This window comes from Pinus tabuliformis, chromosome 3_2 (genome assembly GCF_031772625.1).
Source record: "Pinus tabuliformis cultivar Carrire ecotype Pingquan chromosome 3_2, CPIR1, whole genome shotgun sequence".
NCBI lineage: Eukaryota > Viridiplantae > Streptophyta > Pinopsida > Pinales > Pinaceae > Pinus > Pinus tabuliformis.
The window spans coordinates 733,425,759-733,497,847 of record NC_142302.1 but is presented as its reverse complement, the minus strand read 5'-3'; the positions used below and the strand labels follow the sequence as shown (position 1 = coordinate 733,497,847).

Here is a 72,089-nt window from a genome sequence, read left to right as displayed (position 1 = left end):
AGGTCATATTAAATCACTTAGTTGGAGAATCATACTAAGTCTGAGTGTAATAAAGCATCATAGGAGAAAAATACAATTTAGGGACGTTTCTGTTAGGAAGAAAAATTATAAACAAACCACCCAGGAATTAATGAGGTTGTTAATTCTCAAAGTCAAGACATATTAGCTCGGGGGGAGCTGGTATCAACAATTTATGGTCGGGAAGAACGTGCTTGGTTCTAAAATTTTACAAACTACTAAAATTTTACGAACTGCTGAGGAACATGCTCGGTCATATGGATTATTAGTTCGTAAAATTTTAGAACGAAAGGTTATTATAAATAATATTACCCTTAATATTTTGAAAAGGGTGCCATTTATAGCTTTAGCACCTTAGTGTTCCCTAAGAAAATAAACTGGGGATTCTAGCTATAATAAAATTATATAGACACCTCGGAACCAATACATCAAATCTGCATGCGTGAAACCACGAAGCATCATAGTGGAAGTGAATATTCCAACCTGGATGTTGGAGATGAAACTAATATGTGGTTCAATGAGAAGAAGTAAAAAAAAAAAAAAAACCAAATTTGTTGTCGAAATCCCTAAAAGAAATATATGCTCCGAGAAGAAAAAGTATCGTGAGGAATTCATAACACTGAGTTTAGATACGAAAAATAAAAATAATGAAGGATAAACTTCAAAAATGATACTATAAAATTTATAAAGAAATGAAGTATTCAAATGTAAGAGGTTATTGGCATGTACAATAGTTTTCCTCTGTAATTTCTTCCATCAATAAAATTAAGAAGAAGGAAATAATCCATAAACCAACAAAATTATGAAGTAGAAATAAAGTAGAGTCTTACCCTAATTCCAATGTCTGGGAGGTAATAGAGAGTGAATTTACTGACATGAAAATTGACCGAGACAACTGGAATCAAAGCGTTGAAGAAAAAAATAAAATAAAAGAAGAACTCTTCATTATAGATTCATCTAAATAGATTACAGAGACAACGATATCTACAATAATCAATAGTAAAAGGACAATACAATTAGGTTACACTATTCTTTTGATTAACACATTTAATGGATTTATAAGGAATACCCTCAAACCAAAATTATAAATGAAACACCTAAACATAGGGTGCAAGTGAGTGATTAAAGCCTGGAGGGTTTCACCTATAATAAATATTAGAACCCAATTCTTAAAAATTCTTGAATCATATTTAAATGGTTAAGGAAGAGAAATAATATACGACTAGTCATAAAAGTTCTACGATTAAAGTGGGAACACCACTACATTCACAAAACAGGGGTAGAACCCCACCAAAAAATGTCAGGGTTTCACCCTGTCAAAAGCACAAAGAGGAGAAAAGAAAAAAAAAATATGAGACTATGAATACTGTTGGGCACATAAAATGAAAGGATTCCAATTTGAAATGTTGTAAATATAGAGTGAAATGTTACCAAATTAACAAAGCTAAAACCTCCACTATGAATCAGTTTTGTGCTTAAGAACACTAGCTAAATTATGTTAGACACAGTCAGTGGATGAAAGAAGAACTCAAGTAAGACAACACCAAACCAATGCCATTGTTTTGTAGAAATACCAATTGAACTCCAATTACCAAAATTACAATGAAAATGGGACAGGGTTAGTTCAAAAAATCACCACCGTTCAACCATATCGAGGAGGTTGCCACCATCCATTGCTAATGTTCTATCACATGTGGAATTCACATGGGCATGATCATGTGGCTATCCTTTGTTAGTCAAAGCAGACAAATGAATAGAAGCGTGGAGAAACCAAAAAGGAATCCATATCAAAATCGACACGAATGTATGTATACAATACCACAAGCTTGGAATGAACCCCAGGATAACCAAAAAATATTGTATTTATATATAAAGACCATGAAGTTAAGTTAAATGTGTCATGTAATATATGCAAGAGATAGGTAAAATAAATTTGAATAACGATTGATCATTGAACTATATTAATACCATCTTGGAATTCCCAAAACATAGGTAGTTCTCATATTATAACATTAGGTATGAGGAATAAAAAAAACGGATACTTGTAAGAAGAACATAATCTAACTATAATGTGTGCTCATTCATAACTTTTCTAGCCATTAGATTGGCCTTACAGTATTGATCATTAGAATTTTAATGTGATGCATAAATACAAATAATTCCTAAGAATACCAAATAGGGCTAGATGCCACATGGAGTATAGATAATGGACATAATGAAAAAATCAATTGAACAATGAAAATTTTTAATTGATAACTAAATTTAGTAACATAGAAATACTTATACATGTGTAGAAATCCACCAACGGTAAAAATAGGAAAGAAAAATTGTACGAAAAAGGGGTACGTGACAAATGTATCGAACAAAGCTTATGGAGAGGGTTTCCTTTCTAAAAATTTTCTTATCGCTTGTTGACGTGAGTGTTACAAGGGTATTCACCTTGTAGCCCAAGTCTAGAAGCCTAGTCAGGAGCTGGTGCTTCTAGTATACCTCACAAGGGATTGGTCACCCCCTGAGGAATTTTACTCTATCTTTTTTCCATTAGGGTTACATTGTGATGATATTTACTCTTGCATTTGTGGTGATTCGTTCACTTTTCTTAAATAGGTGTTGTTATGCAACCTGATCATTTCTATTGATTTTTTCATTCCCATAGATGATACTAGGTTGTCCCCTTGGAAACCCCTTACAAGCATTTTAACTCTCTTTTTACCCTATTGTTTTGGAAAAGGTATTACTATTTTTAACAATTATTGCAAAGTTTCTTTTTCTTTACTAACAAGACTTTTATTTCCCAATCACATGGAAGTCATAACTATGGGATGGCTTCTCTATGACCCTATTTGAATTCTCGTGTAGCTAATAAGAAACCTTTAACTCATACTTGGATCTTCCTACCCATAAGTTGGGTACACTATGTATTTTTGTTGAAACTGCATGTTTCCTTCTTATAATATTCACACTCCCTAGACAGAAGTTTATGTCTTTCTTTTATGGTACTCAGAGGCATGCCTATATAATTCTTCAATGATTTAATTTAGGCTCTCTTATGACCCTCTTTAATTATTTTTTTACGGCTTGTGTGTTGGTTGATGGTACTTTTTCAAGCACATTGGAATCAAACATTTTACTAAAACCAATATAATGGATCGATAATATTTGGCATGCATATCATCTGCAGGTTCCTTAATTATTTGTGAGCTTCATTCATTGGTTAAATTATCTTATACACAATACCGAAACTCTTATAATTTTGTCTCAAATTATAGTTTTTTATTTTTATTTTATGTATACAAATTCACTTTTATTATCAATGTATTTCTTTATGTGTGTGTGTGTGTCCTTCAAGTTGATACAACCCTCTAATTATGGGCTACCCTATTCCATGATTTAGTAATTCATATATTATGGTGCACTTACCTGAACTATTATACTATAGTGAATTAATATCCACTCAATGTTAGAGGTATAACTTTTCATGCTACAAACCTAGTTACTATCCTATTTATGTAACTCTACTTGATCAAAACCTAGTTTATTTAGTTTTTCCTAAACAAAACATAGATTTTTCTCTCATAGGAATTTCCTTAATTTTAGTCAAAAATAGGTATCTATATATTTTGTAGAATTATCCTTAATCAAATTTTACATGTTATGCTTCTATCCTTTAATTAGTTCCTAATGCTCAAAAGGCTAGTTCTCCTTATGACTTTATATATATATATATATATATATATATATATATCTATATATATATATATATATATATATATATATATATATATATATATATATATATATATATATATATATATATATATATATAGATATATATATTATGAATGATACAAAATCCATATTATAAAAGCTCCTTCTCTTTTTGTAACCCTTTGACTTCAAACTAAACTTATTCTTGATTTGTCTCGATTGGTTACATGTTATAAAAATTCATAACCTTTGAAACCATAATTTTCCAAGGTAACATAGCTAGACAACATTTTCTTATAAGGAATTCTAACATTACAGTCCTTAATAATAGTTTCCATTCCTAGATAAGTCTGCACTAATAGGTATATGACACTAACCTCCCTTGTTGGCTTTGTATTCCATGTTTCCTTTACTAAACTAACCAATACATAATTACATTACCTATTTTTCATATTAGTTTAGTAGAAATCCTAATTGTCCATATAACATGTTGAATTACACATAAGCATCCTTATCATTGTAGGTTTTCTCTTTTTAACTAATTATCATTATTTATTTAGGTGAAACCCTATGAATTTCCCATGGATCCTTGTTCTCATGTTCATTTTCTTGTTTTTATCTTTTACGCTCTAGTTCTCGTGACCCTAGTTTTTCGGAAAGTGTTATTTTTCACCCTATACCTTTTAAATATTCTTTTATGGATAGGGTATGTGACACTCTGTTTTTTTTATTCTACTATAAAAGTTATATAGGCTTTCTAGTTGGTATTATTTTCTTCCTAAAATCAGTCTGCGAAATTTACAGAGGCACGTTGCTGCATATGCAGGAAACAAATTTTTCCATGTAAACTCCTTCAGTCTCTATTACAATTTAAGAGAAATAGTCTACATTTTGTTCCTCCCTTAAATATTAAATTTTGAACCTAACTCAGATGAAAATTCTTGGCAAGTATTTTACCTCTTCCTAAACTGTATCACAATTTTTTCAACAATACTATGGTCACCATATTAATTTTGTCTAAACTTCCTAGTTGGACTTGTAACTAAATTTATCTTTAGCAGATGCACACCTCCAAAATGACTACTTTTATTTCACTTTTCTTTAAAATTTTATGTTGTAATCCATTGAGTATAATCTCAAGGTGAGAACAAAAATTATAAATTTCTAGGTTATATATATCACAAATATTGGTTATTCACCAAAACCCTGGTTCGACTTCCTTAAAGGACTTTATATGTACCGAGGCTTCAATTTTCTTATAGAGTTTAAAATTCTCCTATATTCAATGATATGTTTGATCTTAGTAATGAATCTACGATGTATATGTGATAGCTTTCTTGACAGTTCCACAATAGCTGGACTATTTTTTATATGAGCAGTTTATTTATTTTATGCATGTTACTATCCTATTAATTGTTATTCGTTGTCAAAATTATTTCTCCTTTGGTATCTACATAATATATCTAATTTTAAATTGGGTAAATGTTGGTAGTTGTGGGCATAATTATTGTGAATTTAAGATATATATATTTGAGGTAATATGCCACCAATTGACTATCTATGGTGTTAGTTTTACTGCTTCCACACATAGGCTTACCGTCCGCCCTTTACGATAGTATCGGCCATCATGTCTTCACTTCTTTTATTGTTTTTTCCTCAAGTACTAGGAAACAATATAATTGAATCTACTTTTATTTTAAACCCCACTCGCCTAGCATGGAGTTCTAGTAAACTAGCATACCTCCTGCTACTCAATGTCAATTGACACTCTTATTATATGCCTTTTTACCCATAGTTTCTTTATTCCCCATTTTACTCATGGTATTTATCAATTATTTTTTCATTCCTTTTCCCATTATATAAATTCTTTTTCTATCACCATTTTTTCTAATTTCAAGAACACATTCGATTGTCCATAAGATGTACCCATTAACAAAAGAATTAAAAAAATTACCTTGTTGTATCTTGAGTGAGAAGTTCTTTATTTCTAATCTAAAAAATAGTTATGTAACTTCGTCTAGACTATTGAGGAAAATTTTCCCTACTCGCATAGGGCCGACTTATCCCTATCTATGTGTCTATTATATGGTATTAGGCATAAATCTAGACTATAATTGTTTCCAAACTTGTTGATTCCTTTCAATATATATGTATACATACATACATACATACATACATACATACATACATACATACATACATACATACATACATACATACATATATATATATATATATATATGTATATAATTTAAGATTTCTTCATAATTGTATATGCTACTATCTGTAATACATTTCACAACTAATATATAATTTCCAACTCAAGTTTTTCTTTTTGATACTCACATGGTGAGACCTGTGTACGAATCCTAAAAACATATTAAAGATCAGGAATATTGAGAATATGACATTAAATTATTCTTTGTCCATATACCCATTGATATCTTTAGAAAACAACTAGTTCTTAGAAGAAAGAATTAATAAAAACATACATATAGGTAGGTAAAATGAATTAATTTTCCTATTAATTATAAGAAGTTATAACTAGTGTTCTAACCATAGTGGCTGCTAGAAATTTCTCAAGAATGTAACATGTTCCTCCTGACCCTAAACTGCTTCCACTAGTTCCCCCCGAGCTAAGACATGTTCGACAATGGAATCAACAACCCTTTGATTCTTAAGTGGTGTGTGTTTCTATAAGTTTTTCCTTCCCTAGCATATTTTAGTAATGTCCTACTTTCTGGGTTTGCCAATCCACTTACTTAATTTTTTTTTTCAAAAAAGGTTCTTTTTCTTTTTCCTTAAATCCTATATTTATCTCCCGCAATGATTTGTTTCACCCAACTTAATATCTTTCTCCAACTAAGTGATTTAATAGATATTTCTCTCCCATCATATTAAATCATATGTATTTCCTCATAGTTATTTTTAGAAGCTATTAAAGGGAAGATTTATCTTGAATTTAACCAGTAATAATTGTTTCCAACTTGGAAATAATCTTCTAACTCTAGTGCTTCATTCCTGAGTAATTTCCAAAAAAAAAATTATTATTATTAATCTATTAATTACGTCACAAAGAGTTTTATATATCACATTATTCACAAGTTTGATATGGCTTTCTTAGCCATCCAGTCAAAAATATAGTCCATGTCTATGAATAGTAAATTACTAACATAGAAAATGGAGGCATATTACATCAAACATATACATATAATAATAAAAAAATGTGACATCGATGGCCTCAATTAGAAGTATCCTTTATCCATCTAATTATGAATAAATCATGCACTATGAGGTATCAAATAAAATGAGGTACAAACATTTCCTCAAGTTATACTGAAGGTTTGCACCTCTAGGGATTATATGTTATCTATGTTGAGAAAACACATGCTTACACATCAACCTCATACTAGGTTGTACAATACCTCTCCCCAATAAATCAATAAAATTTTCATTTAATTCCATACTTACAATAAATTTTATGGAACAAATCACAACTAATTTGTACCACCCCCTCCTCCTAGGTCCACATAAGTAGCCAACTAGTCAGGAAAACATGTCATGAGAGAGGCTACTATAAGGGATTCAATCTCCTTGGTGACATTATGGTAATTGTTTTGAAATGTTGGGAAAACTTTTTAATGCCATGCAAGTTGCCTCATCAATAATTTAAAATTTGTTTAGGATCATTTCAGATTAACCAAAATTTGAAGGATTATGTGCAAGTATTGAGTGTTTTTTATAGGTAATTTATGAGATTAATTAGTTGTTTTAAACACATATACAACAAGTAAAATGAATAGGAATAAAAGAAATACTCATAGCACAACCAGTTCACCCCTCGTGGGCTACATTTCCTTGGACCTACTTCACTAGCTAGGCCATTTTTGGATTAATGGACAATTCTCTAACTACATGCACCTGCAGTGCTCCAATGGAATTTGAACCTGATCTATTGGATTTCAAGACCCAAAAACCCAAAAAATGACCTTCCAATCTCTGCAATTGGGCTTCAGCTAATATAGGCTTGAACTCCTCTCGTGGTGGCCCTAGGCTTCCTTAAACTTCAACGTAGAAAAATAATGCATGAGTGTGCCTCTCTGCCTCTACAACCTATTTGATTGTGTTCAAAGCATCCAAATAATCTAGGAATGACTCTTTCTAAGCCAAAATTGGTCGAAAATAGAAGAATTTATGGTATCTTCTGTTTTTCTTAGGAAAACACAACTAAAATTGGAGAAACTCGATTTAACCCCGCCAAATTTGGAGTTAGCGCTGGATTTGTCAGACCCACCAAAATCATCAATAAGTTAAACAAGCATTTAATTAAGTGATAATCATGGTTTTATTATCATTAACCTCCACTTAGCACATTAATCCACGTGGTTAGCATTAGCGTTGGCCTCCGATCTTTGAGGTTGGTCACATGGGAGGGGGCTAGCCCTCTCCTTCCTCAAACCACCGACACTTAAACTTTAAATTGAATTTGCGCCCACCATATGTTCAGTAACATGGTGGTGGTATAACGGTGGATCATTGGTCTTATGCAGGTGAGGCCACGGGTTCGATTCCCTATTCTTCCAATAAACTTTTACACTGCGTGCCAATTCCAATAGGCCATTGGGGAGGGACACGTGGTGGCCTCCAGGCTTGCAACATGTTTCCTTCTCATTGGTCCTCCCCTGTCCAATGAAATAAATCCAAATCATCAAACTATAGACCAACCAGAACATCCACTTGGCATGACCTCACTAGCCATTGACCAAGCCTTTGACCTACATAGTCACCTACCACATCAGCAGTACGGACTACTGACTATGCAGTGACTATATTTTTTTCCTTCAAAATTCCTTTGTCTAGCAAAGCAGACAGAACGTGATATATTTCTCATACGAGCTCCGTTTTGAGTGAAAGAAGTTGTGTTACAATCGTATCTCTAAGACGGACGTGGTCATTTAGGTTCTGAGCGATTCTGATCACTTTGATTTTTGAGCAAATTTTTGCCCCTAATCCAGATTTCAATCCCTCCTTCCCACTGATAGGATCTTGGACCCACAAAAGTTGGTTATCTAATGAGATCTTAATACACTTATCCTTCCCAAGTTCTATCAATTTATTCTACTTGGAAAAATATCTATGACAACCACTTGGGTTCACTGACATGCCTTGCCTTGCAAATGGCTTGACACTTCAACCAATTTTCTCGTTTTGATGCTGACCCAATCGAACACTTATTGGTTGCTTGCTCATTAAACACCCTAGTGTACCGAAGTGATCCCTCAGTGCTTGGAAAGTTGACTAATGGCCTTCCCACTAAAAATCATATTCCTCCTTTTCAACACATGCATTTGATGCAAGCTTCTCCTTGGAAACCACTTTTCCAAGTTAAGCCCATTTGAGTGAACTATAGAAATGAGTTCCAATATCATTAATAATAAGAAAATAAATTACCATTCTTTTACCTCCATGGTTCCAAATTCCACATCCAAAAGAATGGATTCGCCATATGTTTTGCTTCTTGGCGTCAGCACATCAAATGGTATACAATGGCTGCAAAATATTTTTTCCATTTTTCTCCACTTTTGCTGCTTGATTCCATCAACATGTAGTATTAAAATGCTTCTCATGACATGATTTGAGAATAAAGGCTAATCATGAGCTTCTTAAGCATGGACCTTCCAAAATCCTGCGATATCTTCTCACAAGAAACACCATTAACCTTGAAAAAACACTCATGCAAGAATATAACTTGACAACCTCTTCCTTTTGCGTCTTCAAAGCAACAAATGTCACATCATTTGAACATTGCCATGCACTCTTACATCTTGGTTTATAAACCATTGACTAAACACAAGTCAACAAAGCATGCTTCTTCAAATAATTGACTTTCAAATCAAGCAAAACAATGTACAACAAATTGACGATTTACAACAAGAATTTCACATTCTCATGAAACAATTCATCACATATCACTTTCATCTTTGGAGACAAAATCAGCTCTTCCAATTTGATATAACATACATGTAACAATCAATCAACCACACAAGATGACACTCATGCATGTGCAAATGATCAACATTTTCAAGTTGACAACATACATGTTTAACGAAGCAATAAACCAAGAGAAGTCCATCACTCATGCATTTTCAAGCATAATGAAACTATTAAAATTCCACTATTCACACACACAAACTCTCATGCATGTATAACAATTCTCAACTCTCTCACAAGTATAATCAGAATTGAAATAATACCATTGGTATGTACAAGTACTTAAAGAGCTGAAATGAAAATTTTTTTTACAATAAAGTGAGTCAGCATACTCCACTTTTGAGCACCTTCCTGGCATAAACATGCAAGCTCACAAATGCAACATGCATGCAAATTTGTAATTGCAAATTGTCATCTTTGCTGCATCTAAGTGAGTCAGCATAACTCTAGTTTTCCAACATCTTGCTTCATGCAATATGCAACATACTTTCAGGAGAAAATAAATGCATCCAAATAACAAGGAAATGCATCAATAATGCAATATTTACATCAATTATCAAAAGAAATGAAAGTACTTAATTGCTTAGGAAATATAACCATCTCTTTTCAAAGCATTTCAATGGAGCTTCTTTCAGCTACACTTCATCATGTGTATCATCTTGACCCACATCAATTATGGAATCGTCTTTTCCATTCTTGTGAAAATCTCTCTCCAACTCCTTCAAATGTCTTGGATGACTTTTTAGATGCAAAGTCCAACACTTGTCCACAAGATGACCCTACTTATGGCAATAAGTGCAAAATAATTTCATCCTCTTTTCAACATGGTTTCAAGTATCCAATGGACCTTTGGCTTTCTATCTCTTTTGTTTGAAAGTTTCCTATTTATGTCTATCCTCTTCCAACACCTCGAAACAATATGGTTATTCAAACCACCAAAATATCATGTAAATTTTCTCCAAATTTTATCTGAGGATTTACCATGTTTATCATAATCAAAACAAACTTGACTAAAGGCATATTTATACCTTGAAGATTCACCTTTTTGGCCTTCTTGAGGATGTGAATTTGATGAGGTAGTGGCTCTCTTCGGAATACCAACACTCATTTCAATGACCTAAGTTGTTTCAACATCCTCTTGTTTTCCATTTCCACTATTTGGATGCTTATGAGCATCTTCTTGCAAAATGGGCTTAAAACTTTTGCATGCCTCATGAACACAAACTTCACAAACTTAAGGTAATGAACATGTAATTAGATTCCTTTTTGGAACATCTTCATGTGTTTCCTCATCTTTGGAGCATTTTGCATTATGTTATCCATAACAAACACCCAAATACCTAGGCCTTTCCTCAATAAAAATTGGCTCAACTATGCCTTGTGCATGTTTTCCTAACCCTTTACCTTCATAGCTTATCTTCATAAATAATTTCGACCCTATTCCTCTAGTGTGTCTTTCAAAAGCACCAAAACATTCATTTTGAGAGGAAATTGAGGATAAACTTGAATTACATACCTCATTTTCATGCACATACTTGTCTAGGGTTTCCTTGGCATCATGGAGTTTAATCTCCATCTCATGCATCTTTTAAAGAAGATCTTGCTTCTCCTCCTTCATGGCCATCAACTCCTCTTGAAGCATATTTTTATCCTTCCTATCTTCATTCATCTCTTGCACCATATCTACCATGATGATAAGCTCTTGCAACATCTCTAAATCAAAGAGTCTTGCTAAGGAAGATGAATTAGAAACATCACTTGTTGAAGTTTCCATCACACTTGTAATGCATCAAAAATCTTCACAAAACTTCAAAATGTTTCTCAAAAAAGAAACATCTTAGACCATCTCCTTTCTTCAGCTTACACACATAAAATTTCACATAGTTAAATTCTCCTTTCACAAATAAAAAACCAATAGCTAATTTTCTAGCTAACCTTGGCAAACCATCTTAGGGTTAAAATGAGATAACAGTGCTCTGAAACCAACTTGATCTAAAATTTTGGTGAAACTTTTTCATGATATGCAAGCTCCCTCATCAAGAATTTAAAATGTGTTTAAGATCATCTCAAATTAACCAAAATTGGAAGGTTTATGTGTCAAGTATTGAGTGTCTTTTATGAATAATTTATGAGATTAATTAGTTGTTTTAAACGTATATACAAAAAATAAAATTGAAAGAAATAAAACACAGTAAATTGATAACACAAAACTGGTAAAGGAGTTCACACTGCCTTGGTTGCATCTCCTTGGACCTGCTTCAATGACTAGACCCTCTTTGGATTAATGGTCAATTTTTTGATTACATGCACTTGCAGTGCTCCAATGGCTTTGCAACCTACTCCATTGGATTCAAAAGACCCAAAAATCGCAAAAGTTACTTTCCAATCTCTGCAATTGGACTTTAGTTGATCTAGGCTTGACCTCCTCTCCCGGTGGCCCTAGGCTTCCTTAAACTTCAATGTACAAAATTCACGTACAAAAGTGCCTTTCTGCCTCTATAGTTTATTCCATTATGTTTAGAGCATCCAAATAATCTAAGAATGAATCTTTCTAAGCCAAAATTGGTCAAAAATAGAAGAAGTTATGGTCTGTTCAGTTTTTCCATGGAGAGCTCCACTAAAACTAGAGAAACTCTGATTAGCCCTGCCAAATTTTGAGTTAGCACAAGATTTGTCGACCATGCCAAAACCGCTGACAAGTTAAACATGCACTTAATTAAGTGATAATCATGGTTTAATTAGCATTAACCTCCACTTAGATCATTAATCCACGTGGTTAGAATTAGCGCTGGACTCTGGTTTTTGAAGTTGGTCACATGGGAGGGTCCTGGCCCACAAGGCTGCCCCTCTCTTCTCCCAAACTATCAGTGCTTAAACATTAAATTGAATTTTCACCCACCATATGTTAACAAACATGCTTGCGACATAACGGTGGAGCATTGGTCTTGTGCGAGCGACGTCGCGGGTTCAATTCCCCGACCTGCCAATAAACTTCTACACTACATGCCTATTCTAATAGGTCGTTGGTGAGGGACGTGTGGTGGCCTTTGGGCTTACCACATGTCTCCTTCTCATTGTTTTTCCCTTGTCCAATGAAATAAAGCCAAATCATCAAACTTTAAACCAACCAAAATGTGCCATGTCGCATGACCTCACTGCCCATTGACCAAACATTTCAGCTACACACTCAACTACCACATCAGCATTATGGATTGCTAACTGTGTAGTGACTGTACTTTTTTTTCTCAAAAATCCTTTGTTTGGCAAAGTGTATAGAACATTATATCTTTCTAATATGAACTCCATTTTGAGTGAAACAAGTTGCATTAGAATTTAATTGTCAGGTGGATGTGGTTTTTCAGGTTTTGAGTGATTCTGAGCACTTTGATTTTTGAGCAAATTTTTGCCCCTAATCTAGACTCTGATCAGTTATGGAATCATCGGAACTCATCAAAAAAATTCATCCACATAAGAAAATAAACCCCCAGGAGACATGTCAGCCACTTAGACATCTTGTCCGTAGGTCCTGCTAATTTTTTAAGCCTCTTAACCCAAAGTCGCTCTCATGCTATAGGCAAGATAGTGATCAAAATCTCAAAGTCACTATCATAAACCTCTGTGAGAATGATTGTGGATGTCTCTTAGCAGACCTATGTTAGTGACCCTAAGATTTGAGTCACTTTTCTAGCTCAGAATCCTGGCTTCTACCCAAAACTTGCTACAACCTTCATAATCCATCAAATACATGATAAAAATGCGAATAAATGAAAAATAAAACTCAAGACTAGGCCTGAGCATCCTCATCCCAGACTGACATTCTATCAAACACTTGGCATCATTGCAACCTATAGGACTAGGATATAAGACAAAGCATAAATAACTGAAATAACTTACGAAACATGACCAAAAGGATCACCTTCTTCTCATTGAACTATTATATCATCAATTAGGTCTTGCATCCATCCATTTAATAATTACAAGTAAATACGTGAAAGAACCATGACATGAATGAGTCATATAACCATGCTTATAACCAGCATGAAACCACATAAATATTAGAGATATAACAACCATTTTTTGGGTTGTGTTATATTCTTTCCACATAGTTAACATGGGGTTTCAAGGGCACCCATAACCCCACCTTATGGGGTCCAGGGCAGCACCCCAGAAAATTTTGGTTTTGGACCCTATGTTAGGTTGGGCGGACCCACATATGCTTTTGTGCATGATTTTCTCACATGTTTTTTTTGGACACGATGGTTTTTCGATCCATGGTATTGGACGCGATGGTTTTCGGTCCATGGTATTGGATGCTTTGGAATGTATAAATATGTATTGTAACATTGAAAGGAACATAATGAAAAATCAAGCTGGTAGTCCCGGTTTTGGGATCCAGGGGAAAATCTCTGTGTATATGTGTTTTATGTGTTATTCTCTCATATTGTTTATTTTTTGTGTTTTAGAATTTGTATGGTAGTAATTTCTGTACGGGGTTAAAACGTATATTTGGTATCAGAGCTTTTTTGGCTTCAAGAGGATGCCTTTGTTGCTGAGGGGTTTAGCTCGGGCCTCTGGTAGACCCTGTTCAATCGGAGATCTACGAGATCGATTCTAGTGGTGAAAGAGGATGGCGAGCAGTGGAAAGATAGAGATCGAGAAATTTAATGGTTAGAGATTTGAGTTGTGGAAACTCAATATGGAGGATTTATTGGTGGATAAAGATTAGTGGATCATGATAGATCGAAGTACTAAACCAACGGGAGTGTCCTATGAAGAATGGAAGAAGTTGGATCAGAAGGCAAAGAGAACAATACGAATGTGTGTCTCAGATTCAGTATTGTTGAATGTATTAGGGGAAGCTACGGTGAAAGCTTTGTGGGACAAATTAGGTTCTTTGTACCAATCTACGTCTCTGGTGAATAAACTGTTCCTATGGGAAAAGCTATATAACTTGAGGATGAAGGATGGAGACTAGGTGACAGAGCATCTGAACGCATTTAATACTGTGGTAAGTCAGTTAGAATCTGTTGATATTGAAATTTTAGATGAAGATAAGTGCATCAATTTGTTTTCTTCTCTACCAGATTCGTGGGATAGTCTGGTTATTACAATAGCTAGCAATGCAACTGCCTTGCAGTTTGATGAAATAGTCTCATCTTTGTTGACGGAGGAAATGAGATGGAAAAATATGGAGAGCGAGAATGGTGATGCATTATCTGTATGAGGACTGTCCCAGAACAGAAACAAAAATAAGTCATCGAGTGGGAGATCTAAATCTAGAGGAAGATCTAAATCTCCAGGAAAACCTGTCAAGGTGGTGTGCTGGAAATGCAGAAAGGAAGGCCACTTTAAAAGGGACTGTAAATCTAAAGTTCCTGACAAAGGAAAGGGATCTAATGAGGCTCCTTCTGCAGAGGTGAAAACCACCTCAGATGAAAGTGGGGATGTGTACTGGGCTTCTTCAAGTACACATGTAGATCATGAGGCATGGTTGATTGACTTAGGTGCATCCTTTCACTTCACTCCCCATAGAGAGTGGTTCTGTGAGTATGAAAAATATGATGGTGGTGATGTCTTCTTGGGGATAACAGGAAGGCTAGAATCGTTGGTCGTGGAAAAGTAAAGTTGAAGTTGCAAAGTGGAAGGGTTAGAACACTTCCGGGTGTTCTACATATTCCTGCATTGGCTAGAAATCTTATTTCTATAAGCAAGCTGGATGATGCAGGTGTAAAAACAGTATTCGAGAAGGATACCTTCAAGATGGTTTGGGGAGCACTGGTATTGATGCGGGGAGTTCGGATTGGAACTCTATACAACCTGCAAGGTAGCACTGTTATTCATGGGTGCAATAGTTCTATGGTTCCTGAAAGTGGAGCAGAAAATCTAGTGGTCTCTAGAGAGAATACCATGTTGTGGCATCAAAGGCTTGGACATATTGGAGAGAAGGGCCTTTGAATACTTCATGGTAAAGGTATGGTAGAAGGTATGAGTAATAACTCTCTGGATTTTGATTTATGTGAAAATTGTGTATATGGAAAGCAGAATCAGGTGAGTTTCCCCTCTAGTGGTAAGATTGAGAAATAGATATTAGAACTTATGCATAGTGATGTGTTTGGACCTATGAAGGTTCCATCACTGGGTAAGTCTATATACTATGTATCATTTATAGATGACTTCTCAAGGAATACATGGATATATTTCCTTAAGAAGAAATCTGAAGTCTTTGACAAGTTTAAAGAATTTAAGGCTCTGGTGGAAAACGAGACAGAGAAGAAGATAAAGGTGTTGAGGACAGATAATAGTGGAGAGTTTTGCAGCAAGGAATTTGAAGAATTCTGTAAGAAGTGTGGTATATTAGGGTAGAAGTCTACTCCATATACACCTCAAAAAAATGGAGTTGTAGAAAGAATGAACAAGACGTTGATGGAAAGGGCAAGAAGCTTCCTCAGTGGTGTTGCGTTAGGACAGGAATTCTGGGCAGAGGCAGTGGATACTGCATGTTACCTGGTCAACAGGTCACCTTCATCAGCGTTGGAGGATAAGACTCCACAAGAGGTATGGATTGGTAAGAAACCCTCTCTTTCACATCTAAGGGTATTTGGATGTGATGCATATGTACATGTTCCAAAGGAGAAAAGAACCAAGTTGGATAGTAAATTTGAAAAGTGCATCTTTATTGGGTATAAGGATGGTTTAAAGGGTTATAAGATTTGGAACACAGTAACAAAGAAGGTTGTGTACAACCGAGATGTTGTGTTCAAAGAGGTGAAAGATGTTATTAAACATGAAGTCCAACCAAAGGAACCTGAGAAGATAGAGTTTGAGCTAAAGGAGGAAGAATCAGACTCTACAGTAGAGCAGGAATCAAAATATGAAGAGCCACAAACTACGGCTATGAGAAGATTAGTTCAAGAAAGAAGGAAACCAAAAAGGTATAGTCCATCTGCTTTTTGTTCAAATTTTTCTTTGTCTGTTACTGATGATGATCGCAGAACTGTGAAGTAGGTAGTGGATTCAGAGAATGGAAAACTCTGGAAAGTGGCCATGGTTGATGAAATGGCATCTTTGCAAAAAAATGAGGCTTGGGATCTGGTGGAGTTGTCGGTTGGAAGGAAACCCAGTAGCAACAAATGGGTCTTCAAAAAGAAGACAAATGCAGAAGGAAAAGTGGAGAAATACAAAGCTTGGTTGCTGGAAAAAGGTTATTCCCAGGTGCTAGGAATTGATCTTGGTGATATTTTTTCTCCTGTTGCCAAGGTAACTTCTATTGGATTACTTTTATCTATTGTTGTTGCTTTTGATTTTGAGGTAGAACAAATGGATGTAAAGATAGCATTTCTTCATGGGAATCTGGAAGAGGAAATCTACATGAAGTAACCTGAAGGCTTTGCGGTGAAGGGTAAGAAAGAAATGGTATGCAAGTTAAAGAATTTCTGTATGGGCTAAAACAATCACGAAGGATGTGGTATCAGAAATTTCATACATTTATACAGGGACTTGGCTTCACCAGAAGCAAAGTAGATCACTGTATTTTAAATTAATTGGTGACCATTTTATTTATCTGGTCTTGCATGTGGATGATATGTTGCTGGTTGGAAATGACAAAGAAATTATCCAAGATTTGAAGACCCAATTGTCCTCTGAATTCGACATGAAAGATCTTGGTGCTGTAAACTATATCTTGGGCATGGAAATTAAAAGAGATTAGGCAAAGAGGAAGCTCTGGTTAAACCAAAGGAAGTATGTCGAGACAATACTGAAGATGATTAATATGCAGGATAGTAAACTAATGAAGATTCCTATTCTTATAGGTGTGAGGTTATCTGTTGAACAATGTCCCAAGACACAAGAAGAGGAAGAGGACATGTCCCATGTTCCATATGCAAGTGCAATTGGTAGCCTGATGTATGCAATGGTCTATACTAGACCAGACATTGCACATGCAGTGGGATTATGGAACAGGTTCATGTCAAAACCAGGAAAGGAGCATTAGATAGCAGTGAAGCGGGTTTTCAGGTATTTGCGTGGCACTAGTGATTATGGTTAGTGCTACAAAGGAAGACCAATATTGGATAGAGTGTTGGATATTCATGGCTTTGTTGATGCAGACTGGGCTAGAGATCTGGATCAGAGAAGATCTACAAGTGGGTATGTGTTTAACCTATTTGGAGGTGCAGTCAGTTGGATGAGTAAGAAAAAATCTATAGTGGCACTATCAAGTATAGAGGCAGAATACATGGCAGCCACTCATGCAGGCAAGGAAGCAGTTTGCTTGTAGAGATTGTGTTCAAGTATGGGGTTAGTATAGGAATCTATAAGGATAGACTGTGACAACCAAAGTGCAATTCTCTTGGCAAAGAAACCTGCATATCATTCAAAGACAAAGCACATTGATGTTCAGTATCACTTTGTGAGGGATATGATAGAAGACAAAAAGGTGTTTCTGGTAAAGATGGACACTTTGAAGAATACTGCAGATGCATTGACAAAATCTGTGAGCTTTGAGAAGTTCTCTTGGTGTAGAGAGACAATGGGCTTTGTAGGGCTAGGAAAATGACTAAGCTCTCTTGTGGCCCCTTGTGGAAAGAAAACAACAAGTGGGAGAATGTTGGGTTGTGTTATATTCTTTCCACGTAGTTGATAGGGGGTTTGAAGGGCACCCGTAAAGGCAGACCCACCTATGGTTTTGTGCATGATTTTAACACATGTTTTTTTGGATGCGATGGTATTCGATCCATGGTATTGGACGCAATGGTTTTTGGTCCATGGTATTGGACACGATGGTTTTCATTCCATGGTATTGGATGCTTTGGCATGTATAAATATGTATTGTAACATTGAAGGGAACATAATGAAAAATCATGCTGGTAGTCTCGGTTTTGGGATCCATGGGAAAATCTCTGTGTATATGTGTTTTATGTGTTATGCTCTCGCATTGTTTATTTTCTGTGTCTTAGAATTCGTATGCAGGGAACTTATGTACGGATTTAAAACCTACACCATTGAATTCACATATAAATCAGTGCAAAAGTGAGACAACTTAGCTTTTATTAATCATAGGAAAATCTAACCAGGTTCAAGACTTCCATGTACCACCCAGCTGTAGACATAGCTGAACCAAAATCTCTCTTTCAGCCAATCACCCATATTCCATATTCGAAGCATCAATGTGGGATCTCATAGAACAACCAATCCAAGAGAAACCAAGGGAGACCAGAGGTTAAACCACCTCTACCCTCACCCAACCGTGATCACACCAAAACAATTGATCTGATCACAATTAAACCAAACTTTCAATGCCATCTGGAATCCATCACTTTCCTTGAGGAATTTTTTGTCTCCTTGTCTCTCTGGTTTTTCTACAATCCAATCCCAGATCACTAGGCCCTAAACTGAGACTTCGCCCTTAGGCTTTAACGTGTATCCCACCAAAACTGGTCAAGGGATTCCTAGGCCTTTGGGAATGAACCTTGAGACCACCTCTGCCCTGGATTCTAAAATACATCCACTAAACCAAAGCTCAAAATTGAGATAAACATCACAACATACCATGGAATCCAGAAAAAGGCAAGGCTTGGCTGAAAACCACAGTCATAACACGACAAAACCATGCCACTGACATCAAGAGAACCATACACCAAAATGCAAGGCCATGCATACCCAAGCCAGCTACGAAATCACACATGCAGAAGGCTATTTGTAGGTATTCTCGATGAGGCTGCTTGATCCTTCTCTTATTCCTTGATCCTTACTTTCCTTTCCTTTCCTTTCCTTGATTTTCCTTCCTTAATCCAAAGCTAGAGTGCTCCAAAGAAACTCTAAGTAACCAAGACTGAGAGAGAGATATACTAATAAGAGAGCTTCAAACTTGACTTGGCCAAGAGCTTAACACTAACTAAGCTTGCGAACTAATCCTGATAAGTATTTGTATGAATAATGCCTCTATTTTATTAATTTTCCATTATTATCCTTCAATTTCCTCGTCACATGAAACCTATGACCTTTTACCTTCTTTCTCTCCTATTTTCCTTTATTTTCATAAATAAATGTGCCAAAAATGCCTTTTTGTCTTCAAATGCCTTTGCCAATTTTTCTTAGCCAAAACACACATCCAGTGATGCCCACTAGGATTTCTTTGTCCAACATTCAACTTGGAATATATGTTCCTTACCCGTGGGCTTATCTTTCCTTTATTAACTTTTATTACATGAACTGTTCACTAGTGTTGTTACAAAACCCTCCCCCTTGGCAATCACCATCCTCAATGTTAAACCACACCAAGATCCCAACAAAACCTCCGAAAAACAAACATATTGTTCAGGAGCTTGATGACTTAGCTCATTGGAGTATTTACAATGAATGGAGCTTTATGACTTAGCTCGTTGCAGTATTTACATACCTTGGAGCTTTATGACTTAGCTCGTTGTAGTATTTACATACCTCACATTGGAGCTTTATAATCCATCGCATTACGATATTTGCAATAACCACATATACACATATGCACTTTTTCTAAACATGTAAATAAAAAGATACAATGACTGTATCAATCAACAAGGGAACCCAAAGGATCACACTTCCACCCTCAAAAGTAGTACCAGGATTCACCTCCTTCCCAAGAAGTCCAGAATCCACTACCACAGTCAAAGTTGTATCCAATTTCCGGTTGTATAATCCTACACAACCTGTCCCCTAATCGAATAGTTATTGGCTCATTATTCTAGAGCACACTCCCAATATGCATCTGCTTCTATCTAGAAATGCTAATGACCAAAACCAATATATCTATGACCTTCCCTTCTCTGTTACACAGTCCCTCAGGAAATGGAGTCACCTCCTTTTTTGAAGTGACTCACCTTCTATGTTCCACAGAAACCCCTAACGCTAGTGATCCATCCCTAGGAATGTCTTCCTCACATCGAAAGATCAACAACCAAGGCATATACATGCCTCAAACCATCATACCAGTCATAGCATGCTCATGGAAATCAATGGACACTATTGGGTACTAGTGTCCCATAATGGCCTTGCTCCTGAAGTTCTTTACCAACATACTACTGCATGTTCCAATTTCTTTCATTGTTGTTTCAATTCTTGCAGTTGATTTCAACCACTCAATCAGGCATGTTCATGCATTTCGATTCCAAGCACATAATTTCCATTAGATTCAAATAAATTGAAATAACCACAAATCATTGCTCATTGGAAGATCATCAATAAGGTACACTTGCAATCCTATTCACTTCCTGTCACAACAATTCAAAATAGCTATTTGCTCAAAACATCATGTATAAACATATCACTTTTGATTAACTCAAAACACAACCATCATAGATCAACATCCCAAATTGCATGTAACCATCATAAACCCAAATCATACATCATATATAATCATCGTATACCATAGTCATAAATCACATGCATAATAAAACTGAAATAAAATACTGATACTTATCCTTTAATCAATCATTATCTTCCACCTTTGTCTTTATTTCGTATGCACTATGGATTGGTTTCCACACCCAAAAAATAGCCAATGCGTTCTCCTCAACCATGTGCACATACACATAGTGAGCATCACACACATACAACTACACATGTCATAGAACACCATGCAGTACATGCATCTACATTAGTACCATATGTACCACATGCACAAAGTACCACCTGTACATGACAACTAGCTGCACAATGTGTGCACAACATCACATGACATGGCACCACCTGCACAATGTGTACATTGCACCATTGTACAATGTGTACACAATAACACATATACACAGTACCAAATTCACAACATGTACACAAAACCACATTTACATTGCATCACATGCACGACTTGTACAAAGCACCACCTACACACAACACCACTTATACAATTATACACACAACACCATACGTACATAGCACCACATGTACAACATGCACGCAACACCACATGTACATAGAATCATCTATATACAACACCACATATCCAATATACACAAAGCACCATATGCATTAAATGCCACATATACATCATGCACATAGTACAATATGTACATACCACCGCACATCCAACATCTACATGGACCCATCTATATCGAGCACTACATATGCAATACCTGAAAAACACTACATGCACATAACATCATATATGAAACATGTGCACAAGAATAGAACCACACATCTAAAACCACACTGTCATTACCAAGCAACCTTTCTTCCAATGTCTCATCCTTGCTTGTCCCAGCATGTTGCAGACTACACTACTTTCCTTTCGTTGTTGTATCCATCGTTATAACCTGTCCATAACATAGACATAATATAGTCACATAATATCAACTCATAGCCATATTATACTGACCTTGTATATTTTTCATGAATACTCTTCTCAATTGATTCCTCATATCCAGGAACCTCTTCATGTCATTCGTCTGCGTAAGAAATCGTTCCTCCATAAGGACAACTCCTGATAACCCTATTACATAGTGACATGGATACATACATACATACATACATATACATATATATATATATATATATATATATATATATATATATATATATATATATATATATATATATATATATATATATATATATATCTCTCTCTCTCTCTCTCTCTCTATATATATATATATAGATATATAATAATTATCATAAAACAATCATCATTATTTTAGACAAGGATATACATACATACATGTATACATATATAAACATCAGCATAATTAGGACCATAACACAATTACCAGATAACATTATTTCTAGGTTAAGAGAACTTTATTTATTCATGCACAACATGGAAAACATTGAGAACAATCATTCCCAACATAGCCAAGGCATTTTACAGCTAAAACCCATTTAATTTACCGTTTTTGGTTACGTTTTAGGTGTCTACACTGCCACCGTCCATTTACCACTATGGACTAACCAGTCCAATCAAATGTCATTGTTGTTGGCATTATGATGCATGAGTTGTACTTGATGGAAACCCACATGTAGAAGAAAAACTCACCTGTATATGGTAACTAGATGAATCTACGTAACTACATAAATCTAAATGAGAGATATCAGGTGTGACAGAATGTATGGCAGTTGTGTTTATAGATGTGAAAAAATGCATGGCAATTCAAAGGAATCATTTAAGAAGTAATATGGAAGATCGCATTATAACATGTCTATTCATAGGGAGAAAAGTAATGATACAAAATAATAGAATGAAGGAACAAAGGACTATATATCAAAATCAAGAAATTGAAGAAAGAGAATGGTTTAAGAAATATACACTGGTTCACCTTGTCTAAGTAGCATATACACGCAGGTTCACAGAATAAAAAAAGAGTATACATATGCAAACACTTTCCCAAGAGGAAAAGTGTGTATAGGTTGGAAAATCAAGGAATTTCAAGAATAGAGAATACCAGGGGTCAATACCATGGTATTACCCAACAATATTGAACGGAGTAATGACTATTTGATCCTGTCCAAGAATACCACAGGTCTTAAGTGTGGTTTTGGTCTGAGGAATTGGTCCGAGGTTTTTGGTTTGAGGTATTGGTCCAAGGTTTTGGTCCGAGGTTTTTGGTCTAAAGTATTAGTCCAAGTTTTTTTGTCTGAGGTATTGGTCTAAGGCTTTGGTTGGAGGTTTTGGTATGAGGTATTGGTCCGAGGTTTTTGTCTGAGGTATTGACAAAGGATCTAAGTATATAAGGAGGAGAAGATCAAAGGGTTAAGTGAACAAGTAATGAATATCTTATGAAGTGTTAGATCAAAAGAAAATATGCATGTTATGGGTTTCTGATGCTTTTCCTGATCTAGACTAAGTACGCACCTAAGTGTTTCATGAAAGCTAATGATGGATCTGGATCATAATGACTTATCACTATGTGATCTGATAATAGATAGGCTAGATATGATTTCTAACACACGTTTTATCCTATTTATGTGATGATCTGTGTATGTCTAAAGTTTGGAATCACAATGAATTTATAAGTAAGTATTTGTAGATCTATACATTGGTTCGCTTTGGTAAAGACGCGTATACACGATGGTTCAGCTCTTCAAAGTAGCATATGAAAAAGAAAATCTTGAGGTTCAGGGATGACTGATCTATCAGATCATTGCTACTGTTTTAATGTTGTTTGTTAATGATGTCTTTAGTAGATCTAAAAATAAACTTGATTGTATAAGGAGATTGAGTCTGGCTGATTGGTTGATTGAGAAAGAAGGGTGATCCTTGTTGCTATCTATTTCGAAATCTGTAATATGATAGTAGATCTTCAAAATGTCACTGATTGGTATAGTTTTTGGTTTAGAGGTTTTATGATTTAGTATCTTAGAGGTATACGTAGGTTGCGAAAAAGGAAGTAGCTTATAAACATAGGTTTGCTTCATTGAATGAGCATATACATTCTGACACATGCCTTTTGAGGTTATAGTTAGTTTTGGTTGTTGATGCATTGTTTTTGGTTTAGATCTATGTACTGGTTACAATGATCTGTTAGTTCTAGTTGACTAGTTGAATTTGATTAAGTTTGAATGAATGGCTGATTTAGTTGTGTCAGAGGTTGAGTGATTATTTGATTTAGTTGTGTTAAAGGTTCATAGGTTTCAATGATTGATTGTTTTAGTTATATCAGAGATTGATGATTTGGTTTCACTGATTGGTTGATGCAGCTATATTTGATGGTTTTATTGTAGTGGTGATTGATTTTGAGCTTCAATGTCACTAATGGGTCTAGTGTGAAAATTTGATCAAACATGGCCTTCATATTGCAGTGTTATGTACCAAGAGTATCCAGACTGAAAATTCATGAAACTTGGTTCTTAGAGGATGCTGAGGGTTGGAGCCTTCAGTGAGCAATTCAAAACTTCCTGCCAATAGTGGTTGGTTATTTGATCAGGGGGTTGTAGCTCCCTTCTAGTAGTAGCTAGAAAATGAGTGAAGGTTGTAGCCTTCTGTAGGCCAATGACTATGTACTAGTAAATGTATCGAATAGTACAAGAGCTAGGGGGTTGTAGCTCCTTTCCAATAGAATACGGAGAACCAAAGATAGTTGTAAAATTCTATAGCTGGGTGCCTACATATTGCTATGAGTCTGTACTAGTACAAGATTATAAATACATTATTCTTTATATTAAAAGAAGAGAGAGACAAAAACAACAGGTGGTTTTCTCCCGCATTAGGTTTCCACCTTAAGTCTTGGTGTTCAGGTTTGTTGCTTATGTGTGATGGTTTATTCTATTAATATTGCACATGGTTATTGTTTAATAAGTTACTGATGCATTGATTAAATATCAACACATGATAAATTGACTAAATCATAAGTTCTTTGGGTATACATTGGTTTCTCTATTCACAATAGCTTGTACACACAAGTTCACTTCACTGAAGTAACATATATAAATATGTTTGGGAAATGAAATGTTATTGAACTATAAATACTTATTCACCCCCCCTCTTAGTATTATTTCAAAAAATTTGTATCAGAGTAGGTCCTTTGGCAGAACCTTGATCACTTGAAGGAGATCCGTAGTAACAATGGGAAAGAAGCAAAAGAAGAAAGCACCTCAAAAGGAGAAGACATATCAAAGGAACTATGACAATGGGATAGTCGATCGGCCATTATGTGGAAGCAACTCTGTAGATTTAGAATCACCTAAGAATGAAGATGAACAAGCAAAATCATTATTAGGTATGAATTTTTTGTCCTCTGGTTAGAAATTTCTTTGTTCATTGGAAAATAATGAATGTGACAACAAAACATCTGAATTTTATCTTATGGGTGAAAGAGAAAGAAATCAAATAGAGGCAGAGTTTAAAAATAACACAGACACAATTAGAGATCAAAAAGATCTAATTGATAAAAGGGAATGTGCCTGCAAAGAAGAAGTTACTAGATTAAAATTTCGGTCGGAGGAAGGAAACAAGGTAAGGAAGCAGTGCAAAGAAAATGAATCTCAATGTCAAAGGTTGTAGGATGAAGTGACATCATTGAGAAATGAAGTGAATGAAAAGGACACAACAACCAAGGAACTTATAGAAAGAACCAGCTACTATGAAGTTCTTGAAGCTATGGTCGTTTCTCTAAAAGAAGATCTCAAAAATTCAAATAATCAAAATGAAGAACTACTCCAAGCATTTGAAGAACAAGAAAATGAAGTTCTTGAATCAAGGCAACAAGTGGAATAAGGAAGAAAAGCTGAAGAAATCATGAAGAAGAAATATCTTGAAAAGGAAGAGAAATATCAAGTTGAGGTAAATATCCTAAAAGGTAAATTAGAAGAAAAGGATAAACTTTTATGATTTCAAGATAGTACTAAGATTTTGGATGACATTCCTAGTAGTCAAAGGTCTCCTGCCATGAAATCTAGTCTTGGTTTTCATGTAACTATTACAGGTGAATCTAGCTCACAAACTGAAGGAAGGAACTCTAGTGCAAAATATGAAATGCTCAACAAGGAGATAAGAGGTCAACCCCATCAACAACCAAGGAAACAAAGTCTTCAAAGAAAATAATTTACTCCTAACTATGGAAGTGCTAATCGATTCTTTCGTCTGTTCAATAATGTTGAATGTTTTATATGTCATAACTTTGGACATGTTGCAGCCAGCTGGAGAAATAGAATGGTTCAAGCTAATAACCATCATACAGAAACATCGTCAACTTCAAAGCACTTTAAGGGATATTGTTTTTCTTGCAATATGTTTGGCCATAAAGCCATTAACTTCTATAGAGGGAATATGAAACATATAAGATGTTATGTGTGTAACATGTTTGGAAATATAGCAAAAAATACAGGAGAAAATTTTGGCCAACATACCAAAAGGAGCAAACATCATCACACTCCAAGGTATGGAAGAAGAAGGAAGTACAACTAGAAATATGTGGCATAACTCAGTATGCAGATCGAAAATTATCAAGAGGAACTGAAAGTATGAAATTTCAGTGTTCTAATTCTCATAAGCAGTTATCATGAAGATAAGTCACCTATATATGCGAGTTAGAAACAACATAGTCACATATATGTTGGTTTGATGAAGAAACAGTGGGACAGACTCAGAAAAATGACTTGATATGGTTCATACCATTATCAATTATCTTTTATGTCTTGATGATTGATGACTACAGTCAGTGGATGTTATTTAGAAGTGCTTTTGATCCTCATAAGTTGTCGATGACTTGATGTATATCTAATTGATGATGATGCCTTGATATTTATTACTGATATATGTAATGATTAGATCTGCGGCACAGGTTCGGGGGAAGAATATACTATACTTCTAATAATCCATAATTGGAATTACGTTTAGAAGTCTTTGGTACTTAATGATTCTTATCGATGGTGATAATGCTTATGTGGCTGAAGTGTTTAAATGATACATCATGCTATGTTGTGGTTATGAGTTGCCCATGATGAAGTCTCAGATGATACTTATATTGCTTGGGCTTACATAGTTGTTATTTAGATCAGATTTAATGATGATTGTGGATGGCTTTTTGATGATGCATACACTACATAAATGTTTCTTACATGGTGATCTTCCTAAGGACAAGGATAAGTACAAATCTTGAGTACACAACTTCATTATTTGATGATGAGCCACTCGTTTGTTTTATGTTGTAGTCATCATGCCTTAAAAGATGCATAAAGTTCATATGGTGCAGTTATGATGCAAGATTCCTATAGCTCTTGGCTCTCACATGGTTGAGGATTTTTGTTGTTGATGGTATCAAGAAAGCTTGACAAATGACTATGAGCTCATGGTTTTCTAGATACATATTGATATCTCTTTGTTGGATATACATTATGATGGAGACATGGATGATTACTTAAGTTGTATATTGATAAATATTGTTGGCTGGCCAAGAGAATGGTGTTATTTCAGGTCTCATGAAGACATAGCTATTTGAAGACGTGGATATTCAGAGACATGGATTACTTAGTCACATAATGATGACATGATGATAGGTTTGATACTCACATATGTTGATTAATGCTTATCAAATGTGGGATGTTCCCTAGTGATGATACATTGTTGATATATTGAGGGATCTTTTGGAAAGATCATGCAGTTCTTGATGATGATGGTGTGATCATAGATGATGACTATGGTGTTTTCACATACATATGATATGATTTTGTGTTACTTCTTGGATATATGACATATTCTTACTTGATTCATGGAAGGTTATCATAAGTCTCTTTCTACTAAGGAAACAAAGAAAGTTGATCTTGATGAGATCAAGAGGAGAAGTTGATATCTATATGCGACATACTTTGTCATAGCTTGATTATATTTGTGTTGTCATATCCTGAGAACTGATAATGGACATATACAGGTTTTTGGTCTGGATGTTGCTGACAGATGCTTATGGAGCAGATCATATATGATGTATGATAGTTGCAGATGACTATCATCATATTGTTTAGATATTTGGTCTTTGTTATAAATGTCATGTATATCATTTAATGTAAAGGTCATATAAGGGCCCATAATATGTGTCTAACTGTCACAGTATTTTAATGCATCCATTTTGGTCATATGATGTAAATTTTACCCCCACTATGAATGGGAACGATGATCTAATAATTGCTATGTTTTACTAATGTATAAACAATTGGTATGTCCCCACATGGTTGGGTAAATGAGTCAAATTTGGTATATCCCCACTTGGTTGGGAGATTAATGTATGTATGAGTCATTGGTTGTTAGGCCCCTATAACGTCTTACGAAATTTCAATCCGATGCTCAGAAAGAAAGTTATGACGATTTTCCCCACGTCACCTGTTTGGAATGTAATTCAGGAGTTTGCAAGAAGACCAACTTCCTCAGATCATATCTCTGCAAATATAGCACGAAAAGTTCTGAAATTTATACTTGAGATTCAACGCAATGTCTTCTCAAATGGGTTTCTCTTTTAGCTTCTGAAACGTCAAAGAAAATAGGTTATAGCGAAAATGCCACGATGACCTATTTGGAGCAGCGAAACCCTAGAATCCAAAGCTCTGATTCCAAATGTTATGAAACCAGCTCAAGAAAAGATAGAAAAGATAAATCCACGCCTTAGAATTCAGCCTCTTCGAGGGGCAATCTCCTTTACATTACATAAATGAACAATTCTTGGATTCTAGAAATGAAAAGACCTCCTTTCTATATATAGGACTCCGATGGGTCATAACATAATCAGAGCTGACATAACAATAATAATGTAAGGGCACAATAATAACAATAGTGGGCTACTATGGGGCACAATAGTAACAATATGCGCACTACGTGGGTACATCAATATAATAAGTGGGTTGTACTAATAACAATAAGGGGTTACACTAGTAGTATAGGGGCCTAAAATACTCAAGCAAGCTATTTATGAGAAGGAAATGTTGGCAATACTACATGCACTTAAAAAATGCGCGACCTTACCAAATGGGAAGACTCTTCAAGGATGAGGATGTGGAAGCATTGTTTTGTGCTATTTCTATTATCCAACCAGATTGGATAAACAAAGCAAGGGATGAATGAAAGAAGGACGAGGAAGTATGGCCACTTATTCAAAAGTTGCAAAAGATCCCAACTCAAACAATATTGCCAGAAATTAAAGAGGGAGGAAAAATCATATTGGAACCTGGAGCAGTCACAGAAACAAGAACCCAACAGCTACGAAATCGATCAATTTCAGAGTATCTCATCAAGTGGAAGAACTTACCCGCTTAAGATTCCACATGGGAGGACAAGAATGTTATACAAAAGCATCAATAACTACTCAAGCGTTGAGGACAATGCTTTTTGAAGGAGAGGGGCATGTTAGGCCCCTATACTACTAGTGTAACCCATTATTTTTATTAGTACAACCCACTTATTATATTGATGTACCCATGTAGTGCCCATATTGTTACTATTGTGCCCCATAGAAGCCCACTATTGTTATTATTCTGCCTTTACATTATTATTGTTATGTCGGCTCTGATTATGTTATGATCCCTTGGACTCCTATATATAGAAAGGAGGTATTTTCATTTGTAGAATCCAAGAATTTTTCATTTATGTAATGTAAAGGAGGTTTCCCCCTCAAAGAGGCTGAATTCTAAGGCATGGATTTATCTTTTCTATCTTTTCTTGAGCTGGTTTCATAACATTGGTGATAGGATGGTCATACTCACATAGTTGAGTTATAGAGTCACTTTATTCTTTTAGAAAATATTTTTGCAGACTCTGCATGTGCTCACAAGGAGCATGGACATTATAATGCATCTCAACATGTACAAAGGGGGAGTTTAATCAGAGAATTCAGCATGTGCCTATGGGGGGCATGATCAATGTTCATATTCAGTTGTTTATATATGAAAGTCTTCATTCTGGTCGCCCCTTTGCACTTGATATCAAAGGGGGAGAATATCTTGGTCCACTCTTTGCCCTTGATGTCAAAGGGGAGGGTATTTTGGTGTTTCTTGTTATCTCTAACAGTTTCTACAGCTTGTAGTAATCAGCACTAACATGGTTTCCATCAAGTCCAAAGGGCGATATTATTGGCATTATGATGCATGTGTTGTACTTCATGGCAACCCACTTGTAGAAAAACAACTCACTTGTATATGGTAACTAGATGAATCTATGTAACTAGATGAACCTATAGGAGATATATCAGATGTAATAGAATGCATGGCAGTTTTGTTTACAGAGGTGACAAAATACAGGTTAGTTCAAAGGAATCATTTCAAAAATAATATGGAAAATCGTATTATAACAGGTCTATTTAGAGGGAATAAAGTAATGGTACAAAAGAATAGGATGAAGGAACAAACGACTACAGATCAAAATCAAGAAATTGAAGAATGAGAATGGTTTAAGAAGTATATGCTGGTTCACCTTGTCCAAGTAGTGTATATACAGGAGTTCACAGAACAAAAAGATCGTATATGTATGCACCCACTTTCATAAGAGGAAAAGCACGTGTAGGTTGGAAAATCAAGGAATTTCAAGAGTAGAGAATACTAGGGGTCAATACCATGGTATTAGCCCACAATATTGAGTGGATTAATGACTATTTGGTTCTATCCAATAATACCATAGATATTAAGTGTGGTTTTGGTCCGAGGTATTGGTCTGAGGTTTTTTGTCTGAGGTATTGGTTCGAGGTTTTGGTCGGAGGTTTTTTGTTTGAGGTATTCGTCTGAGGTTTTTGGTCTGGGGAATTGGTTGAGGTTTTGGTCTGAGGTATTGACAAAGGATCTAAGTATATAAGGAGGAGAAAATCAAAGGGCTAAGTGCACAAGTAATGAATATCTTATGAAGTGTTAGATCAAAAGAAAATATGCATGTTATGGGTTTCTAATGTTTTTCTTGATCTAGACTAAGTATGCACCTGAGTGTTTAACAAGATCTAATGATGGATCCAAATCATAATGACTTATCATTATGTGAGCTGATAATGGATATGCTAGATTCGTTTGCTAACACGTGTTTTATCCTTTATATGTGACGATCTGGGTATGTCTGAAGTCGGGAATTGCAACAAAGTTATAGGTATCTGAAGATTTATACACCAGTTCACTTTGGTGAAGGTGCATATACATGCTAGTTCAGCTCTTCCAAGTAGCGTATGCAAATGAAAATCTTGATGTTCAAGTATTACTGATGTATCGGATCAGTGTTACTATTTTATGGATGTTTGTCAATGATATCTTCATTAGATCTGAAAATAAAAGTGATTTTATAAGGAGATAGAGTCTGGTTGATTAATTGATTAAGAAAGAAGGGTGATCCTTGTTGCCATATGTTTAGAAATCTATAATATGATAGTAGATCTTTAGAATGTCACTGTTTGGCACAGTTTGTGGTTCATATTTTTTATGATTTGCTATCGTTAGAGGTATATGTAGGTTGGGTAAAAGGAAGTAGCGTATACACACACGCTTCCTTCATTGAAGGAGCATATACATTCTGACACATGCCTTTTGAGGTTACAATTAGTTTTGGTTGTTGATGTAGTGTTCTAGGTTCAGATATGTGTACTGGTTATAGTGATCTATCTGTTCGAGTTGATTGGTTGAATTTGATTAAGTTTGAATGAATGGTTTATTTAGTTGTGTCAGAGGTTCAGAGGCTTTAGTGATTGATTGTTTCAGTTATATCAGAGATTGATTATTGAGTTTCAATGATTGGTTTATGGAGATGTATGTGATGGTTGTATTGCAGTGGTGATTGATTTTGAGCTTCAGTGTTACTAATGTGTCTAGTGTGAAAATTTGATGAAACATGACCTTCATATTGTAGTGTTGTGTACCAGGAGTATCCATTCTGAAAATTCATGAAACGTGGTCCCTAGAGGATGCTGAGGGTTGGAACATTTAGTGAGGAAGTCAAAACTTCCTACCAGTAGTGGTTGGTGATTTGATCAGGGGGTTGGAGCTCCCTTCCAGTAGCAGCTGGAAAATGAGTGAAGATTGCAGCCTTATATAGGTTGGTGCCTATGTATTAGTAAACATATCAGCTAGTACAAGAGCTAGCGGGTTGTAGCTCCCTTCCAGTAGAAGCTAGAGAACGAGAGAAGGTCGTAGCCTTCTGTAGGTGGGTGCCTGCATACTGGTATGAGCCTGCACTAGTACAAGATTGTAAATAGATTATTATTTATATTAAAAGAAGATAAAGACAACAACAGGAGGTGGTTTTTCTCCCGCATTGTGTTTCCACCTTAAATCTTGGTGTTCATGTGTGTTTTTTATGTTTGATGGTTTATTAGTTACTAATGCACATGGCTACTATTTAATAAGTTACTGATGCACTGATTAAGGATCAAGACATTATAAATTGACTAGATCATAAGTTCTCTGGGTATACGCTTGTTTCTCTATTCATAGTAGCATGTACATGCAAGTTCACTTCACTGAAGTAGCGTATATAAATCTATTTGGGAAATGAAATATTATTGAACTATAAATACTAATTCACCCACCCCTCACTATTATTTCCAACAATAGTCTTACCTTCCATTGCGCTTTCTCATGAAAAGAGCTTCATATGAGACTTTCATTACTGGTTGGGTACCAAACATTTCTCCTGAATCTCCATCAACTTTTCCTCTTCCACACACCAATTCCCAAGAGTCAAAACATAAAGGGAAAACCAAGAAACAAATAAGAAGAAATCCATGAAAACCAATAACAACATGAAATTGCAATAAAGTGGCATATCCATGCACCAAGCAGACGGAAAATTGCAAATCGAGCATAGTAATCCCCAAAAAACAAAAAAACAAGACTAACTACAAACACTACGACTCAATCCCGATGGTTCGCAAGAAAATCTAAACCTGAGCCTTCTTCAAGATTTTATGAAAATTTCTCTTGTCATGTAACTCCTTGCAACACATTGTCAGATACACATAACTGTCAATGAATAAATAAACATAGCAATACACTAGTTACCTTATATTTTTGTTCCATGCACATTGCTAGCAATTAAACAAATCCACACCATGTCTCAAGTTACTGCAATCCCTTTGATAGATCCATCTCTATCTAATTCACATATTAAGTACATGTTCATAAGTCTAGCGCATATCCACATAATGTTAGAAAAAATAAAGGTTAAGAAGACTTCCTATATGCAAAGAACTCAAACATTTGTGATTTGGGTTTCCAAGCATAGCCAAAGGAATTCTTGTCCAATTCCTTCCTTTTACCCTTTTACCCTTTTACCCTTTTACTTGGTTGTAATCGAGGCTTATTATTACTGTTAGATCACCAAACTATTTGTTATATAGGCACATCAATTGTTACCTTGTTATGCTAATAAAAATCATGTTCCCCTGCAACTTGCTCACACATGTCAGTATCATGTTCTAAATATCAAAAAAGTCATATATAACAATTTGAAATAACCCTTTACCATGACTAACAATCATGTCATAATCCGTAGTCAATGCATAGTCCTTAGACACAATACTACAACTATCACCTACTACACTCTAGTACATATAAATTGTTTCAACATATATGTGTTAGTAAAATCATCTTAAAACAAAATCATTTGAACACATACTCATATTATGCAATTCACCAAACATTCAACCAAGTTGCAACATACCATGTTGAATAAAGAGGTCATAATCAAATAGTAAAGCACCAAATATACGACATAATCAAGCTCGTACCTTACTTTATCTCAGTGGAGGCTATCGTTTATGTGCAATCAAGCTAGCTAGCACAATATAATTTCTCAGCACATCAACTTAAATATAAATAAGATCATGTTATCCATAACAATCACTAACTAACATGTTCACATCCTAACTCATAAACAATAGTCATTTATTCATAGAAATAAAAAATCTACGATCAGTCTAGATTAGTATCACACCAAGTCACAAACATGTTGGCTCATACCTCAATATCACAACCATAACCATCTACATAGGCCAAGCCAAGTTGACGAAATTCATATAACATCAATATCTTCAATGTAATGAACATAACCATCACGCATATGGTCAATCCAAATTAAACATCAATATCTCGAAAAGATAACCCTAATCATCAAGTTCATAACATATAACAACAATAAGTAATATATCATGTTCATCAACAACATATAGCCTAATCATCATGTTATCTAATGTAAAACAACAATAGAAATGTAGGTTAATATCATTCTTGACTATCTGACACATGTTCATATAACTACACTAATCAACTAACATCTGTCATGAATGCAATCATATCATCAAAATACATGTACATAAACCCGAGGTATATAAACCTAATGCATATAAAAATTCTTAACCTAGATACCTGCATGTCAACATACAATACATGTATGACGATCTGCTCTTACCCCAAAGTGTAAAACTGCAACCTTATTATGATGATCTGTATCTCCTACTTTACCTTAGCGAACACATTAGCATCATAACATACCAATATGACCCTGATGACCTAAATTGCATACCATGACTTCAAAAGGCATGCTTGACCTACTATTCATGCATAACTATAACCAAGACCATTCATGCATGAAAACTACATATAAGCATATAACACATGAGTACCAACCATATACATGTCATTCGAGTTAGAGTCCAGTCATTAATGCATGACCGTATCAACTACAAAAACCATGACCTCATGCATGACAACAAGCATTACTCCATTCCACATGTAACCATCAACATGCATAAGAAATGCCTAATAAACTAGGCCCTAAACCAATACTTCTCCCTAAGGCTTTACTGTCAGTGTCTCCCGCCGAAACCATTCAAGGGATTCCTAAGCCTTTGGGAATGAACCTTCAAACCACCTCCGACCCGTATTCCAAAATTGATATGGAAAACAAAATCTCAAAACCTAGATAAGAATCCAAACATACCACAACATCCAGAAAAAAGGAAGGCTAGGCTTAAAACCACTTCCTTAACCTGGAAAAACCATGCCACTTACAGCAGGAGAACCATACACCAACATACAAGGCCATGCATGTCCAAACTAGCTAGGAAATAACACATGGAAATAGTTACCTACAAGTATTCGTGTTGAAGATGCTTCATTCTGCTCCTCTTCCTTGGTCCTTTCTTTCCTTTCCTTTCCTTTTCTTTCTTTTCCTTCCTTAATCCAAAGCTAGAGTGCTCCAAGAAAACTCTAAGTGATCAAGAGTGAGAGACAAAAAGAATAATGAGAGAGCTCTGAACTTGAACTAACGAAGAGCTTAACACTGACTAAGTTTGCCAACTAATCCGTAGAACCCTTTTATGAATGAGGCCTCTATTTTCTTCACTTTCCATCACTTTCCTTCAATTTCCTCCTCACGTGCAACTTGTGACCCTTTACCTTCCTTTTCTCCTATTTTCCTTTATTTTCATAGATCAATGTGCCAAAAAATGCCTTTTCTCCTTTTGGTGCCTTTGTCTTAGCTTTTGCCAATTTTCCTTAGCCAAAACACACATCCAACGATGGTCACTAGGATATATTTGTCTAAAATCTGCCTTGGAATACGTGTCCTTTGCCCGTGTTATTATTTTTCCTTTATTAAATTTTATTATATAATCTTTTCATAAGGGTTGTTACAGTTGTACAATACCTCTCCTCAATAAATTAATAACATTTTCATGTAATTCCATACTTACAAAAAATCTTATGGAACAAATCACAACTAAAATATATATTAAGAATTAAACGATATATTAATAAATATAAATAACAAGAATAAATTCCATGAATGTTGACTATATATTATTTCTAAAAATTAGAACTAACATAGTTAACCATTTATGACAAAAAATATATTTAAAGTAAAAAAATATTGTTTTTAACCTACAAGTATACCTCATATTACGTTAAACTAGCCTAGATTCAATTTAACTCTAGATATATCAAATGCTGAGAGGGATCAAATACCTCAAGCTACAAACCTCTTTTTTGAGTGCAAAACTTGAGGAAAAGGTTGCACCTCGAGAGATTTAATCCCTCTTATCGCTTGATAGATCCAAATTTAAGATGGGTTTAGGATGGTCTCAGTCATGTGCGGCCAAAGAAAATATAACGAACATATGATTCATTTTATCAATAATATGTAAATTCATCTAATATTAATATAATCATTTTAATTATGCTAAATATGTCTCAGATTAATATGGCCATTTTAAGTTTAAATTTTCTTAGTTATCTCAGTTTGTTGAGATGATACCTATTGTTAGTAACTTTAATGATGAAAAATTATGAAATAAAATTTTGGAATGTAAAGTGACAATGTAATAGTGTTTAGTCACATAAAATGTGAATAATAAGAATATAGTTAATTACAAATACTCTTCATTATGATTAATCTCAAACTATTTTCTTCTACTACTGTTATTTCACCCTTGTTACTTTTCTCATCTTTTCATATCAATTGTCATATTTTCATATCAGTTATATAAAATGGACAGGTTAAATCATAAACCATTTAAATCTTTAGCTCGAGTAAACATCATACCTTGTCTCTCCTTCACTTCAATATTAATAGTTAAATTACTATAACAAAAAAACCAATGTGCATTTTCAAAAACAATTGTGCTTACACTAAAATCATTGCACAATTTTAATTCAATCACTTTAAAAATAATGTACCATCATGCATCCAATTACATGAAATCAGATATCAACATCTAAACTAAAATCACTGCATCTCATGCAAGCAATAAAATAACATTATAAGTCAACATTTACACGGAAATCAATTCTTCTAACACAAGCAATCAAATAGGAATAGAAATCAACATTTGCACTCAAATCAATGCATTTACTGCAAGTAAGCAAATAAGATTATAAAACAACATCTATGATGAGCCTAGGTATTGCAGCAAGAATGTTGCAACTCCCAGGGCTACCAGCTTTACTTATCAACACGGTGTTCTTACAAACTTGGAGGTGACTGTGCTATATACACAACTAGAAGTCAAGGTGCTACCTATTGTCACTGCTCATGTGGAAAGGGACCCGAGGGGTTCCAAGCCAGACTTCTATAGGGTCAGAAGAAGCTTGATTTTGATGGAAGGAGAGCAAACCTAGTCTAGGGTAGACTTATTCTATTGCATAAATGAAGAAAGCAGTCATGTAATGCTAATTTCTTAAGTTGCTGAAGTAAAAATGTCAAAACTCAGACTAAGGGTTAAACAATGGAAACTAGGTTAGGTTTGTGTCTAAGCGGAAGAATGGTCAGAGATCAAAATGGTGGAAAGGGGATGTAATGAGCAACAAAGCATAAGAATTGTTGGATCAGGCAGGTAGAAAGTGAATGAATGGCTGAGATCGGATCGCAGGATCGTACGTAGGTAGATGTCCGAACATGATCAACTAACGGGATGGACGACTGAGATTATATCACAGAATCAATTGGGAGATGGACAGTGGAGATTGTGGGAAAAAGGAATGTGCATAAATGGTATCGAGTGAAGCGATAGCCATCAGATTAGGAGAAAGATCGACAGTGGAGATAGAAGCAGGGGATTGGCTTACCGCCCTCTAAACCCCCTCTCCCATTTTTGAACTGTTACAAAGCAGAGTTCCATAGTAAAAGTTTGAATCCTGACTAGTTGACTAAAAAAAACTGAGGTCCTAAGCCTCTCTATTTATACATCTGAAGTCTCAACGGCTTCCTTCAAAATTAGGGAGGTACAACTCGCAACTTAATGGGAACTTGTTCTTTAATTTTCACTAGCTCGGCTGCCTTCTAGTAGGGAGGCTGCTTGTACTTCCACTTTCTTGGTTGTCTTTTTGTACTCCTAATTTGATTGTTTGTACTTTTAGCTAATGAAGGGATATTCAAATGGATGGGCAGTAAATGAGGAGGATTTACCTCCTGTTATTCCAATCCCTTATCCCATCTGAGTTTTCACGAAGGTCTTTTATGATAGTTCCTTGCTTTTACCTTTTATCCCTACATTTCCCTCACTTTTATCCTTTATTCATGCATTACATGCACATTAGACCACGAAACAAAATATCCAACTCTAACTCATCTCATAAGAAAAATATAATCAAAAGTATGCAATAAGTTATGAGAATAGTTGGTTTGACTAAGCTAGGAGGTGAATTAAAGCCAATTAAGGCCCATATAATTACTCAATGAGGAGACTCACCAATCTACACTGAAATAAATGCATCTAATGCAAGTAAGAAAATAGGATTATAAAACAACATCTACACTAAAATCAATGCATTTAGTGCAAGAAATAAAATATTATTAGAAATCATTTATATTGAAATTAATGCATCTAATTAAAGAAATCAAATATTATTAGGAACCAACATCTACATTGAAATCAGTGTATCTAGTGCAAGCAATCAAATAGCAATAGAAACCATCATCTACAATGAAATCAATGCATTTAGTGTAAGCAATCAAATAGGATTAGAAATCATCTACAGTGAAATCAATGCATCTCGGGCAAGAAATCAAATATCACTAGAAATCAACATCTACACTAAAATCAATTCATCTAGTTTAAGAAATCAAATAGGATAAGAAATCACCATCTACAACTGAAATCACTAAAATCACTTTTCATCAATATCTCTATCTCCCTGCGTCTCTACATATCACCCCGAAAACATACACTATCTTTCTCCAATCTATATATCTATCCCTCCCTCCTCTCCCTCTCTCTCTCTTTTCCCCTTCTCTCCCTATCCCTTGTTTCTATCTCTCTTTCCTCCTGTTGTCTTCTCTCCCTCTCTCTCCATCTTCCTTATCACTCCCTCTCTCTCTCTCCACATTTCTCTCTCTATTGCTTTCTTCTTACCTCCCTCTCTCTCCCCCTCCAACTCCATCTCCATTTCCCTTTGTCTCTCCACTCTCTCACATCCTCTCTCTCTCTCTCTCTCTCTCTCTCTCTCTCTCTCTCTCTCTCTCTCCATCTCTCTTACTATATCCCTCCCTCTCTCGTCTCTCCTCTCTCCCTCATTCTCTACATCTCTCCTTCTCTGCCACTTTATCTCACCCCCAAACATACACATTCTCTCTCCATCACTCCCTTGTCACTCCACACCTATCTCCACTTCTCACTCTCTATGTATTTCTTCTTCCCTCCCTCTCTCCTCATTTCTCCCTCCCTCTCTCCTCCTCTTCCTCAAGTACACTCTCTCCTACTTCCTATCTCTCCCTTTCTCTCCTATCTCCCTCTCTCTTCCCCCCCCCCACCTCTCTCTCTCTCTCTCTCTTGCCTCAAATCTTATCTCTTCCCCTGTCACTTTTCTCCTCGCTCTCAAGTCTTGTCTCTCGTTCTTCCTCTCTCTCCCTTTATCTCCTATCTCCCTCTCTCTTCCCCAATCACTCCTTTCTCTTTCTCTCTCTTTGTGCCTTCCAATCCTATCTCCTCCCCCATCTCTCTCTCTCTCTCTCTATCTCTCTGCCCTCCAATCCTCTCTCTTCCCCCATCACACACACACACACACTCTCTCTCTCTCTCCAACTATATGACTATATCCCTCCCTCTCTCCTTCTCTCTCGTCTCCCCCCATCTCTCTATCTCTCCTTATTTGTCTCTTTATCTCACCCCTAAACATACATTCTCTTTGTCCATCTCTTCGTTTTCACTCTCTCCCCCTCTCCACTTCCCACTCTCCATGTCTTTCTTCTCCCCTCCCTCTCTACCATTCCAACTACATCTCTCTATCCCTCCCTCTCTCCCCCTCTCTCACAAGAACTCTGTCTCATCCTTCATCTCTCTCCCTTTCTCTCCTACCTTCCTCTCTCTTTCCCCGTCTCTCTCCCTCTCCCTCCCCTCCAATCCTCTCACTATCTCCCTCCCTCTCTCATCTTTCCCTCCCCCCTCCATCTTTGTCTCTCCCTCTCCCTCCCCTCCAATCCTCTCACTATCTCCCTCCCTCTTCCATTCTCTCCCTGCCCCCCCATCTTTGTCTCTTCCTCACTCTCTCTTACCCTTCTCTACCTCTTTCACTCTCTCTCTCTCTTCATTCATCCTCTCCCCTCTCCTTAAGTGTATTTTCATCTCTCCCTTGTTACTCCTGCTATCTCTCCTCCTCTATCATTCTATGTCATTGTTCTTCCCTCCCATATATATCTAGAGTTAATATATATCATGACATATTAATATATTTTATACTATGACAAATTTAATATTGTATTAATCAAAAGTTATTAAATTTAAGAATATTAATATTATAATATATTAATATGAATATTAGATTTAATATTATTATTATTAATCTTTTAATATTAATATTAGAGTTAGTAATATTTGTTTTGCATGGTATTAATAATAATTTGGCCCACAGGCTTCACCTAAAGAAAACCTCTTTTTTAAGTGTTACTAAGTATAAAGAGGTTTACTGAATAAATACAAAAATAAATTTTATTTATTTACCATGCCTCTCCCTTATTCATATTTATATTTATTTATAATATCTCTTTTCTTTACCATGGTGTTTGGCCCAAAAGATTGGTATATAATTAAATATTGATTTCTAATCCTATTTGATATATTTTTATTTATTTACCATACTTCTTTATACCTCTTTTATATTTATTTATTTACCATACCTCTTTTATAAATATCGTATTTAGCCCATGGTATTAATAATTATTTGTCCCCTGGTATTTGGCCCATAGGCTTCTCCCAAATAAAACCTATTTTTGAGTTTTTGTAAATATAAAGAGGTTTATGGAGTAAATATAAAAAATGATTTTATTTATTTACCATACCTCTCAACCAAATATAAAATAAATAAAAAAAGAAAAAAAAATGTTTTATTTTTTTTCCAAGTGGAAAAACAAAAATTGTTTTATTTATTCCCCATACTTGTTTATTTATATTTATATTTATTTACCATGCCTCTTTTTTGAGTGTTAGTAAACCTCTTTATATTTTAAATTTATATTGTGTTTATTTGATCTTTAAATAGGACCGACATTATATTTAAAATGTTAAACATTACTTGTACGTTTAACATTTTCGTTTACATATTTATGTGAGATCTACTCCATTGAATATTATCGATTTCTATTTTCCAATATATATATATATATATATATATATATATATATATAGAAATTGGTAACATTTTTCTAAATATATTTTTCTTAAAAAATATTAACAAAAATAGGAGGAAAAAAAAAAAATCATATGCGATTAACCAAAAAAAAATGGCACATAAAAATATAAAGACATTTATTTCTCGTTTATAAAAATATATTTACGCCGTAAGGCGTTTCCATTTGAAATCAACCCTCCTCTTAACTTACGTGTACATTTATGAGCCTTTGATTTAAATTGTTAGACGATCAAAACAATCTTAGCCATCCAATTGATTAGAGCGGTATACGATGCGACCCCGCAGATAGCAGATAGACGGTTGCCCTCGCTAGACGCTACTGGCTCGGCGATACTATATTCCAGGACCCGATCTGTGAATATCGACTTCAGCAGGTAGAAGGAAAAGAATCAAGATGCCGAGGGGAACTCTGGAGGTGCTGCTCGTCAACGCCGAGGGGCTGCAAAACACTGCCGAGGGGCTGCAAAACACTGATTTCCTCTATCATCCGAGCCAATCTCTTGCGTTTTAGGCGATCTGATAAATCTTTGGATTCGAATATTGTTAAAGAGACCGCTGAATTATGTGTGCTGGTGTATGTTCAGTTGGATCTTTGATTTAATTTTTCTCTAATGTGGCTGTGGTTGCAGGTAACATGGATCCCTATGTCATTATCCAGTGCCGAACTCAGCAAGAGAAGAGCAGCGTTGCGTCCGGTGAGTATGCATATTGATTTGACATTTCAATTCATGGCTGATCGTCCGTCAACAGCATGTCTCTCAAATCAGCCTCCACGGACAGCAATCTGGGCACAACCAAGGAGCTTAGGGATTTAACACTTGAAACATAATTCAGGTTAAAATTGGGGATTTAATTTCAATAGTAAACAATACTGCAACCAGATCAGACCCAATTAGAACTGAATAATACAGCTAAACTGAATTATTCACAAATTTTCAAAATTTTTGGCCTGTATTGCAACCAGATCAGATCCAATTAGAAGTGAATAATACAGCACTGAATTATTCACAAATTTTCAAATTTTTTGGCCTGTCTCAGCCAAAAATGTTAGCTATGCTTTAAAGTTTAACCCAAGCAGGATAACTATACCAGCAAACCTTGTTAAGCAATTACCCTTTTGATAAGCCTTCTCCATGGATACCTTTGACCACCCAGGCTTGTAGGGCACCTACCTTACCCGAGAAGAAACAATTAGGATGAGTAGGTTAATGATAACAGAAACCCTCATTAAGTGATCACCCTTTCAACTAGTTGATACAAATCTAATCGGGCCAAGCCTTATAGAAAGAGCAACATAACCGTTTATCTTCTGTGCTATTACACATGATCAGTTAATGATGTGGAAGTAAGTCATTGTAAAACATTTGGTTAACTGCAACTCCCATTCTGTACAGACTGTGTTTTTGATGGTTGATATAATAATATTTCTCTAGATTGTGTTGGTTGTTGATTTCAGACAGGAGTTGTTTATTTCCAGGGATGCAGTCTAGTCTTCCTTTCTTACTTCGTCATTAGGTTCTGTGAGTTGCATCTTTTATAGTTGGGGACTTTAATTAGTACAGGAAGGATAATGCTGCTCAGATGACAAGAAAATAAGCAAACAACAAAATATGCTTACCAGGATGACCTGTGTAAAATGGCCACAATACAGATTCCATTTTGTATAAGAAGCTTACTCTGAACATGATTCCTGCATGTTTTTGGAAATAATCAAGATGATAAAGAAATTAAAAATGGTAATATTCCAGACATATGAAACAGTGGCAAGGCAACTCTCATTTTGCGTGAGGTTCACCGTTCAGGAAATCCATCATCCCCACTGAAACCAGAAAGCCAAGCCACGAATGCAACCATCACTATTGACCAGGAAGCACAGGACAATCAAAAGACCTCCTTATTGAATGAATGGTTTGCAGTCTTCATCAACTCTGCCCATAGCCTCTAATATTGAAGAATATGTAATCAAATTATACGAAAATCCTTTAGAAGTCATTTCCTTCATTAATTTGACTACTTCATCAAACATGCCCGCATTGCTAAGTGCACCAAGAACTGTGTTGTAAGATACGGCATCTGGCTGAATCTCCGAATTTTTCATTTTCTCGGCCCACCTGCCTTAGACAAACCATTCAAAACTATATTATGGCTACTAATATCAGGTTTACATCCTCGATCTTGCATTTTTTTAAGCCATGAATGAGCTTCATCAACCATGGCTGCTCTTACCAGGCCAGACATTAATGCATTGTAGGAATACACATCAGGAATACATCCCTGACTTTGCATTTCTTCAAACAGTTTAATGGCTGCATCAATACGCCCTGCTTTACCAAGGTGTTTAATCATCACTGCATAGAGCCTTGAGCTGGAAGGAGTGCTGTTTTCTTTCATTTCCTTAAATAATTCCACTGCCGCATCATAACGGCGTGCCTTACCAAGTGCATAAATCAAACTACAATAGGCAGCAGGGCAAGGCGGAAAGCCCTTCTCGTCCATCTCTTCAAGAAGCATCAATGCCTTTTCCAATCTGTTCGCCTTGCATAAACCAGCAATTAGAATGGAATATGTAAATGAACTTGGAGAAATGCCTTTTCCTTTCATTCTCTCAAACCAATGCAACGCCTCCGATGGATTGTTAGATTTTAAAAGAGCTTCCATGACGCTGTTATATGTTACCACAGTAGGATTGCATCCTACAGTTTCCATCTGTCCAAATAGCTTCAGAGCATCATCAAGTAGGCCTGCATCACCCATGATATCGATCAGTTTGTTGAACATGACCACATCGGGAGAGCAACCATCTTTCTGCATATCTTGAAATATTCTGTATGCCTCTTGGACTCTCCCTGCTTTGCCTAGCCCATTTATTACTTCAGTGTATGTAAACACATTCGGTGTACAACGTGTATTCTTCATTTCCTGGAACAACTTCAAGGCCTCTATGCATCTGTTTGATTTAAACAAACTTCCAACCAAGATCGTATAGATCTTCGCACTAGGTTGCAGACCATTCTCCTTCATTTTTTCAAAAAGCTTAATCGCAGAGTCCACATCTCCAAGTTTCCCAAAGTTGGAGATGAGCATAGTATAAGTTACCGTATCGGGAAAACATTTCCCTTCATTGAACATTTCACTGTAAAGCTCTTGCACCTTATCATGACAATTTGCCTTCATCAGCACACTAAACATGCAATTATAAGCATAAACATTGGGTTTGCACTTCTCTGTCTTGATGAGATAAAATATGGAAAGGGCCTTTTCCACCATCTTTATCTTGCCTAGTATCCTAATAATTTCAGACAATATGCTAGGATTCATGCTACAGTCACTTTTCACCATCTTTTGCACTGTCTGCCACATTTCCCCCACTAGTCCCGCCTGCGCTAAGCAACGGATAAGGGGCATATATGTGGTGGAATCATGCTTGAAATTCTTTTTCTTGGCAGCCCACTTGAAAAACTGTAACTTTACACCAATTTCTACATCAAGCTCAAAACCTCCCTAACCAATCTGTGATCCACCTTCAGCAGTAGGACTTCTATGGCCTTTTCAGCATCAGGTCCCCACTTGAAAATCTTCAGGATTTTCAAAAACCTCTCATCTAGGTCCGAGGTTGGTGATTGATTGTCATACACAGGAAGCACAAAAACTCGTGCGACAGCCAGTCCCTCATTGCCAACGTCACGACTCGTCGTTGCGTCTACTATTCCACTGAAAGTCCTATTCTGCGACTTGAACGACACCTAACCTTCAATTCAAGTAGTTGTGTGTAAGCCTAGTAGGTAAACTCGTATTTTACTGAATTCTAGTTTGGTTAAGGAATACTATATTTGAGATGTTTCTCCTGGTTTTCCTGGGCTTCTGGGTAGCACCAGTAGCATCTGAATCTCGGGAGAGAAATAATGGCTAGCTGGTTGGGCCAATTCAAACCCCACATAGCTCAGATTGCAGTTCAAGCATGCCTTGCAGGCATGAATATCATTACCAGAGTTGCTCTGGATGATGGAATGAGTCATTTTATCTTCGTAGCCTACACGCTGGTGGTTGCTACAGTAGCCATTGCTCTTTTTGCTTATTTTCTTGAAAAGTACGTAATATTATGTTTGGGTAAATATGGAATTTTGATTTGATTTTCATGGCGGTCGCCAATTTAGCTGTTCTGATAAATATGCTCTTTTTGATGTAATACATTTTCTTATCTTTCAGAAATAAACGCCCAGCAATGACCTGTGCCATTTTCTGGCAGATTTTTGCTCTTGCACTTTGTGGGTGAGTAGGTAGTGAAAATTTCTGCAACTGCAAACTCTGTTGCTTTATTAATTGACTAGCCAGTGAATCCACATTGTCAAAATACTATTGCAGGACCACTCTATTTCAGAATTTGTACTTTGCAGGCCTGGAATACACTTCCGCCACATTTGCTACTGCAACGACAAATCTCATTCCTGTTGTCACATTTGTGATGGCCACAACATTTAGGTACTCATCTGTTTTTATATATCCCAATTCCATACAGAGAAACAAAATTGCAATTTGTCTCTCCAAGATTAGTTTTCTCAGATTCATGAAAGCAATCCAGACAATCAAAGTATAAAGATAATGATTCTTGGTAGTTACAGTGCAATGCAGTCTGGTTTGATTAACATGGGTTGTGCAGAATAGAGAAAGTTGATATTAGGAACAAATATGGCCAAGCAAAAGTTGTAGGCACCATTGTGTGTGTGGGTGGTGCAATGCTGATGACCTTCTACAAAGGCCCTGTTCTCGTGGGGCTTAGTGGGGTTCTTCATAACACATGGATACTGGGGGCCTTAATGCTGTTTGCCAGCTGTTTGTTTTGGTCTGGGTGGCTTACATTTCAGGTACTTATAATTTTCTTCATGCTTGCACACCGTAAGAGGCAATCATCTTTTAGTATTGGAAACATCACATATGTGTATTTTTGTGTTGTTCTTGTTTTGAATACAGGCTCCAGTTGTTCAGAAATATCCAGCTGAATTTTCATTAACAGCTATAATGATGGTGCAAGGAACTGTACAATGTGCTTTGGTGGCTTTATGTTTTGAACCAAAGGCATCTGCTTGGAAGCTAAAGTGGGACATACAGCTTTTTAGCATCGTCTACTCTGTTAGCATCTGATCTATCTTTGTTTTGTTAAAATGTTTTCTTTCATGAATTAGTTTATGGATTTCTAGTTTGTTGAGCTTAACTAGATTGCAGATTGTAATTTTTATAAATATATTTAGTCTTATTCATTTAAATTTGAGATATTCTCAGAATTTACCATTCAAATAAAAATAACCCAGCTTTATGTTTCTAAACATGGTGCAGGGAATACTCTGTTTTGCATTTGCATTCTTTGTACAAACTTATTGTATCCGTCTAAAGGGACCTATCTTTGCTGCAATGTTCAATCCAACGTCAACAATATTGGTTGCAATATTAGAACCCCTGATCCTTCATGTCAAATATCGTCTGGGAAGGTCAGATCTCTCATATTACTGCAGCCATGTCTTTTCCAAGTTCTTGGGTTGAGCCGCTTTACTAATAGCTTCTGCATATTTTGCAGTTTGTTGGGAACCATTTTTATCATCGCAGGATTGTATAGTGTACTATGGGGTAAGGCAAATGATGGTGACAACTTCGTGGGAAACACAGAAACGCGGAAGGCTGCAGATGGATCCAATAACAACATCAGTGATTGCAACATTGGCATTAAGGAACCACTATTAGAAAAATGAGGCGACAGAAATTTCTGATTAGTCTATTTTACAGAATCTGGTCACAAATCTCCAGGGTAACCTGACAAAGTTTCAAGACCGCCTACATGGGAATCCCAGTAGTGTAAACATGTTACCATTTGGATTCTTGTTGGTGATATTTTTATGATTTTTTCCGGTGAAGCATAGCCACTAATTGTTCATCAGTCACATTGTAGAATTGATGTGTAAAGTGGTTGTTTATTGTTCACATTGTAGAATCGAAGTGTAAAGGGTTGTTCACTGTTTGCATGGGAGAGTTTAAGTGTAAAATGGCTTTTAAGGTTTTTTTTTTTTTATTGTGGTTAAAGTTTGTTGATTTTTAATTACTTTGGGACTTATGGTAATTTTAACTAATGTTTTAGGGAAAGTTTAAGTGTAAAGGTTGTTCAGTGTTTATGGTAGAGTTTAAGTGTAAAGTGGGTTTTAACGCATTTTTTTTAATTGTGGTCAAACTTTGTTGACTCAAGTATTTGTGAGTCTTTGCAATTTTAATTAAAGTTTTCTAGAAAATGTTGAATATTCTAAGTTTTTTGTAAATTCAAAAATAATTTCCTAATTTTCTGGAAATTTTATTTCTAATTTTTTTTGGATGAGTGGGCTTTGATGTAACATAATTCCTTTGGTAGAGGGCATTTTAATTTCGATATTTGTGAGTGTTTGACAAATGATTTAAAAAAAAAGACAAATTTTGTGAGTGGTCTTGCGTCTCATAAGGCTTAATAAGTTCGTCAAGAATGTGACAGAGTTCTAATGAAGGCAAAACCTCCCAAGCCCAGTTTATCCAAAAATGAATTCCAAGCCATTAAGTGTTTTAATGATAACCCTGACGTCCTTGTCCTTAAGGCTGATAAAGGTAATGCGACCTTCATCATGAACCCTTCTGACTATAAATCTAAGTTATTTGATCTTCTTCATTCTACTTCCTATAAAATCCTGCCCAAAAACCCCATCAATTCCATTACCCATCTTGTCACTAAAGTCCTTAAATTTTCTTCTATAGATCCCTCCATCTAACAACGCTTTTTCCTCATACACGCAAACTCAGAGAAATCTATGGGCTACCAAAGATCCACAAACAGGGGGTTCCCTTTAGGCCCATTTTTAGTGCCTTCAGAGCTCCTACCCATGATCTTGGCTAGTTCCTAGCCTCTAAGCTTCAACAATTCATTGGATTCTTGCATTTTTTTAAGCCATGAATGAGCTTCATCAACCATGGCTGCTCTTACCAGGCCAGACATTAATGCATTGTAGGAATACACATCAGGAATACATCCCTGACTTTGCATTTCTTCAAACAGTTTAATGGCTGCATCAATACGCCCTGCTTTACCAAGGTGTTTAATCATCACTGCATAGAGCCTTGAGCTGGAAGGAGTGTTGTTTTCTTTCATTTCCTTAAATAATTCCACTGCCGCATCATAACGGCGTGCCTTACCAAGTGCATAAATCAAACTACAATAGGCAGCAGGGCAAGGCGGAAAGCCCTTCTCGTCCATCTCTTCAAGAAGCATCAATGCCTTTTCCAATCTGTTCGCCTTGCATAAACCAGCAATTAGAATGGAATATGTAAATGAACTTGGAGCAATGCCTTTTCCTTTCATTCTCTCAAACCAATGCAACGCCTCCGATGGATTGTTAGATTTTAAAAGAGCTTCCATGACGCTGTTATATGTTACCACAGTAGGATTGCATCCTACAGTTTCCATCTGTCCAAATAGCTTCAGAGCATCATCAAGTAGGCCTGCATCACCCATGATATCGATCAGTTTGTTGAACATGACCACATCGGGAGAGCAACCATCTTTCTGCATATCTTGAAATATTCTGTATGCCTCTTGGACTCTCCCTGCTTTGCCTAGCCCATTTATTACTTCAGTGTATGTAAACACATTCGGTGTACAACGTGTATCCTTCATTTCCTGGAACAACTTCAAGGCCTCTATGCATCTGTTTGATTTAAACAAACTTCCAACCAGGATCGTATAGATCTTCGCACTAGGTTGCAGACCATTCTCCTTCATTTTTTCAAAAAGCTTAATCGCAGAGTCCACATCTCCAAGTTTCCCAAAGTTGGAGATGAGCATAGTATAAGTTACCGTATCGGGAAAACATTTCCCTTCATTGAACATTTCACTGTAAAGCTCTTGCACCTTATCATGACAATTTGCCTTCATCAACACACTAAACATGCAATTATAAGCATAAACATTGGGTTTGCACTTCTCTGTCTTGATGAGATAAAATATGGAAAGGGCCTTTTCCACCATCTTTATCTTGCCTAGTATCCTAATAATTTCAGACAATATGCTAGGATTCATGCTACAGTCACTTTTCACCATCTTTTGCACTGTCTGCCACATTTCCCCCACTAGTCCCGCCTGCGCTAAGCAACGGATAAGGGGCATATATGTGGTGGAATCATGCTTGAAATTCTTTTTCTTGGCAGCCCACTTGAAAAACTGTAACTTTACACCAATTTCTACATCAAGCTCAAAACCTCCCTAACCAATCTGTGATCCACCTTCAGCAGTAGGACTTCTATGGCCTTTTCAGCATCAGGTCCCCACTTGAAAATCTTCAGGATTTTCAAAAACCTCTCATCTAGGTCCCTGGCTGAAGGGTTTTTTCTGTTCATTCTGGCCATTGCTGATTGGCGATCCCCAGACCTAGTTTTAAGAGATGGATCTCTAAACATCTCCACTATCCCATCTTGGCTAGGGGCATCATTGCTATTGTTGGATGCCCCATCTAAGTTTAAACTTTAAAGTTAAATACTTTTCTAGAATTTCATGGATCCATGAATATGGTAGGTTTTGAGTAGATTCAAGATCCATGAATATTGTAGAATATGAGAATCTTAGAGAGATTACAAATAAGATTAAGGTGAAACAGGTCAAACAAATTGACCAGGTAGATTCTATCATATTCTCAAATTCTAAAATATTCCCAGAATTTATTATCAAATTAATTTCGATTCCATAAGCCTAACATGTAATTGTGTTTTTTCATATAAATTCCCATCAAATTACTTCAATTCTATGAACTTAAATATGTTTTTTCATATTATGGTCATTGGAAATTGCAGGAAGAAGAAGATTGCTGTGAGGAAATGGAGGAGGTCGGAGGGTGGAAAGAAAGCTCCTACTGACCATTCCTTTCAATTGTTATGTTCAGTACGTCACATAACATAGAAAACCTTCAAAGAAATCGAATGTACTATCGCATCGAACACAAGAAATTTTGAAATAGTGTTTATTGGGAGTATATCATTCTGAAATAATGTTTATTGTGAATATATCTGCATCTTTCCTCGACTATGACTCTCTTTTAGTGTCGCATCTAACACATAAATTCTGAAATATGTTTATCTGGAGTGTATCCACATCGTTCCTGGACTATGACTCTTTTCGTGTGGTTTGATGTTTATCTTTTCTACCAATCATTGAAACTCTTCATGGAAACATTGTGATTTCTCTAGAGACTATACATAATGGATTTCCGCACTTTATGCCTTACGGCGTTTTCTTTGCAACATCTGGTGCAAATGCTAGTTTAAATCCTTGTTCCGACATTTTAGGAGCCCTATTTAATTTTATGTTCATTCCCATTTCAGTTTTACATCGCCAAGCCTGGAAACACATTTATTATCTCCTCTCGCACTCCTCTACGATGAAATCGGGTAGTTAACACGCGGAAAGAGTCCAATGGTCTTCTCGGATTACCCGGAAGCGATGCTGAGTCAAACATCGACCGCGGTCACACATTCCTTTTCCTTCAAGAGATCCCCTACGCTAATCTATTCAACATAGATATTCAGTAAGTGGAAGATCCAAATGGTCTCTATGAGTTCCCCATGAACTCAGATATCGCAACCTCAGATCTTGAAATTCGGATCCGCCTCCCCTCCACTTCTCCGTCATGTATTTATAGACTATGACCCTTTGTGAGTGTTGTATATGCATGAAATAGTTTATGTGCAATTGCAAATCAGCCCTACACAGCATTTCTGCCATAATTTTTGTTATGTCCAACCAATAGCTAGGAACCATCTATCGTTATTCAACATCCGATCTTTTCAGCGATATCCGATTAAGGGCATAAAAGTTGTCATTCCTGACACATCGTTTTTAACGCAGAAATAAACTGATAATGCCATTGCCCATTCAGATGAAAATCAGTATGTCTGTTATTGTAGATGCTGCTCTCCTCTTACTTGTGATGACGTTGTTGTTAAAGGAAGTCTCCGCCACATGCAGGCAAATGCATGGGATTACTGATAAAAGAATGAATGTTCATTCTTCCGTTGAAGCGGCAGTAGCCGTAGAAGGTTTAGCTCTATGGGAATCACTTGCAGACGGTCAACCCGAGAACAATCTTCCAAAACCGCCACCACCGCCTCAAAGCAGTATTGGTGGCTCGTCGTTGGAAGCGGGATTAGCGGGAAAATCTTGCGGGCCTCATCACGACAAAAATGTTCAATGTCCACGAACAGAGAAGTACAAGATGGACGTGAATGGCAAGGTAGAGATAACAATGAATCATGGGACTTACATTATGGCTGGAAAGAACAAATCAGGAGATACGCCCGGTTTAAATGTTAATTCTATTATAAAACCCAACGCCTTCTCGCACTAGTATATAAAACTTGGGGCCTTCTCTCACTAGTATGTATTGTGATCTTTTGGGTGTTCTTGTTGGTCATAGGATTTATAGTATTTTCTTTCAGGTTCAGATATATCTCTTACCTATTCCGCAATAAAATGTAATTTTGTCATTTATTTATTTATTTATTAATTATTATTATTATTATTATTATTATTATTATTATTATGTTTAAATTTAAAAGAAATTATTGTTTTTTAAAATTTAAAATATAAAATAAAATTAAAATATCATAAAGAAGGTAATTAATTTTAATTTAGAAAGTTAAAAGTGTTTTATTATTTTGATAGGTGTAAAAGAAAAAAATGATATTAAATAAGAACAAATTGTTATCAGTTTGGAAATTAAACATGGTATTGAACTATGTCAAAATAAAGAAAAAATAATGTGGGTAAAATAAAAACAAATTCTTATGACATTGAAAGTGAACCATGGTATTGAAATATAGACCATTATATAGTTTTATGTCATCAAAATTATAATGAATTTTGGTTTCTTATCTTATAGATTTTGAGTAAAAAAATTGAAATTTTAAAGGAACTGGACTCAAAGACTTACTTATTTCATAGTCCAATTTACAAAATATTTTTCTTTTTCAATAAGAAATGAGATATATAGATGACCAAGAATTAAAAATATCAGATATGTTTCATTTTTGTCAAAAATAAAATAATAACATCAAAGTAGAAATATAGTGTTAATAATTATATTTATTTTTATTTCATCTTTTCCTTTCCAATTTTATTATGATTTTAAATACTTCTTACTATAACAGTGTCTAAATAATTTATAGTCATAAAGTACTTATAAGTGTATGATATTCCATATTTATAATATTTACCCATGTTGTCTACAAATATCCATTCAAATATCTATTCTATAATAACATTGATAGTTTTAAAACAACAAACTATTGAATTATTTTGACTACTGCGAGATATCTATCATTCGACACTTGAATAACACAATGAATTAAGAGTTCTCATTGAAATTACCCTTATAAATGAAATCCTTGTGTTACATTTATTCTAGATTTCCTAGATGTCTAAACGGTTCTTCATATCCAATTACAGCTCCTCATATTCTTTCCAAACTAACATTTACAAGAATATTCACAATTTATGATAATGCTATGGATTGAGTATTTAGAATTAGTCTCTTAACGTGAAATTACATTTTGAAAGTAAAATAATTTTAGAATTTTTAAATGTGTCCTTTTAAAGCATTTAGATGATTTGGTTTACGATTTGTTCATTTTTGAAACAATGTATAATTTAAATGGTCTTGGCCTCTACATCAATCGATTGGCATTTAACCATTTCTCCTAAATCCCTTTTAAATTCTTAAACCTCACAATCTCCATAATAACCAGTTTATTTTTCTTTTTTGTGGAATCTTCTAGAATGGGTTTTTTTGTGTGATCTTAAAGAAATAGCTCTTTATTGTAAACACTCATTTCTCCATATCCCCGTTGATTTCAAAATCCAATATGTAATGTGATTGTGGTCATCCTCCTTAAAATGTTTGAATCCAAAGATTTGAGTTCACTTTAATATATTAGAATTCTTTGTATAATGTACCAACACATTCATAAAATTGTTCCATGAACATGGAGAGAATCCAAATTGAAATTCAACTTATTACTCTGATTGTAGTAAGGTGTTCGTAATACTCCTCACAAATTATCTACATATTTTTAGATCTTAAAATAGATTTCCTTTATTTTAATGAGTAAATTAATTTATTTACCATTGTGAAAAGATAATTTTCCATGCTAATTTTTTTCAACAATTGTCCAACGTGCTACTTTGGGAAACTCAATACATGCCGTAAATTTTGAAGTACTTCAATAGCTAAGTAGTAGTTAGGATTTCGTTTTTCCTTTATAAAATAAATGTTTTCTTACTCGTTCTTATCAAAAAAATTTATTACATAATATATACCCTAGTTTCTTCAATATTCTCTGCGATACTCTTGAAAATATAATTACATCATCAAAATTAAAATTCTTGAAATTGAGCATCAAAATATACATAGATAACTTTCCATGTACATTCTTTTTCATTTCTGCATTTAGGAAAGAGTGTTTTCAGATCGATATGATAGAACATCCACGTATTATATACAACGAAACACAATAAGGTAGGAATGATAGTCCAATTTCTTTGGGGAAGAGCCTTCTCGTATTCTATACCTTGTTTTAAAACAAAAATCATCTCACCACAGTATTCACTTTATGCTTTTCAACTTGGCCATACCATTTGTGCTTTTTGCTCTGAACCGCTTCATGTCAATTAATAATACCCACCAACCTCCACTCAAAAAAATAGAATAAATCAATAATAATTTCCAAGAAAGTGACATTAATTAAATTCAATTTATGTAGAATTTCCAGATTTTTATAGTGAAATTTTATTTCAAAATGAATACTAATGAATTCTTTGTCTGATGAAAAATGTTAATGAATATTCTTTTAACATGTTTTTTCTTTAATCATTTAATAGGCACATGAATTGTGGTGATGGCCATATTATAATCATTGCGATGATGGCCATATTAGAATCATTGTATTTTATCTGGAGTTGTAGATTAAACCATTTCAGATATTTAACTATTTAAATATCTATAATTAATTATGTTAAATTATAGAAAATAAATTTTATTTAAATTAGTTTATTATGAGGTAAATTAGCATTCGTATGAGAGGCTATTAAAGAAATGGTATAGGTCAGTAATGTATATGGAAGAAGAGAATAGATGAAAAAAATGTGATATGTTAGGTGATGTAACTATAGTCAAATTTGAATGAAAAAAAGAAATCTTAATGTTAAATGTAATACAATAAAACAATCTAGTCAATACGGAGGCATGCGAAACTTCCTATCTAAGCGCTCAATGTAAGAGCTTACTTTCATTAAAAATTGCATCCCATACAAGGCCTTTGTCTTTCATTTCCTCATCTAGACTGAAACTTGCACCCTCATATGGTAATGGTTCTAGATCATTTTTTTGTGCAATTATTCTCTAGCGGCGTTTCCATTTATACACATCTCCATTAACATAATCAAAGGCCTAGTTCTTTTGATAAGGATTTGTGGTAGCCCATATTTCCTTATTTGCAACCAATTCTACATCACATGCATCCATTAATTATTCCAATGAAATATTGTTCACTTGGTACTTGAAAGACAACCCCTCATGTCTGCAAATGGTAGTGTAAACAAACAATGAGCCTAAAACATTCATCAAGCTAAGTAGAGAAGCCAAATATGTGTGTCAGATTGTGACTGGACCGAGTTAATCCTTCTTTATTATTTTCAGCCTCAAATACATTATCCTTGAGAGTGTAGTAAAAATTGGGCAAAAGTAGCATAAGAAACTATTCACAAGGGGGCATGATCTTCCTTTATTCCATTTCTGACCTTCAAGAAAAATTTATAAACCAAGTTTATTCTTTTTACTATGAAATCCATAAATTTCTAGTAGACCTTACCTTGACTTTTTGAGTTTCAGTCCTTGCGCGCTTGCACCTCTCATCACATTTTCCTACTCAATGCTCTCTCTTTAGTCCTATGTTAGTTTTCAAAGCATCCTCAACAATTTCATTATTGTTCTTTTATTGTTTTACCATTATTGTTTTTTTATTGTTCTACTACCATAAACCTATAAACTCTTCTTAACCTCTTTGGACATACAACGTTTGAAAACATGTTTCTTGCAATCCATGCGCTAGCTTTCTGTAAGAGGAGGAAATGAAGAAACAACCCCCAAAAGAATTTTCTTGGCTTGTTAGCCTCCACATTATCGTCATGATTTCCATCTATTACTCCTAGAATGTTTTCTGCTGCTTCCATGCCAAACATGCTCATAAAAGAGAATAGTAATTTTGACATGTAGGGGAAATATAGCAAATATCATGATTCCCCCTTTGATATTTGAATCAAAATCTCCATCCTACAGTAAGGAGATGCATTTTTGGTCTTATGTGATTTTGTTTCTTTACAGTCTTGTGCAAATTGAGATTATAGTTAACAATTTCTCAAGGAAAATATTCAACACCAAAGGTTTCTCCTTTTGTAGGAGACTTCCATGATTGAGCTTATATGCACCCTAACCTATTCTGTTGTAGAAGTTTTCTTTGTGTTAGCTGGGGTTCAATATCATCATCATCATCTAGAATAAGGATATTCTGAAGTAGCCATAAATTTCCTTTCTTATAAGTAACTTTTCTTCTAAATCCCCCAGTAAAATATGAAAGAAGACTATGGTGGGATGTTTGACAATTATTGTTTTTAAAGAGAGCTCAATGATGGACTGCAAGAAGATCAACTTGGGACCATATTTGCAATTCTTTAATTCTAGAGTGCTTCAAGAGGAGAAATCCCCAAATCCCTTGTGCTTTGATTACATGTGTGAAATGTTATCTTCAAAAAATTTCATTTTGTATTGACTCATGGTATTGGATGTCTATATGAATGTCTCAATTTTAATGAAGAGACAATCAATCACTGAGTTGTTTAGTGTAAGTGCAATGCAAATGTCCTCCTCTTTCTAACATTGAAAAAAATTGTGAGGTTAGGTCATGTGTCTCACAATGAATTCAAAAAGAAAACGTGTGTAATTTTCTTTTGAGGTTAAATATATCCTACAGAGGTTTGAGTCCATAGAAGAATACCTTTAACTTTTTATTACACCTCCCATAGAATAAACGAGTGATGAACTGCACAATACTCTTAAATCCATCTTTGAAGCTCCATGTGCAGCTATAAAATCTCCAGAAACAATATATATATATATATATATATATATATATATATATATATATATATATATATAAATAAATAGATAAATAAATAAAAATAAAAATAAAAATAAATAAAATCTACAACCATATAAAGGTGGAGTGCTGGTATACAGAATGTGGATTTGAGAGAGGATGTGATATAGGAGAGGAAGGGAAACAAATATTAATGCTCAACCAAAGGATATTCTTATACTCTCATCAAAAATACCTTAGTATGTGGAAGTCCTTTGCAATTACATGCTAGTTGCAGTAAGTAGAATAGACTGTCAACATGAAGAGACAGATGGTAAGAATGAGAATATAAATATGTTGGAGATGAAAGAATATGTTCCAGATATGCATCCACTTAGTTTGGCCATTTGGCTACAAGTTTTTGAATATTGAGAATTTTTCTTACTGACTTGGATGATAAAAAAACAAATTTGGTTATACTTCCTAGGGTAGTATACTACAACAAAGAATATTATAATGAAGCCTTTATTGAGGAAAATGAAAATGATATAGATAGATTGAGAAGCAAGCATTTTGAGTTCAACAGATTGAATGTTTCTCATAAATATTCTATAGTTGGTACAATGCTTGTTGTTAAAAACACCTGGAAGGAATGTACAATGTGGGAAATGCATTGATATTTCTATCTATACACGTATTTAATGCCCTTTATAAAGAGATTTTGTTACATGTAGAGGGCATGTTGCATAAAGCAACTACATTCCTTGATCATGTAGTGAAAATAGAGAGGTGCATGATCTTTGATACAAGCAAGACTTTAATTAAGGACTTATCTATGAAAGGCCAGATATTAGAAGCATTAAATATTTTACATGAAATGCTAAAATAAGTTTTCTTATTCGATATAAATACTTGCAGTGTCTTGATAAATGCTTTTTTTTAAAGAAGTAGGTGCATGAAGCATATATGATCATTAGCTTATTGCTTGACAAGGATTACATTGCAGATAATGACATTTATAGTGTGTTTATAAATATTTTATGTAAGTATGGTAATATTAATGAGCCTCTAAATGTCTTTAATTTGTTCGAATTTGAAGTATGCACTCCAGATACAGAGACATGCAAGATTTTTCTAGATACGTTTTAGAGTGTGGGTAGAGTAATAGAAGTAGGTAGACCTAATGCTCCTAAGATTGCATCCAAAAAATAATGAAGCAACACTTTCCCATCAAAGTGAACATCACAACCTTTTTCATGAGGAATCTTGATTCCTCCAGTAATCAAGGGTAGTCTACATCCTTTTCTAGGTTATTCATATGAAGGAATTTGTAGCTCTTACTCTGCCTCAAGCTAGTTATTACTATCCTTCACATTTTCAATAATATCTCCACTATCATCTAACTAAACTGGTAAAGAATTGAGATCATGATGATGAAATCCTTCCGTGCTTTCTCTTCATATTTAAATGTGTTGTTTCAAGTTTACATTTAGTCATAATCTTCTCTTTACCAATAAAATCTTCAATAGTATCCTCTGGAATAATTCTACCTCTACTTGGCAAGAAATTTAGATAAAAAATTAGATTTTCCTTCTTTCTCTTTATACTAGGAATTTTTTGTTTTATATTACAGTTTGCTATAAATTTTTAGGCATCAGTAAAAGCTTCAATCCTTTTATATTTGAATCTATTTTCATGCTGAAAATTTTTGCTACATGAATACAAGGATACAAATATACATTATGTAGAAAAGAATTTTCCTACATCTTCCAAGATATCACCATGAAGCTTTTACTATCCTTTTAGATTCACATCTTCCTTTTTCACAACATCTCTAATTTTTCCCTGTGAATACTAGGAGTGTCTTTGTGAGCTCTTAGAAAAGATTCACTTTTCTGCTCATTATCATTGAAATATACTAGGAGTCTCTTTCATTTGCTAACTCACCTAGTTCTGGTTTTACTTCTTTATCTTTCAAGTTTATTGTAACTGTTATTCTGGTACAACTTCTCTTCCTGCTCCCTCCACATTTGGTTTCTCTTTCCCCTACCTTCCGTCTCATCTCTTTAAAGTATGGTTTAATTTTGTCAAATATCTTTATTTTTTATTTGTTCTCTTTCTTTCTTGGCATCCTACAGTGCATTTTATCCACCATAGTTAAAAAACATATAAGTACAAAGTGAGTTTAAATACATGTTGAATCTTTCATTAAGAAAATGTTCTCAATAGAAACAAACTCCTTCGATATGCACATGGGAGGTTGACCATAACACCATAGATTCTCATGTACATTGTTCCTCGCAATCTAACAAATCGTGGTGGGAACCATGAATGTGTTCCACCACAACAATGAAAATTTGTTATCATGGTCATATATTGAGAAAGAGGTGCATATGCACATTCCCCATAAGCCTCTTGCTCAATTGATGGCCATGATAACAATTTTTTCGATGTTTTTGTGCAAGAAATTCGTCATTGCAACCACCACCATTTCAGGTGTACATGTGAATTTCAGGTGTTATAGTTAGCTGGTCCATATGAAAATCAAAGGAGAAGTGTCTCTATTGATGACATTTGCTTTCTCAAAGCTTCAACACTTGTTGAAACCCACTCTTACTTACATCTTTTGTAACTCTGGTGGATAAAATGCACTTTAAGAAGAGACAAAAAGCTTAAAGAGGTGAGACCAAAAGCAGGGGAGAGAACAACCAAATCGAGAGGGAGAAGAAAGAGAAATTGTACCAAAATAACAGATACTCAGAAAAGAAAAATATAAAGAAGTAAAACCACAACAAGGTGAGTCAACAGATGAATCCTTTATGTTTTTATATAGCTTGACCTCTATCTTCCTATGATCAGCTTCCTTTGTAACAACCTGCATAGAGTCTTAGGACAACAACCTTATCCCTCTTATGGATCACCTCACCATCCTTCTTCTTCATCTCATGTATCCCCCACAACCTGATACGTAAAAACACGTCCTACACACTTTGACTCGCCCCTAATGAAATAAACATATCATTGGAATTGTTAGCACTATACAAATTAGCACAATGAGTATCCACATAACCTCTCAGGGTACTAATATATGTACTAACATTATTAGATAATTCATTCTCCTACACCCCATCATAGCCATAGTGGCAAGGAATCCTCAAAAACTTGTAAGCATTACATTTATCCTGCCATTACTCCTGTGATCTCCTCACCATTTCCAGCATCTGGGGAGGACCAAGTTCCAAAAGCCTACTATGATCCCCATTAAGGACCAAAAATTGGTGAGGGAATCTATTTAAATATTAAAATCTCTAACATACATTGGATTTAGAATCTCAAATCCAGCTTTCTAATATATTGTTATAAGCTTCCCCAATTTCAATCTTGCAGCTATGACTTTCCCTTTTTTTTCCTCTTTTCTAAAATGGTTGTTGTCTGATATCAATTATTCATATTTTATACCTCTTTTCTAAAATGGTTATTATCCTTTTTTCAATGCTTTCAAATCTAATACTGAAATTATGTTCAAAACATCCAAAAGAAAAAGGGGAATCAACAAATTCATGTTGAGTACGCATTCTGGGCTGTAGAGCATCATTCTTCACTGTGAATAATTTGATAAAAATTGTGGCAGATCTGTGTGTATGTGTGGAATGGGTCTGGTGGATCCATGTGTATATATTTTCAGAGTGAAATGATGTGCAAACATGTTCAACCCTCCAATAAACAATATATTTAACCCTTCAAGCGAGACAAGAGGAATCCTTTAAGCAGAAATAGAGCAAATACAGATATAAGTGCTACAAAAGTAGCTGATAGTGATTCTCGTGTTGTAACATGTTTTTCCTGTATCATTTGGTTAACTAACATGTCACTATGTAACAAAAGGAAAACATCAATTAAGCATTAAAATATTAGATTAGAGGAACCATGCTTGCATGAGAAATTGAAGACAGTTGTATCTTTCTAAGAATATTCTAAGAAAATAATTTTGTCAAATATACATTTTTCAACCAATCCAACGGTTTCCTACATGTTATACTTATAGTACAAGATGAATTCATTCATGTTGAAATTGAATTACATTTCTTTTATTCCTTATCGTGTACAAATATTTTCTAATCTATGGCTGGTATGGCTAACGTTGTTCTTAATTTTTACATTAGTGAGTCTTAACACTTTAGAATGAAATTTTTTGCGAACTTCCTCTAACTCCCTCAATCTCCACTGCATACCCTGCAGGTATCCCTTCAACTCTTGATTTTCCTCACAAATCACAGTACTATAATCAAGCTCTTTTGAGTACAAAATTACTAAACTCCTGCGTGTGATTTCTTCTTCATGGGGAAAATACATCCCACTATCACTATTAGAATGAAAGGAATATGAAATTTTCACATAATAACTATCATGTGTGCTTCTTAGTTTTGCTTTTTGCAACAATAGGAGTTGTATTTATGTTCTCGATGGAAATCTAGAATTTTGTGCAATGAGTTTGCTTGATTGAAAACGGAGTTTGTGATAATTGACTGATTTGCAAAGAACCATTTCTTCTTCTTCAGAAAACATTGGGTGTACCTATTAAAAAAATAAATTTAGATCATTTTGATGTAGGCTAAAAAATCATATTCAAGGACATTTTTTAATAGGAACATAGATTCTCAGAATCACAATTTCTCAAACGAGCTTCTATTAAACATACTCAGTTTTACTTCAATTATAAGAAATCAATAGAAATGCTAAATAAACCAAGGTTAAGAATTCTTTTCACATTATGAATGATTTAGGTCAGATGAAGGAAACCATGGCTATTGATACAGGCTTAGTTTTAAGGTTGATTTCAAAGAAACTAATTGTATTGACTCAGATTTTCTGAAAAAATCTCATGTTCTTAACTTCTGACATCAGCTTAAATTCAAAGAATTTTTTTTGTATTGAATCATATTTTCTGAAAAATTCTCATGTTATTAACTTCTGACTTGAGCTTAAATTCAAAGAACCAAGTGGCATTGATTGAGGTTTCATTAATCACCCAAGTTAAAAAACTCAGGTTTGACTTAAAGAATCCACAATAGTTGTCAAGAATAAACATGAGAAGGATTTTTTCCTTTATGTGTCATTCATAGTGAGAGAACCCACTAGTATAGATTCAGACCATGTTAAAAGCCTTACTAATAAAAAATACAATTGACACACATTCATGCTGAAATAATGAAACACATTTTAATAATTTGATCTTGGATTCAAGAAACTCGTGCATACTCTCTCAAGCTTAGATTGAAATAACTTTCAACTGATTTTGACTTAATTCATGAAAAATTACAGTATTAACTGAGGTTACCATATGGAAGGCATGTATACGATTTGAACAACACAAACCCGATTGATATGAAGCTAGTTTAAGAAACTATTCATATTAATGAAAGCTTACTTGGATCATTTATTTGGAATGGTTGAGCTTATATTAAATAATATATTTGGTGTTAATGCATTCACCAGAGACCCCATTATATGATTTGGCCTTTAATGTGAGAAATCTATTTCCACTATTATTCATGTCAGATTAAAGAATTTGATTTTAGTGTCATCAAAAAATTGGCATAAACTATTTACAATTAGCTTTAATACTTGAAAAACCATTTACAATATTAACTCAAGCTATATTAATGAACCTGTTTACACCAATCGAGACAAAAATTAAAAAGCTCTCATTTGTATTGTTTTATTTTGAGTTTTGGGCAGGTGAAGCTCAGAACTCAAATGAAACTCAGAAATTCTTAAGCACCCATTTTCTCCCAGTTCATGGTTGCTTACCCACTTATGGTTCCACTCATAGCAATCTGCATGACACAGGGAACTCTCTAATCACCTAACCCAATAGGCAAGGTGAATAGTAACCTCCTGCATAGTGGAGAGGAAGATAGTAAATTCCCATTAATTTATTGTTGTATGTTTATTTGAGGTAATATGAAAGAACCTAACTTTGGTGTTCATTTGAGTTGGATTAAACAACCCATTTAAGTTGAGAATTCAAAGAACCTTTTTTGTGATTAGGAGTTTCTTATAGTTAGGCCATTGATAGTGTTTATTCAGGCCAAATAGAAAAACTTATTTGTGTTGATTCATACAATTTTGATGAACACATTCATATGATTAGGGATTCCTATTAAGATCCATTCTTGTAGGTAAGAATTCATGGCACATAAAAGAACTTAATTGTAATGGCACATCCTAGCTCGAAAAAGTTTTAAAAAATAAAACAAATTGTATCTATGGAGGTGATATTAAAGATTTTGTTTTAGAGAGTGCATCTAGGGCTTGCCTCAAGATACATATCCAAGGCTCTGTAAAGCACATCACAAGAATCTCTAGCAACATATGCCAATGATTTAAGAAGAAACTGAAATTTGGAGGGCTTGAGATTAACATCGGAGGCAACCTCTATTATATATGTGTCCATGAGGCTACCTGCCCTCTTTAGCCAACTTTGGTAGAAAATGCCAGAAGTGGGCTCGAAAGTGCTAGTAGAAAATTCAGTCATAGAAACCATCACCTGATCCATTAGGAAAATATGCACATATCTAAGAACAAGATCCACATCATAGAGGCATCCCATCCCCTAGGGTGCAAGAATCAGTATGCTATCCAATGTAGCATTATCAAACTATGATCCAATCATATTATATAGTTGCTTCCTTCATAATTTAGAGGTATTTAACATAGTGGCCACTCTTAGGATGCCAAAAAGGCTCATGCATGTAACTATTTCTCTCTCCAAATAATGAAGCAAACCGACAACAATTTCAAGGACTTCCCTCTGTACTTTCTAGGCATAGTGGTGCATAATCTTCTCGTCCCTCTCACATTTTTTCTTGTAGGATATGGAGTTGTAGCCAAGCATGGGCAAGGTAGACTTCAAGTTATGTGAAAGAAATCTATTGATAACCGAGTTGTCCATTTTGTGGGCAATCATGGTTTTCACAATTCCTTCCATCGGATACATACTCAATGATGGAAAGTCTTCAAACCACCACCATATTTTAGTTTTTGAGCTCTCAGTGCTTCTTGTATGACAAGAATAACAAATCCCAATACTATCAGGAGAAGACGAAGTAGGAATGGTATGAAATTCAACATTCATTCTTTCTATGAGTAAATCAATTCATCTATGAATACATCAATACATATCTAAATAATCCTTATAGAATCTGTTGTCAATACCATATCCTCCAAGAGGACAATTCCTTCATAAAATACTTGGCTCACCTCACCAAGTTCCGTTCTTGGACCTCTTATGTCATCTCTAGGTTCCCTTCTTAGATCTCCTCTGCCATCTCTAGATACTCGATCACACAACAAAGATTTCATATGTTGGTGGATGTGATCTCAATGTTGTTGATCCCATTGTAGCAGAACCTGCCCACCGACTCAAATGCCTGAGTACCTGCTAGTAAAACATGAAGTATCACTTTGCATGACTTCACTTGCCCTACCTGACCTCCTGGCATATTCGCTGATGATGTGATCGCTCACTGGATGATGACTTTGAAAAAACCTCACCGTTTCTTTTGTTGTGTTTGAAAACTACGCATGGATAAGTTTTCTATCGGTCACCCACTGACAAATTTGTTGATACTCACTCGCTGATGAAAATTCCCACTGGCTGCTTTCTTGATGTTGTCAAGACTTTTAGTCTGACAACCGCTGTCAATTTCATTGACATTTTCCCCGCTTTGTCAGCTAAAAGGAGAGACTATTTTTGAACTCCCCCCCTTTAGGTGTAGGAGTGTTTGACTGGTGTACTCCCCCATTCAACTGCACGAGAGTATCATCTTCATTTTTACTCTTGGTTGCAATATGTGCGAGTGAATTCGATTGTAAAACTTATACAATCTTCTGACCATGGATGACCATTTGTAGGGATCAATCCATGAATAATTTATCTTCAATCTGGTTGATTATTGTTGTTTGTTGCATTTCACTGATGAATGATTTGACTTGCCACAATGGTTACAAGGATGGAGATAAAAACATTGATCTCCTAGATGACTGGTTCTTTGATAATGAAGGCATTTAGGTTTGACTGGAACTTCAGTTTGCACACATGTCTATTTGTCTACAACTTTCTCATGGCTTGTTGATGTTATTTGATCAAGAAACCCTGCACTGATGAACTTGATCAGCTTAGAATAGTCAGGGATACACAAGTTTTTTTCATCTTTGTCATATCCTAATCTCATCGATTTTTGTTACATTGAAGTTCTTCCCATGTCTTGATGATTGGTTTGGAAGAAATTTGAACTGGATTAGGGATCACTTCGACAATTGAAGTTGGTTGGATCAGTGACTTGGAATCAATAGTTTTATTTGTTTTGTTCAAAGACTTGGAAGCACCACTCTTCTGTAGCAACTCAATTCTTTGTAGTTGCAACTCCAGTTGAAGGAACTCAATCATTTCATGTGCATGTTGAAGATGAACCGAAATATTTGCAAGAGTTGTTTTTCTAATGTTCACCATGTCAGCAGCTGAAGATAAAATCAAATTGTTAAGAATTTGGGACAGTTGAATGTGTGTCACCATGTTAGCTTGCTCACTTTTAATTCAGGATCACTTGTACTATTGCTTATTGTTGATGCTTTAAACACTTGCTAGAATTTTATAACATGGTTACTTGAACTCTTGATTTCATGCTTGCTTGATGATTATCGCTTTGCTTGAATTCTTCACTGACATTTTGTGAATGCTTCAATCAACTTCACACTGTCTCGTTTGTTGTAGATGTCATGCTTTTAACTTTCACACTTGATTTTGACATGCTCGATTGCTTGGTTTCTTGAATGATATGCTCACTTGCTTTGTTGTTTGAATGACATGATCCCTTGATTTATAACTTATTGCACTTGCATTAAACACGGGCTTGATTTGATGCTCACATGAAGAATAGAAGACTACAATTCACACTCGTTTGATGATGATTTCTTTCTAGATGGCTTTCCTGAACTTTCTTGATTGATTACTGACACTTTGTTCTTTCTTGAACATACTCATTGAATGTGCTGAGTAAAAAAGAAAGGTTGTCGAACACTATCGATAATGCACCCAAGAGACAAATGACAAGTTCAATCTTGATGACTCAGTTGAAGACTTACTTGAATTAATGTATTCACCTTTACAATTCAAATTAGGGTTTCGGTTACAACCGAGAATGCTCTCATACAATTAAGTTAAAACATGTTAATCTGTAAGTGATACAAAAAGTGTTGATGATGTTGATGTCGTCTTGGCTTGAAATGCTTGATTTTGTAGCGTCCTTAACTTGATTGCTTTGATTACATGATATGAAATGTTCTTTCTTGGAAGATCATCTTATCAAGTTGACGACATGACGCTTTGTGCTTGTGTACTTAAGCTTGACCACGGGAGCTTGATTAATTGTTCTTATACTGAAGCTTGCTTATGGTCATGTAGTTCTTGAAGCATAATACAAAGAGAGTGTTTTGATAACCTGAACACAAGGCATGCACATGCATTCATTACACATGCTAAACCTAACATCGCATTATTCAATTTTGGGTGGATCTAGGACACAAGCACCACAAAAATTATGATTTTATTAATTACTGGAGTACATCATTCTGCAATGTCACAACTTTGTCATGGAAACTTCTCAATGAGAATGTCACACTTGCAAATTGTCTTCAAAAACTCCCTGTGGTGACTCAATCACTCTCAAACTAAAATATTACTTTCGATTACAATAATCACTTTCACTCAAAAAAATTCACTTATCGTTCCAAATTTACAAAAATAATTTCACCTTATCACTCCAAAAACAAAAAATTCACTTATGACTTCACAAAAGCACTCATGACTCAATTACATAAAAAATTACAAATACTCCTTATCTATCTAAAATAACAAATTTACAAATAGAATCTCCTTATTGCTCCCAAAATTACAAATAACCATATTACTCCACAAATATTACAAAATCCTTACCACTCCTATCACAATTCTTTCAAAAAAATACGACTAGAGAATTACTGAAAGCAACAGAGATTCCAGACTTGAAGAAGAGTAAATTTTAGTGTGGAAAGAAGTTGATCTTGATCTTAGCTTGGAGAGCAGAAAGAGACCGTGTTACGTAATTCAGTTGTGGGCCAAGTTAAAGTTAAGTGGAGGACCTTTACTCAAGAAGTTTCCACTTGGGAACTAGAAGATCATATGAAAGCAAATGATCTTGAATGGACTGACTTGGATATGTCTAAGAAATAAACATCGAGGTTGTTGTACTTTTATTCTAGCGGGGGCAATGTAATATTCATATTTTTTTTTGTGTGTTGTAAAGTCATAATGACTAAGAAAGTATAATTAGTAGTTAAAAATACTGATAACAGTTGCAGGTTGGCCAAGTTGTTTATGGAAAAAAAGAACTATGATAATGTAATTATTTATGTTGAAATAATAAGTAATGATGTTGCAAGGAATTAGTTGAAAAGAACAAAAAAATATTGAGATCATTATCCTAATCCATAGTACTAGATTAATGGACTAAATTAAGGAAAAGTGGCAAACCACTAAACTTTCCCAAATCACTTCGAATAAAAATCCTCTTGGAGTAGAACTATGTGATTTTCTAGGTAAGTAGAGAAAGGAATCCAAAAAAATCACCTAGTGCACTGGAAACATCACTAGAATGGGTCAAAAAGTGACGTAGAACAAAAGGGAGGGCTCTAAAGGATGAAAAGGAAGAATTTTATAAAAAAGAACTAAAAATCCTAGGTTATGGGGATGAACAAATTCCGCAAAAAATGGGACATTGTTTTCAAAATTTCGTCGAGAAAATGAAATATAAATAAAACCTATACCATACCGATAGAGTTTGTTGGTTCTGGGGAGAAGGATTGATCTCATCTCAAGGGAAACCAAGAGATAAGGTTCATGGTTGGGAGGAAAATTGTTCTATCTAGTGTAATTCGATTGTAGAAATTGGAATTTTGGTAACCACATGGCCATTTTCCTGACTATATTTACACAAATTCTAACATGGGAGTTTCTATTGAGTATGTCATACTATGTGGTATAATATTATGTTATATCATATCACAATAATCATTTTTGTTATGTTTATTAGGCAGAAGTAATCTATGGGTAATCGTTTTCCTATATATTCCTATATGTATAATTATGTAGAAATGTGTATGCAATTGAATTTCAATGCTTATGGAATTTTCTCATATTTATTCATGTATACATATTATCATGCCAAAATGAGTCATGCATTTAAATTTCTATGCTTATGGAATTTCTCATATTTATTCAATATACATATTATCATGTAGAAATGAGTTATGCATTTGAATTTCAATGACTACTAAATTTATGCTTAGCATGCAATTGAGTAAGAATACTCACATATAATGGTGGTGACTAGAATAGAGAAAGGCATGGGGGTGAGCTGAGAAAAGGGTGTTAACCTTCCCATTGTAATTGTAGACCAAACTTGCTAGAAACTATTAGGGGCCCAATTTTCCGCTCAGGGCAACCGAGAATTCTGAGATCACGGACTATTATATCTCTACCTGACACATCTCTGTGGAAGCTGAGTAGAGGTGGATGGGAAAGTAGGGAACTATATGAGTCTTTCCATAATTAGTTATGTCACTACACTAATATAAATACCCAAGAATATTAAGGGAAGAAAAGCAACTTAATGGATGTAGTTACTATACTGTTGATGATTAATTCATAATCGTACTACAGAAAAGTCCATATGGAATTTAGTTACATTTATACAAATTAGAAATAAAAACGGGAGAGGAATTAATGAATATCCATTTAGTAGTTTAATAAACTTAAAGTAGGTTGAGTGACATTGCATTTGAGTGTAATAAAGAAACTACAGTAATAATCACTACACAACAAATTTAGAATGAAATAACAGTCAAAGCATATCCTATACGCATTCACAAAGGGTCTACAGTAAGCCCTCAAGTGAAGCAATATCATGGAATATACAAAATGAATTGAGATATCCCAAGGTACACTAAACAAATCATAACAACATTCATAATACTAAACTTAGGCATCTAGGAGTTAAGAACTTCAGAGCCACTACACATTCCAATAGAAATAGAATTGGAATTTCAATACACAGATTAACTATTCGAGGTTTTAATAGTGACCTTCACTCGCATAATTATGCTTTTCAAGGAATCAGGGTCTCACCTGGAGCTGTAGCTGAGTCGAGGGCTCCAGAAATTGAAGGGGATGAGCATAGTTCTTCTCAGTTCAAGACTTAATAAAACAAAACAAAAATAAAAAACCAATAATGGTCATAATGGAATAGGACTATTCAGTCTAACCATTGATCATAACTACAATAGCAACCCTAGTCATAGCAAGAGGAAATACATAGTAGCAATATGATATAAGATTTTACTATGATACATGACATCTCATGCACCAGAATAATGAAGTTACACAAATCTTGCTACATTAAGCAATGAAATTACAATTTTAAAGATAAATATATATAAATGGTCATATAAATTAGGAATTATTGAACTTAAATGTACAACAGTAAATATCAACCTCATTAACCCAGATGGGAGAGGGATATATTTGTCAAATAAAGAGATAAAGCAGATGTCCAAATTATTACAATATAGATAGATTTCTAAATGAATATGAGAACGTTATCAAGAAAAAAAAAGACCTTAAAGGCAAACTAGTTAGTAATTCATTTCACAGTGTGAAAGCAACTAAGAGGGTTTTAAATTAACCCATTTGAAAAACATAGTGACCAAATCAGAGGAGAATTCCACATAGGAAGTGCAACAAGAACAAACTCTTTAGCAGAGTAGGAGATTTCGGGGCCAAGTTGGTAGTGGGACATAATGTAAGATTAGACCAGTGAAGGTATGTAGGGAACTTTCGTAGTCGCTATAGGGAGTGAAGTTACCTGCCATGAAACAAAAAACATAATCATTCCCAGAATCGATAATGCTCCTCCATATAAAAAAAATGGAACAAATAAACTATAGTAACCCAAGAGTATACCTTTGAAAGGGATGAGAACTGTTACCACTCGAGAGGAAACTTCCAATGCATATCAAGCTTGGTGAGTATTGAATACTAAAATGAAATTTGTAGGAAAAATTTTTAAGTTTTTGGCTGTCAAATTAACTCTCCCGACAGCATGTAACGGTGAAGGGCCACAGTCTATTGTTGAAGATGCATCGACCTTTCCAAATCTTGCACCAAAGGAAACCCTACAAAAATTGGGGAAATTATTAAGGTTCACCTAATAACCGGGATAGGAAAATAACTATGATCAATGATAAACTGAAATAAAAACCTACCTTAAGTTCTGGAAGGCCATAAAACCCTGAAATGGCTTAGGCACCAAGAACCGAGCTAAGAAGGACTCAAGGTAACACAAGTGCCACTAGGGTGTTCACCATGGAAAGCCACAATGAATCCTTCAGTCATCCCCCTAACAATTTTGACACTGAGGAACCATACCTGAACTAAAAGGAAACCCCTCATGCACATTCAATCATCAAAACCATCTGAGAATACATAGTGACGCCATGTGGCGATGAAAATGATAGAAGGCATAAGGGATTCATTCACGTAGCTTTTGAGGTTGCATTGTGAGCTATCAATCTATTCTCAGATGATCACCACCCTTAAGGTGTTTTCATCCAGTGTTTAATCAACCAAGGAAATCGTGGTACACAGTGAATGGTAAGATGACATGGTCCCAAGGGATGTGGCACCATTCTAGTCGCTTAGGGTACAACTGGGCATGAACAGGTAGGACCACATCAAATTCATTGTTAGGAAGGTTTAGTGAGGCACCCAAGTAAATAACGAGGGTAAGCATGACAGTATAAGGGAGTACCTTATTTCCAAATATCATATAATTAGAAGACCATATGATAAGGGTGGACATTACTACCAAATAACATATAATTAGCCTACTATGTTATGGTGGGTTACTGGATACACCCTAGGGTTCGATTGTTTTGGCCGTGAAATTGTATGTATGAATTAGATGTAAGTAGTTAGAAATTAATAGTAAAATACATAGGGAGGATGGTTCCCTATTGAAAGAGTGGTTAGATGAAAAATAACTAAACCCTTCGGGTACAAGATTTAATGTATGTGTTCTTGGGAAATACTATAATCACCATTAATAGCTAATGATAAGATTGACAACAACAAAAAAAGGATAATAATAAAAAAATTAAGAGTTGAGGTTCATGATAGAAAGTGTCACACTAATTATTGTTATATACATCAAATCAAATGTAATCTAAGGTATTGTTTTATATAGTTACACTACAAAAACATAATTAAATGGAAATTTTTTCACACCAAACAAATTTCCATTTTAATTTTTTATATTACAATATATTTATAAAAATGTAAATGATTTTTAAAATGTGCATTTTAATGGTACAAAATTTGTGACTTTTAGTCAATTTTGAAAGGGCAAATGTTTTCAGTGTGTGGAATAATGCATGTACAGAAAAGGGTTATGTGTAGGAGAACCTTTATGTCACACTTTTCATGTCTCCACACACATTTCCCCTCTCCAAAAATTGTTGGCATACATCATTTCCTAGTCACATTTAGGTTCCATATGTATCTATCATAGATTATTAGTAATTATTTAATTTCATTCTTATCATAAAATCATATCATTGATATTAAAGCGATATGATTTTTCTCTGTTTTCTGCACATGTCCTCAAGGCATCAATTTTCACAATTTTTTGACACATCTGAAATGCCACATAAACTTAATCAATATTTCGTGGTATGCATTAATTTCTATTAAAAATTTAATTATGGCTTAATTCTATTACTAGAAAAAGATACATTTTCCATACATGTAAATATACTACTTAAATGTATATAGAGATAATATAAGTGATTTGATATTGAAAGTAGTACTTAATCGTCACATGATCAGGACATCATTCAAGTTCTTAGTAACATTTATTCTGATACATTGTGTAATGATTAGTGGTTTCAAACAAAACAAGAAAGTGTAAAGGATTATGCACACAAAAAATTAAATGTAAAATTATTTGGCATTTTTCTGGCTAATTGACACGCAGTTAGTTGATTGTGCACTCTACAATGAGTATCTATCAAAGTAGATTCCAAGAACAAGAGGTGACACCATGTACAAAAAAATTGTTATATCAAATAGAACATGTCAACATTGACATAGTGATGGATACCATCTGAACCATGAGGTCATTTTGTGGTAGAACTAGCTGACTACATCTATGCAAAATATTTCATTTCAGTTGAATTGACATCATGTATCCTAATTGTCATGATGACAAAGAATTCATGTTTATTTTAGTTCGTAAATTTATACGAACTAGTACACATATATTGACGATATTAGAGCAATAGCATAGTGTAAAGTAATGAACAATATGGTTTTGGAATTTTGATATTTATTTCCACTACTTCGTGTAAATGTTTACTCTAGTGTTTTCAATTGCTATTTATTGAGAATATCCTATGTAATAGATTTCACATGCTAGGTAGTAACAGTTAGTGATTACATAGCATATCAAGAAATTTATAGTTAAACGACATTGAGAGCATTAAATGGATAGCATAGGAACAAC

The 72,089-nt window shown here is 34.8% G+C and overlaps 2 protein-coding genes across 3 annotated transcripts; one reads left to right on the top strand and one right to left on the bottom strand.

The window, feature by feature from the left end:
- Positions 1-41,499: 41,499 nt before the first annotated feature.
- On the top strand, positions 41,500-47,303 carry LOC149182706 (WAT1-related protein At1g21890-like). 2 transcript variants are annotated; one of them, XM_089416933.1, is made up of 7 exons: positions 41,500-41,945; positions 45,457-45,519; positions 45,613-45,729; positions 45,908-46,112; positions 46,219-46,377; positions 46,582-46,733; positions 46,820-47,303. In XM_089416933.1, the coding sequence occupies exons 2-7, from the start codon at positions 45,473-45,475 to the stop codon at positions 46,989-46,991; spliced, it is 852 nt and encodes a 283-aa protein (XP_089273059.1). In that variant the 5' UTR covers positions 41,500-41,945; positions 45,457-45,472; the 3' UTR covers positions 46,992-47,303. The 2 variants fall into 2 exon arrangements, with proteins under 2 accessions (XP_089273059.1, XP_089273058.1); XM_089416932.1 differs by lacking the exon at positions 41,500-41,945 and adding an exon at positions 45,044-45,337.
- On the bottom strand, positions 43,145-49,738 carry LOC149182705 (uncharacterized). Its single transcript, XM_089414637.1, is given in 6 exon segments — positions 43,145-43,353; positions 43,356-44,741; positions 44,744-44,970; positions 45,638-45,737; positions 48,160-49,503; positions 49,506-49,738. Coding segments are annotated over 6 exon segments (3,468 nt in total). The 5' UTR covers positions 49,708-49,738.
- Positions 49,739-72,089: the final 22,351 nt, after the last annotated feature.

Coding starts and splice junctions, on each gene's coding strand:
- LOC149182706 (XM_089416932.1), top strand. CDS start 45,153: ATGGCTAGCTGGTTGGGCCAATTCAAACCCCACATAGCTCAGATTGCA. Junction 45,338..45,456: donor TTTGCTTATTTTCTTGAAAA/GTACGTAATATT, acceptor CTTATCTTTCAG/AAATAAACGCCCAGCAATGA. Junction 45,520..45,612: donor TTTGCTCTTGCACTTTGTGG/GTGAGTAGGTAG, acceptor ATACTATTGCAG/GACCACTCTATTTCAGAATT.